We start from the raw sequence: 72,089 nt of genomic DNA on the forward strand, positions 1-72,089 counted from the left end.
TATAGATTCATGAAGCACTCCAGGACGTCAGACTTCATACCTGAGGCAGCAGAACGTCAGAGTACAGGACGTCCCGAAATATAAGAGACTCAAATTTTCTTTTGTGTTTTTCAACTGGGAAACTGCCAACATATATATATATATATATATAAATATATATATATATATATATATATATATATATATATATATATATATATATATATATATATACGGTAGTCACAGGTAAACGGAGTTCACGTGCCATCAAAAAATATGGCTAATTTCACTTGGCGGTCCTTCTGCCCTAAGGAAAAGAGAAAAAAAAACATAACAGGTGGCATTGCACTCTACATTACGATTGACTTGTCATGACAATCTGAGTGAGCGCTATGAACAGCAAGAACATAGGTATAGGCACCATACGGTCTACCTAATCCACAAAACACTGCTCCCTGCATTTAGACAGGACAGCAGTGAAGCTCACTGCAAACTCATTTAAACCTCACTTCCATCAGGATGTCCTATATTGAAACGCCACCCATAAGTTAGCGGTACCTCTTGCGCAGCTCTTTTGTGGCAATTACATTTCCTGTCACTCCTGGTCTTCCAAACTACAAGGCTCGAATACCGTGGTAGTGATTCACATCGGTTTTTCACGCACGCCAAATAAAAATCTCAAGCAATGATCAATTCCCCTTTACTCGATGGTTATTTCAAGTATGAGTTGTTAAGCGCCAGTCAATATCTATGACTCGACCAAGCACGTCAAAGGTATTGCAGTCACAACCATTCCAGGTCTTTTTTTGATGAAATGCGTGTCGTATTCAAAAATTTTCATTAATAAATTTTGTTATCTTCACATGGAATTCCGCTGAAGAGCATGTGGAAACAACAGAAATTAAGCGCAAGAAAATCGGAAACTTATATCTGTGTCTTCAGTTAGGCTTCTTAACAGTGTTCACAAACACGACTTAAGAATGAAAGGAAATGTTCTCATCAACACGTGCGTAGAATGAAGCAAAAGAGTAGACCGATAGAGCTTACTCATAAATAAAGCTTTCCTTGGTAGCGTCATTGTACATACGGGTTGATGGCAATTTTCGCTTCCTTAAACATTCATCCACCTTGCACATTTCCGCAGAAATGCTTTACCAGAGCCTAACAATATTTGTACTTTGGTTGTTTTTGGCACTTCTCATTTTCGGAGACCTAAACAGGCACTGACCGTGTGTTTAATGTCTTTTTACCTTTACAAGAGAACGTACACAGGGATTCCGATAAAGTAAAACTATGATAATCTGTCTTTATTCCAATATCCCGACGTCAAATTTACGTAACCACCGACGCTTGCATTGGGTGGCAACAGGCAGCGTTGTTTGAAAAGCCGAATCAAACGCGCTTCTCGTTTATAGGACATCACTTTATTTTGCTGTCAAAAAAGAATAGCATGCCTACATTGAGCACGTTTTCTTATCCAATTTGCTGAGAAGAGGAAAGAAGCACGTTCAAGTGGAGAGACTTTTGACGGCCGGAGGAAGCACAGTAGACAATCGGATCAGGAGCATATTGCCGGCGTCTGCGATTGGTCCGCATCCCCTTACTTCGCTTGCGGTAACAGGTCGAAAATCGAGACGGCGTGCAACTGAAGGATAAAAGTGCTGCTAAAATGGATCCTCAGCAAAGCAGATTTGGCAGAGCAATGTCGTATAGGTGTCAAAAGGTCTCGATAACGTTATACTGTCACACAGTATCTTTTATTATACGCAAATATATCCATGCTTCCTGCAGCTCTTAGTAGCCAGTGCCACAGCAATTTGCGTGTAGCCATCTCCTATTACTTACGTGACGGGGAAGTCCCTGGCTATTGACAAAAACCTTTCAATTTCATTCGGCATATTAATGCGCTTTTAGCGAACATTTCACTTTAATATGGTGAGTGTGCATGGTTTTCGGACATCACGTTTAACCAATAGGCATGGCGCCTTTTCCAAGCGCATGGCGCGCTAGGAATAGCGCCTTTTAACGCGACAGCGTTAAGGAGCTCGTGTCGCAGAAAAGCCGGTGTCGTCGGTGTCGGCGTCCGCGGCATTGGCCGTGAGCGAAAAATTACGGCAGGCAATTCATAAATAAAAACAACTTGCAACATCGAACCAGGGTCTCCGGAGTGTGAGGCGGAGACGCTACCACTCAGCCACGAGTTTTTTTTTTTTTTTTCTTTATTGCCTCGCTTTTCACAGAGTTTACGAGATCAGAAGAACAGATTAACAAGATAATAGTGCCGAGAACCGTCAGCTGTTTGCTGACTACAAGCCATCAGTATTTCGGCATCTGCAACAACATTTCTAATCTTGGAACCCACTCTGGTACATACGACTGCACCTTCTGCACTTCGACAAAATGGGACACCGATTCGCAAAAATATTCGCGAACCGGTCTAGCGTCAATATCCGCATTGTGTACAGCCGTCCGAGTTCGCCATATACTGTGCAGGCCCAGGAGCATAACCAGATCGAAAGGCACACCATCGTCGTTTTCGACCGTGAGATAACGGATTCCGTGCGGACTTAATGGCAATTCTTTTTTCAAGGTTCTCTGTAAGATGTCCCAGAAGAACACTCCACCCCAGCAATCTAAAAACACATGCTCAATTGTCTCTGGTTTTTTGCATAACAAACAATGAGTACCCCACGGAACAAATAAACCCTTTTCTTCTAACCATGTTTTAACAGGTAAGGTTCCTGTGTGCAGCTTAAAAAAAAAGGTTTTAACCCCTGACGCAACTAGCATTTTTTTAACGCGTTTCAAAACATCTTTTCCTTTGCCTGCACAGTATAATTCACGATACAATGGCACAGGAAATAACACATCCACAAGGTCCTTGTACAGTTTTTTGCGTGACACATCTGTCAAATATTGCAAAGAAAAACGCACCGATAAGAAGCGGAAAGACGACACCACTTCTTTTAGATATCCACGTACTGGTCCTTGCTGACAAACCGAAGACACAACAAACTCTGGTAGCACTTTACCCAGCCTCAGTTGAATCATAGTTCTGAGAAAGGTATGATCTACATCTCTGAGAAAAACAAATCGACTGACGAGTTGTCTAACATACAGATGCACTAGACCAAGCCCACCATCACTCCCTCTTTTAAACAGATTTGTTCGGCTCATTTTTTCCCATAGAGAGCTCCAGATAAAGACCGCGAACACTCTGTGCATTTTTTGTACATTTAACCTGCTGCAATGCAAAACTTGCATTACATACCATAGCTTGCTTACAAGAAATAGGTTGCACGTCGTGGCCCGTGCGAAAATCGACTTATCCCATCCTTTCCACTTTTGTGCATTTTCACGTAACACCTCTGTTTGTTTTTTCCAATAAGGCTCATTGTCAGAGTAGTACTGTAGGGGTACTCCTAGGTATTTTGTCGGTGTTTCTTGCCATTTAATGTTCAAAAACATCCTTGGTGCGACGTCCCATTCCCCATGCCAGAACCCAACGCACTTGTCCCAGTTTACTGCACTACCACTTGCTTGACAGAAACTTTTAACAGCATTGACGGTATGCATTATACTTTCATGATCAACACAGAAAACTGCAATGTCATCAGCGTAAGCAAGAAGGCTTACCTCGGCTTGATGTAACTGAAATCCACGTATCGCGTTGTTCCTAATTACGCTTATTCAAAAGGGCTCAATATATATGCAAAAAAGAAGCGGTGATAATGGGCACCCTTGTCTGACCGAGCGCTGTACTGGTATGTATTCACCTACTGATTTGTTTATTATCAATCTCGTCGTACATCTGGCGTAAGCCATCCGCACACCCTCGCTGATCACATTGCCTACATTCACATATTCAAGCATACATAGAAGCAGATCGTGCGGCACGCGGTCGAATGCCTTCTCAAGGTCAACTTGCAGCATAGCAACACTTAGTTGCATTGCGTCACAGCATTCAAGGATTGATCGTGCTATGTGTATATTTGTCATAATTGTCCTTCCTTTTATTCCGCACGTTTGATGTGGACCGACTAAATCTTTCATTACGGTCTGCAACCTGTTAGCCAATACTTTCATTAATATTTTATAGTCTATATTTGTCAGGCTAATCGGCCTATACGATGTGACGTTACGTAATTTGATTGGGTCTTCAGTTTTTGGTATTAGGACCGTGTGTGCTGACAAAAAGGACGGCGGTAGATGTTTGCTCGCGTAAGCCTCGTTGTATACTTCAGTCAAAACAGGCGCGATAACACCCTTAAACGCCTGGTACAATGCAGCGCTTAAGCCATCCGGTCCCGGTGATTTGCCATTATTTAAATGGTCAATCGCATTCTTAACTTCCTCTACTGTTATGGGCAATTCTAATACTTCCTTAGTTTCATCATCTAATGTTGGCATCAATGACATGAAGTCTTTTTTAAATCTATCAGTGTCAACTTAGCCACGAGAAAACAATACTTTGTAATATTCCAAAAAACAGCTTGCTATTGTTTCTTTGTTGGTAGACAGTACCCCATTATGTTCTATTTCTGTTATTGCATTTTGGGAAGCATATTTCTTTTCGACTCCCAAGGCACGTTTTGTCGGCATTTCTCCTGTGCACCATTTTTCAGCTCTGGCTCGAATCAATGCTCCATTGTATCGCTCTTGGTCTATCAGCTCAAGTTTTTGCTTTATGCTTTTTATGTCTTCTAAGAAATAACCGGGTTGTATACTTTCAGCTTCCAATAATTGCTTCAGATTCAATCTAAGACGGGACTCGAGTTCTTTTTTCGCGTGACTTAAAACACTGGCCCTTTCTAGTGCTTTCAATTTAATTGTTTGCTTACAAACTTCCCATTTATGTCCCCAACTATCTAAGTTTTGAGTTGTTGTTTTATCTATAGCCTTGCGAAACTGCTCACAAAACTCGTCGTCTTTCAGCAAGTTTGCATTAAATTTCCAAAGATCCCAGGAAAATTCTTTGCTATTTGTTTTTTCCTTTCCAACACGGAAAGAAACCAAACAATGATCACTAAATGCAACAGGTGTGACTCGATAATCTCGACACGACTGAATTAGTTCAGCCGACACGTACACTCTATCAAGTCTAGCATGGCTCGCACCCTGAAAGTGGGTAAAGAGGACCGCTTTTCCACCGCAAAGACATTCACCCACGTCTTCTAGATTAAATTCCGCAATCAAATCTTTCAATACAGCAGTACTTGCATCATTGTGTTTCCCACTGGTTTTGTCACGTTCCGTACAGACACAATTGAAATCTCCCGCCAGGATTAGTCTACGCTCGCATTTCAAGTACGTCTCCATTTCTTAAAAAAAAAGCTTTCGCTCTTGAGCCTGAGTTGGTGCATAAAGACAAATTACTCGCCAATTTTCTGTTGACAGGGAAAAGTCAGATATAATGAAACGGCCAGACTCACAGGTAGTCACTGACTGCACTACAGCACCAAGACTCTGCCGAATTAACAAAATGCACCCCGAAGACCTCCCCACCGCATGGGCAACACACACGTTATAGCGTCTCGTGAAAGGACGCACCATACGCTCTGTCTGATCCTCTCTCTCTACTTTGGTCTCCTGAATGGCTACAATATCAAAATCGTGCTCCGTTACGAGGCGGTAAAGTTGGTTTTGCCGCCTCTTGGCACTAAGCCCTCGGACGTTAAGTGTTGCAATATTTATCGACCTCTCTAAGGACTCCATATTGGCGAGTGACACCAGACCGAGCCTACGGCGCTCCCCTCACAGACCTTGCCTTGTAGCAACACACAGTCCAGTCGACGCTCAGGGCGTCGACTTGCCGCCGCCGCGTGTAAGCGACGCCGACCGCTGATGGCTGGTGGCCACCCGAGGCTTTTTGGTTCCAGGCTCGGTCCCCCGCCTCTCCGTTGCTCGTAGCCGGGTGTCTTGAGAAGCCGTGCTTGCTTTGCCGAGACGGCGTTTCGTAGGTGTTGCCTCGGCGTCCATCGCAGCCTCATCCGTCGAATCACTGTCTTCGAGCGTCGCAACGACCTCGCTTACTGCGGTCTTGAGTTCAGCTGTTTTCTCACCACTCCCAGACGCACTTAGTGGCAGCTGCTTTCCTAAAGAGTGGGTTTCAGAAGGGCGCTCTGCCGAACCTTCTTCGTACTTTCCTGTCGAAGCGTCTTCCAGAGTGGCGTCTGCTGCCCGAGCGTCTGCAGCCTTGTTCTCTTGCGAACCTGCTGAGCTGGTGGACGCCGCCACTGCGGCCGCGTCGCTGATAGACGCCACCATCCCAGCCACGCTCTCCGCTTCCTCTTCGTCCATGAGCATCTCGCTCCGGTCTGCTTCACCGCCTACGCTTGCAACTCTGGCGTACGAGCGAGTACAATTAGCCTGCTCATGCCCGAACGCTCGGCAGGCAGCGCACCTGGGCACTCGGCATTCACGTCGTATGTGTCCAGTGTTGTGACAACGAAGGCATAACGGGGCACGTCCAGGCACAACCACTAGCGCAGTGCCGCTACCAAGACGCATCTGATGTGGGATGCGGTCTGGTGTGACACCATCGCGCAGCAGAAGACGCACCAGACGAGTCGTTGACTCGGCGCCCTCAAAGTCCTCGGCCTTCCACCGATCACTGATGACTTCCTTTATCTCGCCATACTCTCGGAAGGCTCGTCGAATGATCTCAGAGGTGACGTCGAACGCGACCCAATGTAGCTTAATCCTGAGTTCTTGCCTCGCTGGATCAATGACGAGGCATGGCCGGTTCTTCACCAGTAGTGGTCCGGCGTCTAGCAGCGTCTGCTTTGCCTCATCTGTCTTCATGTTCAGCAGCCACACGTGCGACATTTGGTAGGCGCCAATTCCACCTACTTGCTGAATTACTCCAGCATCCTTCAAGGGCTTCCGGAAGTCGTCGATTCTATAAGGCCGTCCAGTGACGTCGCAGTGCAATACAACTGCGCGCCTTTGTCCTTCACCTGTTGGTAACGGAGGCAAGATGACACGGTAATCCTTGGGCAACGCAGAACACGGGGTACCACGGCCAACGTCGGCCGCTTTCGCAGCTCTCGAGGAGCCCTCCATTCTGCGTCCGTACTGCACGGCGTCCAGAAGCAGAATGACTCAGCCACGAGTTCGATGCTTGAAAGCGGTACAAAAGCGCCTCTAGTGAATGCGGTGTTGTCTTAGAAACGTGCCGTAGAAAGTTATACTGCGGTGTATATCGGTAATTATGAGCATGTAACTTAGAGAAGTTGCAGTTACACGAGTAGCGAAGTACGTTTCCGCTACATTTTTTCTGCGCTTTCCGCACACGCAGAGCCATCTTGCGGCAGACACAGAAGACCCCCTCCTCTCAATGTACGGTGCTGCCCCGACAGGTGGCGCGCCACGCGCGCCTTGGGGCTGTGCGGCGACCGGTGTGAGGCGCATCCCGGCCTCGACTCCCTCTCGCCTGACGACGCTTCGCCGTGCTCTCTCACGGGCTGCAGAATCAAGCGTCCTTCCTTTCTTTAGATAACTATCTATATATCTCTCTGCCCGTGCCGATCACGACGTTTGGCTGGCGTAGATCGTTTCCCCCTCGGAGACACCGAGTTCTTTGGTTCGTTCGTCCGCTTGCTCAGGTGCACGTTCTGTTGCCGCGCCGAACGCTGCGTTGCTCGACGCTCACCGCGTGATTGGTGGGTGCAAAGTCCGATGCGGGGCGCCTCGTAAGTGATCGCTGCGCCGTAGCGCATTGTCTTACACCCCTTGGTGGGTCGACGGGAACGCTGTCGCGTTTCACTCTTGAAGGCGAAGCTTAAGCGTCCTCCAATTTTTTTGCTCAAGGCGCAAACTGCGTCGCACGATAAAGTATTTCTTTTGTTCGGTCTAATAATGCATAACTAGTGCACATATATCCAAAGTGTACCTATATCAGTGCACATATATCTTTGGATATATCTAATCTGGATATATGCAGAGATATATCCAGATTGGGCGTTCTTACGGTTTTCGTGACTTTACTTGACAGACAGGCACAGTGGGTGGTGGCTCGAAAATTTTTTTACCAGTCGTGGAGGGTTGATAGCAGAATTGGAGTAAGAAAGTTTCGAATACCTTTACGTTATAGCACCAGTAGTTAGCCCTCGCCACGGTGGCATGGTGGCTTCGGCGTCGTGCTGCGAAACGCCAGGGCACCGAATCGAATCCCGGCTGCAGCGGTAGCATTTCGTTGGGGTCGGAATGGAACATCGCCCGCGTATCCCGTGTTGCGTGCGCCCTTTAAAAGAAGCCCCAGGTGGTCAAAACTAATCCGAAGCTACCGACTATGTCGTGCCCCTACTCATGTGCTGGTTTTAGAAGGTAAAATGGGCAAGACTTAACCCGTGGTCAAAAAGAAATTCGGCCAATTTCCGACAGCAGCTTTCGAGTGGCGAAAGTTACTCAGGAATGGAAACGTAACCCGTGGCACTACATTGACAAGGGTCTTTCTCCTTACTGTGCCACAGAACTGCCCACCCAGTAGATTGACACAACAAATCTGTCGCCGCTGCAAATTATGCATGGATGACGACGTAAATCTACAGCACGGAACCACGTCGTGGGGAAGTGTGATTCGGTGTCGGTGAAATAATTCATGTACATTCAGAGCATTGAATCAGTTATGCCGCCATTCCTTTGAGTTTCCCAATAAGGGCGTTGCCGCTCAACTGAAACATATGTGGAGGTTTTTCTTTTGTTTTGTTAATTCGCCAATGACCGTTAGGAAAGCGATGGGACAGAACTACTCAGACAGGGTCAGAGCACCCTGAAGCGACCAGTGGAATACTGGTCAACGCTTTGCACAACGTCCTGCTTTTTACTGAAACCAGAAGCTGAATGTAATAATAAAGTCCACAATATCAAAGAAAAAAGTATCAACAGTTTTAAATTTAAATCATAATGCTCCTTCATAGGTGTGCGTGGTCTACTGCAGTAGGTGACACACATTGCACCTAGTCTTCCAACAGTCAGGCGCGTCCTCATCGAGCTCAGAGATGTAGCCTTTATTTGCAGCATTATTGCTGTATTAGAGTACCACGGTTCAGGTGCAAATGGAGTGAAACCTGTATATTTCGCAATTTATTTATTTTATCTATTTATTGACATACTGCCAAGGCCCGAGGGCGTTACAGAGAGGAGTGGCGAGTACATACGTAGTATTTGGCAAGCTTCTTGAAATTAGTAGTGTCCGAGATGACAACGATGGAGGCGGGGACGTGGTTCAAGTCGGCAGTGTCTGGTATAAATGATTAAACGTAAGGGTTGGAGTTGCATTGTGGTACCCTACCTTCATTTGGGGATCAATGCCAGGTGAAATGTAACATGGGTGAAAAAACAACTCGTCTTTAAGAACTGGATTAGCGTAGTCAATTTTATGAAAGAGGGATAAGCGCATAAACTAACGACGTACTGCAAGGTCTGGCAAACCTAGCATCAGTTTCATTGATTATATGCTTGCTTGACGTGCATAATTTGATAAAATGAAACGAACGGCCCTGTTATGAAGTAATTCAACAAAGTTTCGCTAGATTAGCTTGACCAGGGCCCCAAATGGAGCAGGCATATTTGATCTTAGGACGTACCAATGTTTCATAAACTGCAGGTTCTACAGGTTCGTACATACGCGCCCTTGCGCGCTAGACGTTCTAGCATTTATTCTTCTCTGGCCTACTTCTTTTGTGTGACATTGCCAGCGAACGTGTATGTGTTCAAGGTACTTCTTTTTGGAGACGCAGAATTGAACCCCGGTCTTAAGGACGGCCAGCACAGCGACGTCCTCACCGCAATTACTGCCCTGTAAACCAAGTCGAATGCTTGTTATGCTGAGCTGATCGATATGCTTACATTCGTCAAAAATAACCAAGAGCAACTGGAGAAAAAGGTATCCGACTTGGCCGCCCGTCTCGCTTCTGTTGACTCCCTCGTTGAGTCCTTCGATGCATTGCACGGTATTACGAATCTGCCAGGCATTATCAACGAAACCATCAACGACCACGCTGCTGCTTTCAATTCACGTCTTATTGAGCTCGAGGACTAATCTCGTCGGGAAAACCTTAATTTGTGTAACCTTGCAGAAAACCCATCTGAAACATGGACATATTCCGAACATCATGTATGCGACGTCCTTTCTAGAAATCTGAATATTAGTTTCTCTGACGATGGTATCTCCCCTGCATATAGATTAGGCAAATACGACGCCAAACGACCACGACCCATTATTACTAAATTCGCTTCATCAAAACTTAGGTCCCAACAATGAAACGTTCCTTTCCTTCGAGCGCTTCCTAACCTTACGTCAGGCCACCTTACGTGAGGCCGCCTTACAGCGAGGGACCGATGGAGGAAGCAAGCGTACTCTCATAGCTCCCTTCGCCCGTCCTCACGTAAGGAGCGCTTTCCGTATGCCTGGGTTAGAGATGACCTCTTAAAAGCTTTACGCCAACACCATTATTCAATAAAGAAATGTTGTACGTCGCACAATTTTTGCATTCAAGACCTAATGTAGAGATGCGTGAACGCTTTCTTCTATTTTTCTTCACTAAACATAAAAGTACTACCACATTCCAGTGCAAAAGATGTGCTTCAGCAACGCTGGCAAGCTGGCGTCGTGCCACGCCTATCAACGCTTTCATGCCGTATGCGCGACAGAAACGAACATGCTTCGCAAGACGTACCGTGCTCACGCTTCTCCACAGGAAGGCGACAGTGCGCATGCGCAAGTAAGCGTCACGTCGCTAAGCAGTGAGGTGAAGCGCTCGTTCAGGGCCAGGAGTGGCGTAAGGATGCATGAAGGTCGCTTCGGAGCTACCTTAGCCTGAAGAAGCATCAAGGAAGCCTTCACCGAGGCCCCTCAGTAAGGAAGCTTTCAGAGTGACATAAGGTGGCCTCACCGCAATGAAGGCTTCCTTACTGAGGTAAGGAAGATTTCATTGTTCGGCCCTAAGGGAAAATATAATTTCTCAGCGCTCCCAATTTCGTGACTCGAGCTTTTGCGTTGGTAAATATTTTTGTGTGGCTACGCGTCAATCGCGTAAGAAACTAGTTGAATCCGGAAAGGCTATCAGAGATTAACTGGTTGATTGAAAACATCTTTATTTGCAGAATATTCGTAGAACTCGTGGGTAGGCCGCGTAGTCCGGTAGTCCACTGGTTATTGCTGCTGCGCTGGCCCTCCCCACCAGCCAGTGCTGACGGTCAGGATCATCGCTGAGCAGGATAGCCTCCCACTGCTCTTCTGAGGGATTGGGAACGGAGTCAACTATGAGATTAAATTGGAAAGCCCACACCATGTGGTAGAGGTTAGCTACCTCTCCACAGTGTGGGCATTGCGGGGAGTATAGTGTAGGGTACCACTGGTGTAACTTAGCTGGCGTTGGGTATGTATTAGTTTGCAGTCTCTTAAGCGTGTTCTCTTCTAACTTATTGAGGGATTTATGTGGTGTTGGGTACACCTTCCTGGCTGTTCTGTATGGTGGGAGATTGTCAGCATACACTGCTAAAGCAGTTAGGTCGCAGCACCCTTCAAGGTAATCAGGGGGCGACGCCCGGTATAGGAGAGATCGGGCATGCCTGTGAGCGGTTTCGTTTCCTCCTGGTAGTTCCAGGTGACCGGGAAACCATAGGACTGAGGCTTGGCTGAGTGGATGCTTAATCAGCAATGACAACCCTTACCTGTGAATTAATCTATTATTGATGTTGCGACAGGCGTTCTGGGAGTCAGTGAGCACATCGGAGTTGGGGTTAGATGCTATAGCTAATGCAATAGCTGCTGCTTCTGCGTGAGTGGGGTTGGATGTTTTCATCGAAGCGCAGTTCACCATCGATCCTGAAGGTGTTGAGACCACAATAGTCATCACTCCATTCTTTGGCCCTACGGCGTCCACGTAAAGGGTGTTGGGTTGCTCGTCCCCTTTCTTCTGCAGGGCTTCCCATCCTGCTTTTCTCCTTTCGATGTTATATGCGGGATGCCTGTTCCGCGGCATGGGGTACCCGTTGATGCGTCTCCTCACATCACGTGGTACCTCTTCCATTTGGCCTATCGCATAGGGCAGATTAATATGGATCTTTTCGAACAGATCTCTACCTGGTTTTGTAAGTGCGAGCCTATTGAGTTGTGAGAGGCATTGCGCTTCCCACATCTCTTTGACGGTATTATGTAACTAGTGCAGCGGTGTCGTAGAGGTAGAACACCCACCTCGCGTACAAGAGGTCCGTGGTTCGAATCCCGGTGCCGCGCAATTTTCCACCGGATTAAAAAAAAAATCCGCGTGCTGATAAAATTGCATAACCAGGCCTGGAGTGCGGCCTGATCCCGGTGACCAGAACCGGTAACGCACTCTCTCACCAGAGCAGGATTGGCCACCCTGGTGCAGTACTTGGCCACAACCTCCTATATGAACGCAACAATCAAACCCCGGCCCTCAGTCCCCAGCAGCTGCGAAGCAACTGACCACGGTGGCGGTCAGACCTGCGACGCTGCAGAGGGTGCTAAGAATCCCTGGCTCCGGACAGGCCGGCATTGGAATATGAACCTGGCAACGTTTAACGCTAGAACGTTATCTAGTGAGGCGAGTCTAGCAGTGCTATTGGAGGAATTAGAGGGCAGTAAATGGGATATAATAGGGCTCAGTGAAGTTAGGAGGCCAAAAGAAGCATATACAGTGCTAAAAAGCGGGCACGTCCTGTGCTACCGGGGCTTAGCGGAGAGACAAGAACTAGGAGTCGGATTCCTGATTAATAAGAACATAGCTGGTAACATACAGGAATTCTATAGCATTAACGAGAGGGTGGCAGGTCTTGTTGTGAAACTTAATACGAGGTACAAATGAAGGTTATACAGGTCTACGCCCCTACATCCAGTCATGATGACCAGGAAGTCGAAAGCTTCTATGAAGACGTGGAATCGGCGATGGGTAAAGTCAAAACAATATACAGTATACTGATGGGCGACTTCAATGCCAAGGTGGGCAAGAAGCAGGCTGGAGACAAGGCAGTGGGGGAATATGGCATAGGCACTAGGAATAGCAGGGGAGAGTTATTAGTAGAGTTTGCGGAACAGAATAATATGCGGATAATGAATACCTTCTTTCGCAAGCGAGATAGCCGAAAGTGGACGTGTAGGGGAGCGAACGGCGAGACTAGAAATGAAATAGACTTCATATTCTGCGCTAACCCTGGCATCATAAAAGATGTGGACGTGCTCAGCAAGGTGCGCTGCAGTGACCATAGGATGGTAAGAACTCGAATTAGCCTAGACCTGAGGAGGGAACTGAAGAAACTGGTGCATAAGAAGCCGATCAATGAGTTAGCGCTAAGAGGGAAAATAGAGGAATTCCAGATCAAGCTACAGAACAGGTATTCGGCTTTAACTCAGGAAGAGGACCTTAGTGTTGAACCAATGAACGACAATCTTGTGGGCATCATTAATGAGTGTGCAATAGAAGTCGGTGGTAACTCCGTTAGACAGGATACCAGTAAGCTATCGCAGGAGATGAAAGATCTGATCAAGAAACGCCAATGTATGAAAGCCTCTAACCCTACAGCTAGAATAGAACTGGCAGAACTTTCGAAGTTAATCAACAAGCGTAAGACAGCTGACATAAGGAAGTATAATATGGATAGAATTGAACATGCTCTCAGGAACGGAGGAAGCCTAAAAGCAGTGAGGAAGAAACTAGGAATTGATAAGAATCAGATGTATGCGTTAAGAGACAAAGCCTGCAATATCATTACTAATATGGATGAGATAGTTCAAGTGGCTGAGGAGTTCTATAGAGATTTATACAGTACCAGTGGCACCCACGACAATAATGGAAGAGAGAATAGTCTAGAGGAATTCGAAATCCCACAGGTAACACCGGAAGAAGTAAAGAAAGCCTTGGGAGCTATGCAAAGGGGGAAGGCAGCTAGGGAGGATCAGGTAACAGCAGATCTGTTGAAGGATGGTGGGCAGATTGTTCTAGAGAAACTGGCCACCCTGTATACGCAATGCCTGAGGACTTCGAGCGCACCGGAATCTTGGAAAAACGCTAACATAATCCTAATCCATAAGAAAGGGGACGCCAAAGACTTGAAAAATTATAGACCGATCAGTTTACTGTCCGTTGCCTACAAAGTATTTACAAAGGTAATTGCAAATAGAATCAGGAACACCTTAGACTTCCGTCAACCATAGGACCAAGCAGGATTCCGTAAAGGCTACTCAACAATAGACCATATTCACACTATCAATCAGGTGATAGAAAAATGTGCGGAATATAACCAACCTTTATATATAGCTTTCATTGATTACGAGAAAGCGTTTAATTCAGTCGAAACATCAGCAGTCATGGAGGCATTGCGGAATCAGAGTGTAGACGAGCAGTATGTAAAAATACTGAAAGATATCTATAGCGGCTCCACAGCCACCGTAGTCCTCCATAAAGAAAGCAGCAAAATCCCAATAAAGAAAGGCGTCAGGCAGCGAGATACGATCTCTCCGATGCTATTCACAGCGTGTTTACAGGAGGTATTCAGAGACCTGGATTGGGAAGAATTGGGGATAAGAGTTAATGGAGAATACCTTAGTAACTTGCCATTCGCTGATGATATTGCCTTGTTAGTAACTCAGGGGACCAACTGCAATGCATGCTCACTGACCTGGAGAGGCAAAGCCAAAGGGTGGGTCTAAAAATTAATCTGCAGAAAACTAAAGTAATGTTTAACAGCCTCGGAAGGGAACAGCAGTTTACAATAGGTAATGAGGCACTGGAAGTAGTAAGAGAATACATCTACTTAGGACAGGTAGTGACTGCGGATCCGGATCATGAGACTGAAATAATTAGAAGAATAAGAATGGGCTGGGGTGCATTTGGCAGGCATTCTCAGATCATGAACAGCAGATTGCCATTATCCCTCAAGAGAAAAGTTTATAACAGCTGTGTCTTACCAGTACTCACGTACGGAGCAGAAACCTGGAGGCTTACGAAAAGAGTTCTACTTAAATTGAGGACGACGCAACGAGCTATGGAAAGAAGAATGATAGGTGTAACGTTAAGGGATAAGAAAAGAGCAGATTGGGTGAGGGAACAAACGCGAGTTAATGATATCTTAGTTGAAATCAAGAAAAAGAAATTGGCATGGGCCGTACACGTAATGAGGAGGGAAGATAACCGATGGTCATTAAGAGTTACGGAATGGATTCCAAGGGAAGGAAAGCGTAGCAGAGGGCGGCAGAAAGTTAGGTGGGCGGATGAGATTAAGAAGTTTGCAGGGACAACATGGCCACAATTAGTACATGACCGGGGTTGTTGGAGAAGTATGGGAGAGGCCTTTGCCCTGCAGTGGGCGTAACCAGGCTGATGATGATGATCATGATGATGATGATGATGTACTCATGTAGAGCCATGAGCTTTGCCGTTGGCGTGAAGTTTGGTAGCCCCAGTGCCCTGGTTTGAGTGATCATTGCCTCATTTATGTTGAACTGCGCACGTCTTTTCCCGCTACTAAAACGCCAAAAGTTATACCAGACTGCAAAAACGCTGACTTTGGGTCTATAAACCGCGAACTAACGGATTTTGTCACTCACTTCATTCCAAGTGTCCACACGCGCAACATTTGTGAAAATTGAACCTTATTTCAAGCAAAAGTCAATTTTTAATTAATGAATTCATCCCTCAGGAACGCATTATATCCAACTCTCATGCTCCGTGGTTTAACGTGCGTCTTCGGCGCCTACTGAACAAGAAAAAAAGGCTATTCCGGTGGGCCAAGGCAACCCGAACGGCCGAACGCTCGCACGCTTACGCCACCGCTAAGGCGGATTATTAACAAATTTCGTCTGAAACAAAACAAATTTTCCACCAGCAAATGCTCCCGCTCCTTTTTAGAGACAATCCGAGGAAATTTTGGAATGTGGTCAGCGGGAATAAGCTGAATACAGTAGATCTTTGCGATGATCACAACACTCCAATACACCTGAGCGACTGCTGCCAAGTGTTAAATGATTCTTTTGCCTCGTGTTTTTCCTCTACCTTGCCGAATGTTCTCCTTCATCCTTGTACATCTGTTTTTTTTACCCATGGATCCAATACTCATTTATTCGGTTGGTTTGACATGTTTAATTGAAAGACAGAAGATTTCATCTCGTTCAGGTATCGACGGCATTACAACGAAGTTATTCAACAGTACATGTACCTCCTCATCATTGATTCTTCATGAAATATTTGAACACTCATTACAGAGTTGTTCCAACACTCCTGATTGGAAGGTGGTTCCATTGCATAAATGAGGTAGTAAAGCTTCAATACTTAACTATCGGCCCATTTCTTTAACCGGCGTTTCCTGTAAACTCCTTGAGCCCATTATTTATTCTCATCTCATTACATTCCTTGGATCTAACAACTTTTTGAATTCATGTCAACAAGGCGTCAGAAAATTTTTTTCGCGTGAGACACAGCTCCTATCTTTCACTAATGATCTCTATCGCGCTATGGATTGTGGATTGCGTTTTTTTAGACTTTGCTGAGGCGTTTGACACTGTTTCTCAAGATCTATCACTAATTAAACTCGGTGGTCTTAATATTATCGATCAGGTATTAGGCTGGAATAAATGTTTTCTTTCCAACCGTACTCAGTATGTCTCAGTTAATGATCATGACTCGCCTTTTGTTTCCGTAACTTCTGGAGTACCTCAAGGTTGTGTGTTAGGTCCTCTCCTGTTCTTAATTTACATTAATGATATTCCTGATAACGTTATCTCCCATATAGATCTTTTCGCAGCTGACTGCGTGCTTCATGCTTCAATTACTAATCCCTCTGATGAAGCATGTTTGCAATCAGACTTGTACGCAATTTCTTCATGCTGCAGCGAATGACTCATGACACTTAACACCACTAAGTCCAAACACCTGCGAGGCTCCAGCCGTCCTTCTGAATACACCCCTCACTATCTTCTTAATAACACTCCGTTGTCATCTGTCTCATCGTACAAATATCTGGGTATTCACTTAACACACAATCTGTCCTGGAAAATGCACGTGAACTACATATTTAACCAGGCTAACCGAACGCTCTTTTTCTTAGGGTGCCATTACATAGCTTCTAACAGCACCGTTAAGCTTCATCTATATAGGATGTTAATCAGACCTAAACCAGAATATGCTTGCTGCATTTGGGATCCTAGTCAGATAACCTCAATTAACGCTTTAGAGTCTGTTAAAAACCGCGCCGCCCATTTTATTGTTTCAAATTATTCCCGAACAGCAAGCGTATCTACAATGAAATCTGCACTTGGTCTTCCCGTTCTTTCTCTGCGCCATAAAGATTTTCGCTTGTGTCTTTTTCAGAGAATTTATTATACCAACCCAATTCTCAAAGATACGTTTCTCCTCTCTCCATCATATATCTTCACGCACTGACCACAACTTCAAGGTAGGAATACCGCAAATGCCGAACTAGTCTTTGTATAAATTCATTTATTCCTCGAACTGGAAATGACTGAAACCACCGCCCTGCCTTCATGGCTGCCATCACCGACGTCAACAAATTTAACTGCCGCCGATTTCGTATGCACCTCCTCTCTGTAATGCCTCTCGCCCTGAGGGTACTCAAATAAATAAATAAATAAATAAATAAATAAATTATTACAAGCCAATAATATCCTTAAAGTACCCGAGAGATTTAAATATAATTTAGGTATCTGTTTATATAAACATATCAACAATGGACACCCCCTTTTTTTTTAATTCCGTCTTCTTTCCTAGACAACACTAACAGCACCAGATTTTCTCTTAAGAAAAATCTAATCTTACCTAAAGTTCGAACCAACTACGGCAAGCAATCTGTTCATCTCAGCGCTTTTTGATTGTGGAACTCGCTACCATTTGTTTTAAGATTAATGACACTACATTCCTTTGTTACAGAACCCGAAACGTTCCTTTTGAGCCAACCAAGCCTTACATAACATTTTTTTGTATATGCCGCATAATGAATGCATTTGCATTTTCACTAGTTAATGCTGAAGTTTATATATGCTTACTGATCACGTATAAAACTGTTTAAACAAGCCCATTTTCTGTTCAATTTGTTCATGTTTCCATATGTTGCTAATTTGATTTAATTCGCGTTCTAATGTTCTTACAATTGCTTCCTTTATAATGTGTTTTTATACTTGTATTTATTACTGTCGCTGCGTTAAATAAGTTTACTTTTCCTTTCATACATATTATGTACAGGAGGTCGGAATTCAGTCTCTGACTCCGGGACCTCCTCCTGTATATTACAGGTTGTAATAAGTTCGTTTGTAGTAATAAAGTTTGATTCTGATTCTAAAGTATCATAGTGTTCAAATCATTAAAGTATGAGTACTATAACTAGAACAATAGTTAGCAATAATTTACGACACGTACCACTGCTGATGAACTGTGAAATAATTAAATATCAACAATAATAATTGTTTCACCTAATGACCTACTTCATTTGTGCAACAAAAATTTCTTTACCTTTTGCTTCACAGCAGTAACTATTCTGTCTCGTCAAATTCTTTTAAACTGCAGGAAGCAATTATCACTAAGACGTTCTGGCAGGCTTGCTTATTATTCTATTCCTGCTTTTTCGTGTTCTGCTTCTTTGTTTTACATATGAGTGAGCACATTAAAGAAAAGTAAAAGCTGCCAACTATCTTCAAACAATCCTTAAACTACTGTAAAAATGAAATAACCAACATTCTTTAAGCAAACTTTCTTCAAACGGAAGTAAGAACATAGCCTATATATATACCAACTTTCTTTAAACAAATTTTCTTCCCATAAAAGTAAGAATAGAGCCTACACTCTTTCTTTAAACTTTCTTTAAAAAACGTTCTTCAAACGAAAGTAAGAACAGAGTTTACCAACTTTATTTAAACATTCATTAAAGAAACTAGGATGTCTCTATAGAACCGGGATACACGTAGCACTTTTGGTTGCACAAAAAAAAAAAAAAGGATGAAGCCAGCCATCACGCCCCGTTTGACAAGTGCTGCTGCGAAGTCAGAGGAGCATTCTGGCTTCCACTGCTGACCTCAGTGTTGTGCTCATGAACGCAAGTATTCCAGCTGAACAGCTGTGCGCACACCCCACTGGGGTGCAAGCGTACGGTTAGCAACGCCTAAATTATTCCTACGGTCTCACTCTCAAGGACGATCCAGATGCGAACCGATATACCGCCGATGGCGGCGCTCCTTGCGACCCCAGCGTAGAAGTGCCGTGTATGTACACCAACTGGACGTCCGCGCAGCGAGGTGCCAGGTTTGTTTCTGCTGCGCAGCATTCTTTGGATCTCCCGTTACGTTGTAGCTACAATTATGTCGTCCCCCTCGTATTTTTGGACACTGGGCTAAAAGCTACAGCGCAACGTGAAAGGTTTCGATTGTTTTAAAAGATTAGTTTAAGGCTAAATGTTTCTGTTCCTTGAAGTGATTGACAAAATCCCAACAGCCGCAATGTTGAAAGAACAGAAAGCAAAGGTTCAGTTTAAAAAAGTAATACTTCCTTGAATCTAATGAGGAATCTCAATCTGCAACGTCTCCATTATGGATGGTTCAATTTTTGAATTTTCGTTAGCGATTGCGCAAGGTAGCAGCCCGCATTTGCGATCATGCCAAAAAATGAGAGAAGAGGGCAAGGTTGCTTGTCGTTAAAATGCGTAATAGATTTATACAAAAATGAGAAGCATTGCCTGCAAAGATTTTTCTAGCATTTTATTTTAGGCATACTATAGAAATACACAAGCACTAGGTACTATCGTAAGCCTGCTGTCATTTCTCCTGGTCCATCCCATTATACTTGACTGCAAGACTCCTTATCGTAGACCACAACTTCTACCTCGCAGTTCTTTTTGTATTGCTCGGTACATTGACTTGGAACATTGTCTTTGACTTCGTCCGTAGTCCATAGAGTGCACTCTGTGAAAAAATATGAAAAAGGAAGAAATTAAAGCTGCTGTATTATCCTAGCGGGTGAGTACACGTTACACTTGGCATCCATTCGTTTCCGGTCTTATCGTGCAGCTTACCTTATAGCAACACCAAAAAGACAACTAAAGAATATATACCATGATCATTTGTTTTAGATGGTTTAATGAAATAATTGATCTTCACGAGACCGCAAAAAGGACTTACTACTTCTTCTGACAACAATGTAGACGGTATGGCAGCATGCTTTAACGGCAAACGTTTCCCTAAAATGTGCTCGAAAACTCGAAACGTGATTGCCGACACTACTTGAAAAAGTAGTGTCGGCAATCACGAAGTGTTCTTCAAGTAAGCCGATGCCTGCCGCGAATAATAAAAATAAATTGGTTCTTATCTTCCTCTAGCGGTACGATGGAAAAAAAATTGTGAGGCTGCATCGGTATTACGCGTTTACATTGACACGTGGACTGGTTTATCTTTTTCGGGTGAACGCTTTTCTCTATGTAACAAACCTCATCGCTCCGCGCGGTACCCACCCGCATGTATCAAAAGATTCTCGAATGTTATCGATGGTTCTGTTGGCACCGAAGGTTCTGTAATCTGATTCTATGTGCGACGCGAACTGCGTATAATCTTCTGGGAGACACGTGGGCACCCGCGATATCTCTGGAACCTTTGATGAGTCGTGTATAAAAGCCGATGAGCTCGACTGGCTGATCATATTTTCGGCGATCGCCGACAGTGTTCACCGCTATCGTTGTTCTTTGAGTGTAGCTTGTTTTTGAGGGCACAGGTTGGTCCAATAAAATGCTAGTTTCGGCATTCGCAGTTTTGCTGCCTTCTTCACCATGACTACCACGTCACACCTGGTGGAGGTGCTAGCGCGCTTGCAAAGCCGCGAAGGAAGCCCGAACCCCGAAGACAACACCAACGTCGCCCAAGACCAGCGACCTAGCCGTAGCCTGCAAGGACTTCCCCCGGAGCACGGACTTCTGCCTGATACGACCAGGAAGACCGTGGCCAGCTCAACAACCACAATGGCAGCCCCAGCGTCACCCGAGTTCTTCAACAACCCAGAAAGCCCCCTGCCTTCCGTGGAACTTCGTAGGAGGATCCCGAAAGCTGGCTCGAAACTTGCGAAATAATCTCGACCTTCAACAACTGGACCTCTGAGGATAAGCTATGCCCTGTGTGTTTCTTCTTGGAAGATGCCACGAGGACTTGCTTCTACCAGCACTGACGAAAGCTCGCACTTTGCATAGCTGAACTTTGAACTTTCTTTTTTTTTTTTGGACCGTGTTACTCTGGGGACTTTGTTTTCGTTTTGCAGTTTTGTTTAGTAAGTTTCATTTGATGTTTTGCTCTCGTGTTTGTAGCATCGAGACAATGCTTTTTGAGATGGGGGCATTGGCACGTGGACTTCTTTATCGTTTTCGTATGAGCCCTTTTCACCTTCTAACGAATGTTATCGCTCAGCACGGTACGCGCCCGCATGTATCGGAAGTTTCCGAAAAGTTATCGGCGGTTCTGTTGTCTCTGAAGCTTATGTGCGACACTAATTGTGTCGAACTTTCTGGAAGATACGCGGGCACCCCCTATTACTCTGGAAGTTTCGATGTCTCGTGTATAAAAGCCGATGCGCCTGACCGGCCGAACTGAATTTCGACGATCACCGACTGTGTTCACCGCTATCGTTGCTCTTAGAATGTAGCCTGTTCTTGAGGGCACTGGTTCGCCCAATAAAAGGCTAGTTTCGTCAGTCACAGTTTTGCTGCCTTCTTCACCGTCACTACTACGTGACTATACATGCTTCGTATATATAAGGTGTTTGTTTTCTTTACCTACGCCAAAATTTTAAAAATGACCTGTCGAAGATAACACAATTCTAACGCTTCATCCAAATTTTTCGATGAGGCGGCCATTACTTCCACAAGACATTAAAATGCTTAGTTGAATAATTACCATAGTGGCGATAATTAACAAGGTAATATTGTGCAGCTGTATAGAAGGTACAATGAGCAACGACAACGACATTGCCTTTATTTGCGTAGTCCCCAAAAAAGAAATCGAAAAGGTGTATGTTTAATAGTGATAGCGAGAATAGAAGTGCACGACTGTAATGGTCTGAATATCGAGGTCCTTGTTCTAACGAACGACCTCCTACATTGGAGAAGTATTTAGATCAGAGAGCTACTTCGTATGTTTGCTAGCTCAGGTTCGAATCGGATTATAGTCACACTGGCTAATGCGCACATTTGTTGTGGTCCATATACCAAGCACCACATTGTATCTATTTACTATCCTATGTAGCGTGGTATGAACAGTTGTATCCAGGGTTCTTGAGGACGCATTAGTTCAGCTTTATGCAAATATAAGGAAGTAGAGTTATTAGCACGTTGGCTTAAAATATTAGATATGTCATACATAACTTCAAATAACAAAAGTTACGCAAGAAATTGCTAGGAATGGACCACGTAGTTGTATATCTCGGTTTTATTTATTTTTTACTTCAGCATAACTCATTCTTACCTGGCATGCCGACAGTAAGCTTTGTTTTTCATTTGCTGCTGTTTCCATAAGAAATAAGTGCAGGAAAAGGGTATTTAGGTATGTCAAATAAAGCAAGGAAGTATGGAAATTCCTTTAGCTGGTTTCACACGTGCAAATATTGCCGGGATACATTTCTTGCGGCATTATGTAGACCTAATTACACGTCTCCAATAGTGATGTAAAATAACTATCTATTAGGCCAAACATTTCGGTTTCCCTAGCAGACAGTGCATCGGACATATATTATAGCGTCTACTAACAATATTGGAAGTCCGTATGGATTAAGCTTTAGTCACCTTTCTGAATGTAAGTACACGGTAAGAACGGCATTCCTCAGTTTTGTGTATTACTTGGCAATGTGTAGCTGCCACGCGCACAAGAAAGTAAGTACACATTACGACAAAGTAGTTACCAGTGATAGCTCTTTAGGCTAATGATGTTCAGCTTCCTGCAGACGTCAGCGTATGCTAGCACTGCCCAGTCTAAGGCAATAGATCGCAACAGTTTTTGGGTACGTGTTCTAGACTCGGTGTCTTGATTTGAGTGAATACAGCCGTCGTATTAAGCGATGCAAGTTTTGGCGTACAACAAGTGACGATGAAGCTTTCTGTCTTGGTGAGTACCAGTAAGGCGAGGATAACATTTGCGATGTTGCTACGTGGCAGCAGTGAAGGCCGATTAAGTAGGGAAGGCGCAAGTAAGCAGAAACAACATCTGAGTAAAGAAATTGTGAAGTTTTCTAATACCATGGGGACATATATATGGTAGGCCTCGCGCAAATGCACTTGTGAAAGCATCGCTCCCGTGCTTAAAAGAAGTTTGCAGGGGCTGCGTTTATGATATTTAAATATATTAGTGTCGCAGCATTAAACAATTTGACTTTAAAAGATACGGTCCATGTGCCGGCAATACTTGTCCACTATGAAATACTAATTCCTTACCTGGCTTCCCATTATATGGAATGTCCAACACGGCGCACGTCTGGAAGTCGGCATAGAAGGCTCTTGCTTCCTGGTTTTGAGGGTCATCTGTAATATTGTGGAACGAATTTGGGCTTATGGTGCGTCTTGTCTTACTCGGCACAGGAGATAACACTGCGGCAAACATAGATTCAGAAAAACATTTAAGGCCAACGTTGTGAATCCATAGGTTAGCAAAAGAAAAAAAAAAAGACAGCCAGCTTTGAATATTATATTGCAATTCTTCGTGTGACCCTTCGTTCACTATGATTCGCAGTTCATTTACGGTACTGTTTCAGTTAGAATAAGTGCCGATATTCTCACAGTTTATTACTTATAGAAGACAAGTGAAATATTGTATGCGTGAAGAGCACATTGACGCCCATACAGCTTCCAAAATGAATGTGCAATTTATTGGCCTGAACACCACCTGCTTGCAGTACAAGGCCAGAACACGCCAAACTTCCAAAGTTCCTTGGCGTCATTCATAAGGACGTCGCTTCTTTTACGAGAACACTAATACAGGCATTTGATTTATTCTGGCATGAGCACTGTTACTTTTGCAAAAAGATTTCTGGTTTTTCTGCGAAGTAAAATACAATATGCCATTGCTGTTAATTTCTAGCTGCAAGCTATGCAATGTGTTTCCCTGACTCACTTAACATAATCTTTATTTAAGAGTTTCGTTTCCGTGAAAACTGTAGAAATTGTAATCACTTGGAATATTTGGCATGGTTAAAACTCGACAAACTAAAAAAAAAACATTATTGGAAGTGTTAGTGCCACAAATCTAACAACACTATCAGTCGACGACATCACGCCGATAAATACGATTCACCGATTCGATTCCCGAATGTGCAAGCGTCGTCTCAAGCTGCATGTTAGGCATAGCTGCGTTATATTTCATTGCAGGTATGCATGTTACGCATACCCGCAATTGACAGCACCGACATAATGCAGTGCGAAGTATTCTTAGGTGACCTTGTTTCGTTTACTAGTCTAAAATTTGGCAACGCCTTCTGCACCTAGGGTCGATTACAACGAGCTCGGTGGCCTTTGATTTTTGTTCTGGTGCAACATGTGCAGTTCTGCACCTGTTCTGCCCCATGTAACTAAGTTTCGATAGGGATGTCGCACAGCAATGGTACGTCTCCATCGGCGCTTCATACTGCTCCTGTTCTTTAGTGGAGTGAAAATTTAGTAATATAATAATACTCTGTGTTATACATGTGCCACAATATATCCGCAAGTGACTACGTTCCAACATGTGCTTGTCTCTTCATTCAAGCGGTTGATCTGATGCAATATGTTCAGAATTGGGGCAGTACCACTCGCTACACTAAAATAGTTTTACCGAAAAAGGGCACTTGAAACGAAATATATTTCAAAATAGATTATGCCGTCTCCCGTTTTATCCTTTGTTTTGATTTAGTATAGGACCGGATTTTTTTTTCATGTTGCAGCAAGCTGGAGATATCCAATGACCTAAACAAACGCAGTTGGTGGAAATTATATACCTGCATATTAACCCTTTTCTTTGGCTATCTATACGTTTTGTTAGGTGTGTGGTCTATGATCATGTGTGTTTCAAGGCTTAGATTTTTAAAGTTCACATGAACGCAAGCAACCGTGTAGCTTGCGCAATATGTTATGATAATTTCAAACTGAAGTTCGTGCTTTTTGTCCTCGGCATATTTTCCGGAATAATGTTTTTATTCTTTGATCCTGATGACAATAATTCAGGCCAATTATATTTCCTTTTCTCTCATTTACAAATGCGACGGTTCTATTTTCATGCATTCACCACCTAAATATGACTTCGTTTCTACAAGCACCACTAATTTTATGCACTTACTCACACCGAATGTGCCCCTGCTAAGGCGCTAACTTGTGCTTGTGCGCTGCCTCATAAACTGGTGTTAACCGCAAGTACATAATCACATTAATCCACAGAACAGAGCCGTTTCACTGCGCATACTGTTTCGCGTGCAATTCTAATACTTCCTCACGCATTCCAGAGAGGTATTTCATAGTTACCGTCGACAGTGACGAATGCCTTGTCCGGCGCGTCTCCTTTCTTGAAGTGGTATGTGATGTTCTTCCTGAAATGATCATCTGAAACTGTAACCACTTCAGCAATCAACTGTAGCAATACAAAAGATCAAGAACGATTACCTCTCGTGGCTTTCCCCATTTCAGTCCAATGAATGATATCTGTTGTTGATACATCTGATAATTTCAACCAATTCATCATATGTTTTATCAGCAATTTGTGGTTGGAAAAGCACGGTTAGGTCTGCCCATCTACTCCTTCTAGAATTCTTTTTGATAATTTGGAATTTCTGGTACATTTGTTCCAGGTGCGCGCATTCTCACAATGTATGCGGGAGTGTCCTCCGGTTGGAAGATATAGTTGATCGGCGCATTTGGCCATGTTGTGCTCTGCACACTAAATCATTGTAAGATTACCACAATAAGAAAGAAACATATTAGACAACAAAGTGAAAGAAGAAATTCTCGTTCACCCAGACTGTAGGAAGAGCCGACAAAGGAAACCCCCACGGGTTTCTGAAAGAAAGACCCGCATTTGAAGAAAAATTTGCCCCAGTGGTGGATTTGAACTGGAACCAAAGGCTTTACGGGTGTTTGCTCCAGCAACTTAGTTAACCGTAAGGTTATCGGATAGACGAGCAAGGGCGAATTCATCGAGAAATGAAAGCACATGTAGGGACGCTGAATATAGCAAATCAGTTTTGTCGAAGCCCGCAAGGTAAAGGAACGATCTTGCAACATTTTCGGTTTAACGGCTGTATGTGTAGGCTACTGCAAGCGATGATAATTTAATTTAAAATATTGTATTTTACAGTTCAGTAAAGTGCATCAATGTTTAATAAAAATGCTCATTTTGACTAGGGGTACCAAATATGGGCCTTTCAGAGGGCCCACGATGCGGCGGCCAGGCTCGGGCTGCCCGTCCCCACGTGGGTGCGGCCCGCTGCGCGATAATCGCGTATCTCAGGACTGTCAATAAAATTGTGCCACCAATCCATCCATCCCTCCATTCGAAACACAGTGCTCGGCGCACAATGAGTGTACGTGGACTCACTCACAATGGTGGCGGACATTACAACTGGTGTTATAAATGCCAATATTATAATAAAATAACTAATTTTTTCAAAATGATATTCACCAAATAAATTTTTTGATAGTAATATTAGTGAACGTCAGAACATTGCTAAATTGAAGGCACATTTATTCGCTGGAAATTTTGCTCAGCAATATTTAAAGAAAACGGTGACGAAATAGGCGAGCTGAAATTTATCATTTTTTAAACCACGGCGGTAAAACTAGACTAAATGTGCAATTTATTGCGAAATTAGATCGTTATTGAACATTACGCAACGCAGGATTGAAAATATTATGCCATGTGTGTTGGCTCATTTGGTGCTGTCTTTCCTAAATACCCCGATTTCTTTTTTTTTTAATATGATGGTTGTTAGTGAAAGCCAGCCGGTCAAACAGTGAATTGGTGATGGCAGCCACAACTTGGATACATGAAACTGCATGAATGTAGTTCGTGCAACTTATAATCTGATACACAGCCCGAATTATTGTCTGCGCAGGCAAGTGCGTGCGTGGGCGTGAGGTTACGATAGAGAGACGGGCCTACTTTTACAGTTTGGTGCAGTGCCATGATTGTCATAAACAGTGCCCGTGGGCGCGTGCCGGTGGCACAAACGCTGATATACAACATGATCTATCTCGCACGGCGCTCCGGCGTTCGCGTTGACGAGAGTGCTATCTCCGCGGCCACAACCAGTAAAACGAGCATTACCAGATGCGGCAACAATTGCACTGGCGCACACCCAGATTGTATCTAAAATACTATATACGGCTCGCTGTGCTCATGCACCCAATTCGGAGGAGTGCACATGCCGCATATCTGTCCATCCACCGCTGCGTTCCCGGCATTGGTCGAGCTGGTGCGCACGTTGGCTCCAAACGCGGTGCATTTTATAATAATATAATATTAATAATAATCTTTATTCAGTATAGTTAAAGCAGTATACAAAACGGAAGCGCCGAAGCCACAAGAGGGCTTGTACGGCGACAACCGGCAGCCGCGGCAATCTACGCGCCACACCAGAACTGTGTGATGGCACAACCATCACACATTATCAAAGATGCACTGGTAACATCAGTACATATTAAAGGTTCTCTAACGCTTGAACAGCAACTCTCAGTGTTTTGCGGGTGGACAAAGAAAGCAGCGCAGCACCCTGGACATGGCGGAATAATTTGCCGGTTCTCGCGTGCGTGCGGTCTCCGATGGTCTATCCACGAGCTTTATTAATCTGAGACAGCGGACTCTGAAAAGTCTGGCACTAATGCCCTAAAAAACACCGCATTAGTGTTTTCTTCATTTTCTGTTTAGCAGTAAGAAAGGTTCACCGTTCAAGAATTCCTTCTTTCCCGGTACTGAGGGCAAGGTATCTCCGCCGGTGTGGTTCAGTCAATCTGAGAGTGTGCTAACCAGTATCCGCAGAACCGGTATCCACAAAAAAATATATTACGCTGGAATTGCTCATGAAAGAAATTATCAGCCAATCCTCATGCTGTACACACCTTTAGTGAAGGCAGGGGTCAATGGCAAAGAGTCCTTATGAACGAAAAGCTTTCTCAATTACTTCTCAGAAGTTTAACACAGGGCAGCGTAAGTGCATCGGTAACAAAAGCTCGATCTGTTATAGAAATATTCCTGTGGAACTCGACAAGGTTGAAAAGTGCTCTGTATTTGTCACCTCAATTCAGCATAACGCCAGCTTTCCATTATTATATTCTTGACTTCTTAACTATCACGGCTAAAAACCTCAGCAATCTTATCCAGTTATTCCGATTATTTATCCTCTACGCATACACGACAGAGAGCTCCAATATACAGCAGGCCAAAGCTCACAACACTCCACGATCTTGTAGTTTCGTAACCTTTAGAATTCATTTTATTGTATTTCATTACTTAGGAAGTCATGTGACGAGCTAAATTACCATGGTGTTTGGTATATTTTTTTCCTAGGGAATTCTACGTACCTAGCGGTTGCAGCATTGTGGTCTGTAAGCCGATCAAGGTTTACAGACCACAATGGACCACATCTCTTTACCCATTCCTTGCCTCTACGGCGCCGGTTGCTCTACCGAAGGCTTACTGCCCTGCATCGACGAATTTCGTTTTGATTTGTGTCACGTTATAGCTGTAGAGTGCTTCGAAGATGTTTGTCATGAAATCATACTAGGATCCGCAGAGCACTCATGCTAAGGTATTGACAGGATCAGAATTCGCCCTTCTGTCAATTGTCTGCTTGAGCGATCATTCTGCCTTCTATGGCTAAGCGTTCATAACTCACTTCACGTGGCCCTTCAGGCCCTTGAGAAGCCAGACGTAATCAGCACTCGGTCCATCGTTATCATATTTTGTTCGGATGGCAGTCAGACAATCGAGATCTCCATCATTGTCAATGTCGAATATGGCGACGCCGTATGGGTGCGTCTCAAAAATCTGCAAAATTGTACAGTGGTATTGAAATGATGGCAAATAAATACATAAGGGTCAAAATAGCAATCACTAGACGATCATACCTTCAGAACAGTGTGCCGAATAGTTAAGGGCAAAAAGTACCCCGTAGGTTAGGATTAGCAAAACTTAGGGTCTCACTTCCGCCCCTAATTCTTTGTATTAGAAGCTCCGAGGCAACGATGTAAGATATCCAACCGTATATATCTTATTCACTTCAATATGGCAACAGAAACCTATTTCTGTATATTCAATGCGTATACTTGCGTAAAATAAGGCTTCATTTTGATCGAATAAAATAATAAGATGAACAACTATCATTTCTACACTTCACCTTCACACATTAGAATGAAGTAAATTGCGGCCAGTCAACTTAAGGACGGCCTGGCTACGGTCAACTAGGACACCAAAAGGATGTAGAAGTTCTAGGCAATAGCTTGTTTTCCAGTTTCACCGACTGTCTTGACCACTGGTCTGCATGCTTTAGCGTCGCAATGAGTAAAATGATGGTCAACCTGCAGCCGCTGCATGAAGACCAGCTTATGTGACGCGTGTCTTGTTAACAAACATAGGCATCTGTCTTCTGTAAAAAATTGTTTTTGGGATCGATGTACGGCTTCTTTGGTGCGTCGGGTCAGATGGCATAGTTTATTTATGCTGCAGGCAAATGTAAGGAAGTCCATACTAGTTCTATGCAAGAACCACTAAATGACAACCTAAAATAGACACATTTCATGTCGGCTTATGGCATCTGTTAGCCATACATAACTTATAATTAAATGGTGTGATTTGCAATGGATACCTTGTTATTTAAAAACTTTTGATATTCGTGTTACACTCTTTTTGTGTGTGAAGATTTCTAGTACCTTTCTATCGCATCAGTCCGAATGTGTGTTCATGTTATCAAATTACGTGACACGGTACCGCTGTTTCGCAATGCTATAAATCCCAATGCACCCGCAGTCAGTGGTTGTCCAGCAACACTTATTCAAACGCAATATTACCATTATGGCGTGTTGTATTATATAAGTGTTCCTCACGTCGTGGCATTGTTGAAATCAAATCGATAAATAACAGAATGTTTGAGAAAATTGCGCAATCCACCTGGCCTCGTGCATTTAGCTGCCGCTCCATGTGTTCTTGCACTTTGCTGACTACATTGCTATCTTCTTTGCCCATTCCTTGCCTCTACAGCGCCGGCTGCTCTACCGACGACTTACTGCCCTGCGTAGACGAATTTCGTCTTGATTTGTGTTACGTTATAGCTGTAGAGTGCTTCGAGGATGTTTGTCATGAAATCATACTAGGATCCGCAGATTTAGGCATTCGATTAGGTGGCCTTCAGAATCGGCTTCCTTTAAAAGCCACACAAAATATTTTGCGGAGACCCATATCGAGAAATGTGTCCATAAATATTGGGAAAGTCTCGGGATAATATTTGTCAAAGTGTCGAGCAAGATACACGCACGTTCAATTTAGTTTTTTTACTACAGTGCACCAAAAAGCATTTTGTTAAATAAGGAAGCGCAACAATACTGCATTTTTGCCGAAAGTTTGATGGCGCAAATCTCCTGATCTAAATTATTCTGGAAATTCCTTCCAAGTGTAAATGCTTTCCAAACTTGCATATATTGCGCTATTGCAATACAAACCATTGTAATCTTGCAATACGGGCACCGAAGTAAATATTTAAAAAGTTAATGATTGTTTCTTTTTTTGTTTGATGAATGTCTTTCTCCTTATCGGGCAAGTAATGTCCGCCTCTCTGAGCAATCCAACCCAAGGACTAGAATTATGTTATCTAAAACAGGCGATTTCTGACATTCCGCAAAATTTCAGATATGAGCAATCCATATTTAAATTTTGGCAGAAATTATAGGTAACACTTTTTTATGAAGATACGTAGGCAAACCTGGCTATCTTACAAATTTGTGCCTTAAAAGTGTCTAGCACGAGAGAACCAGAGCGCAGGATAATCGGGAAAGGGGAAAAGAACATTGGCACATTCCTTTTCGTGTTTAGCTGTTACGCACTGTGTGATTTAGGATTGAAAAAAATTTGCCTCAATTGCACCAATGATCCGATGACAACACCAAAATTTGAACACTTGGGTTTTACGTGTCAAACCACGATCACATTCTGAAGCATGCCACGGTAAACTCGACATCTTGTTTTTACAGCCTGCCGTTCTTTACAGTTCTTTCTTTTGCGAACCGGGATGTAGGCCTAGTCAGGAAACATGCTTTGTCTGCTTCCTTTTGCCTCATCTCGTTGGCATGATACATTGTTGTATATGTGCGAATGTCAGAATAAACTTCTAAATACGGCAGCAGTCACCTCGATATAAATCGCAACCTCGGGCGCAGCGTCTCACCTGCATAGGCACTAACCAACCGCGGCAGGTGATATAACCGCACGTACCAAACAAACGCGTTCATATAAGATTATTGTTTATATGTTATGCGTGTCCCACTATATTTTTCATAGGAGACCAGTAGAAAAGTACTCATCTAGTGCGGTAGATTTGCTTGCGTATGGAATGTATTTCATCAAATTATGCAAATCTCGGGAACTGTGGAAATGGGTGCACGCGAAGCTTTCGTCAGCCTCCGGGGCAATAATTACGACAAGGGACGCGCTATACTGCTCGTGACAAACTCACACGACCTCATTAGAGCTCCGGGCTCCCATGCTGTGGTAACCGAGTTCGATACCAACCTCCAGAATTGTAAGTTGTTTATGTATGCATAAAGGTACGTATTAAGGTCACCCTCGAGGGCACATAAGCGGGCGGACATAAACGTACATACAAACAAACCGCAAATTTGGAGGGAATAACCTATGAAAGCTATTGCTTTAAAAATGCACGCTTAGCAAAAGTTTACAGAGAAAAAGGTAAAACAGGGATAATACATGCCTTCATTATATCTGGGACATCCTGTGTCTCTGCATTGGATTCACCGAAAACTGGCAGTGATTTTAACCCAAAGGCGCAGATACACGCTACCACAAAGGTATTTACTTGCCGCATTTTGCTTCGACCTTGTGCCGTGTGTTTGTGACCCGAACGATACGCTACGCTCTTTTATACGAATACAGCACGGCCGTTTTTAGCGTGTGCTTCGAGAGAAGTTAATTGCGGCTTGTGCATACCAGCGTTTGAGCATATGACTGTGAGAGCAAATTGCAAACGTCAGCATTTTTCCCTTTTGCGTGCGATGATTTTGTTCTTGATGACCGGCCAGAAAGTTTGTGACGGCAATTTCAAGCTGTCCAATTATTTTTGCCGTCAGTCGCCCGGACAATAACTTTATAGAGACAGTTCAGTGAACCCTCTACTGTTTCCACGTGTCTTTTATCCGTAACACGATTGAGGGCGTTTTTTTTTTCTACGTAGGCAAATATTTGCTGTTTTTCCTCTTTTTTTGAGCTGCTTCCAATTTTCCAGTTAAGCACACTTCATTCCTGTTCTACCTTGTTCATTCACAAGAATAACCGACGTAGACAAGAAGTACCATGCCTGTAATTAACAAGATAAGGCGAGTTCACATATGTTTTTGCTCTCCGCAATAGTTGAGAGTTATGTATAAAATATGTTAAGAAGGTGCACATTTCACTAAGATAAACATAATATCTAATTTCAGTCCTACCGCTTACAAGCACACAGGTTGCGAATATATTTGCGATGACGCACATGAGCCACGAAATAATTATGTGAATTCCAAGTTCATCGGAACTCGATGGTATGAGAGGCCTTTTTCACGTATTAAGCTGGCTTGCGTTGCTTGTGTTTATGCACATTCTTACCAAACAGACCGGCATGTTTGTCTACGGCGATTAGTTCACTTGTCAGGCGAACGGACGTGTACACAACGTGCTACCGGACTCTTTAAAATGGGTCTGATCGAAATCATCACACCGGTGGGAACGGCTACGCATTCATTGCGTTTTATTTTGTAAGATGTTGAACACATGCCTGTGGACTTGCACGTATTGTTGAGCTGACACAGCAGTTAATTTCCCAGAAATATGGCATCGGCTTTTTTCAAGGTGAAAAGAAGTTTGGGGCTGTTCCACAAAGCTACGTGAAAATATGTCTCGATCGGGTGCAGGTATTCTGGCGTAGGTGCTACCGTGAGAAACTGGCACGCTGTCTGAATGAGCCCTTACCCATTAATGCTTATGTAGCTGTTTACACTCAAAAGTGTGAAGTGCCAGAGACAGCTGTCAAAGTTAGCAGTTGCAACACTAACAGCGTCCCTTGTGGCCGTTGTCTATTTCTGAATTTCTTAACATGTATATATCTTAAAGCAAAATCAACGTTTTCCACTTCACGCAGAACGTGTCGAGAGTAACAACACTATCGCTTTTTTAGACATGCCCAAGTTCGCGTTGAGAAGTGAAGGTTTGCCTTCATTGCCAACGTAAAATGTAAACAACTGCGCATACAGAGATTTTCACACTAAAGGGTTAAGGGACCTGTGTGTCGCGCATAAAATGTGCTGTCTCCGTCTTGCCTCGGACATCGTTAAGCGAAAAATTCCCTATCACAACCACACAGGTCCTTCGCGTGGCGCCGAGACATTATTGAAGTACTTGAATTCTTCAAAGTGAGATTGCGCCTAAATAATTGTGAAGTACAGCCTAAACGCAATTTACAGACATGATAGCCTCGGATTGAAATTGAAATATACCAGAAAACATAAATCCGTTACGCGGAAACTCAAACATAAATCACTTTTGCAGTGTTTCTAGCATTGACAGAGCGACGCGCTGCGTTCGGTTCCTTGGAACAAGACCATTGAGATGGCGCTCGCCTGCACGCATCCGCGCCCTACGCAAAAGGCTGCGTTTCTACCAGAAAGCTCGCCTGCTCGCCTTCGTGCATAGCGTTAGCCATCTGCGTGGTTCTATGCCACAGTGGTCGGGAAGCGTGAGAAGGAGTCTAAGTTTTTGAATGCTCTCGCGTTCCACCCTTAAAGGCGAAGTTAAAGCATCCTCCGAATTTTTAGGGTGGCTGTTAGAAGCTCGCTGGGTTTTTCTTCATGTGCGCAGCTTCGCCGAGCAGGGGGAGAGAGAGCTGAGAGAGAGTGAAAATAGAGTATAAAAATAGCATAACGACGCTGCGAGGATGGGTGGAGCCTAACAGGGGAGAAGGAGCGGGGAACGCGCTGGCTCGGGTGCCTCGATGTCCTCCTCGCCCGCTGCTCCGTATACGCGCAGTGCGCGCCACTGGTGGCGGCCTTGCGCAGAACACACGGGAGAGGAGCGAGCCGCGCGCCGTAGTTTGTTGTGTTGTTGACGGTGATTTTCTGTCTTATTCACGTTTTCAGGGCAAAATAGGCAACACCCTTCGCATGTCTGGGGTGGCCAAAGCTTCAAGAAATGTCCAAGAAGAATTGTTTGAGGGTGGGGGGATGAAATACTGGCGAAAACGTGCCAGCGATACGGTTCTAATCATTCCCCGCAAAGCCTCACAAGCGGGAGCAACGGTAGCAATGAATCGTCGCCGCGGCGGGAAATTTCTTGTTCTCATCATTTCCTTTGTCGCGTCGGTTCTTTTTTCCACTCGATCATAGACGCGTAAGAGACGAAGTTCGTCTGCAGTGCAGCATGCGGTTTAAAGGCATTTCGCTAAAGTTCGGAATGTTTGCCGCTTATATGGTATTCCGCTTCTTTACTGCGTTGCACTAGCTAGGCAGCACAACTGCACGAGCGCATTGTGTTGTATGTTAAAGCTGCTGAAGTTTGCAAGAACTGAAATTGTTGGTTTTACGGGGCCTGGTAAATCTTCGCAGCAGCGGTCACGCACTTCATGTTCTTGCATCTATTTTATGAGTGCCTTCGCACATCTTTAACTGTTGCTAGTTGCTTCATGTGTAACTCTTGTTGATTCTTTTGAGGTGCGAGGTTTTCACCCTGCCTCGTTTTTAAAGGGTCTAAATCACGCTGTGTTTTATCGGAATGATACTAAGCAAGTGCTTCTTTAACAGTTAGCTTTATTCTTTTCACCCGGGGGCATCTTAGATATTGTGTTCTTTAGGGAAATGTGTTTAAAAATAGGTAGTGCAGGGCGAGAATTGCTCATAGATACTGCATATGTTATTTTTGTTCCATTTTTCGCTGAAAAGTTCGCGTCACGTTTGGGAAGTCATCACACCTCGATGCTGTCTGAGCAGACTTAACGCCGAGTGATTTGTTTGTTTCACAACGTAGTCCCTTCTTCCCTGTGAATTTTGTACTCAACTGAATTCTTTCTTATTATGCTTACGCCGCAGAGGACTAAAAGCGGCCTTGCCGCCAGCGCTCATCTACTTTGACTAGCACTGCTCTGCCTTTAAATATATCGTGTGGCACCTAGCTCTCTCTAGTAACATTAAAAATAAAGTGCTGGAAAGTTAGTCAGACTTTAGCTTTGTAAGTTTCCAAGCAGCTCCCTTGGAGAATTTAAAATTGCAAAAACTGCAGCGGGAATGGCAGTTCATCGGCGTATGCAGCAGAATTGCATCGGCGGTACAGCGGTAACACGTACGTGCTTTTATTAACCCGTGCATTTGGTGACTTCGTTGGCTAGTGTACGCGTTTCCATCAATAAATTCGCAAATACTCTTCTTGAGCCGACTTTGACTACACTTATTCGGCGATGTCACATGTATTCATCGGCAGAAAAATCACAATGGCATATGCAGACATCGCACCGTGTGGATTTGTTTGATACTTTGATTTGTCTGAAATCTGCACTAACGACGGGTGCTTATTATTGAGGTACAGAAGCAGCATTACGGCAAAAGTAGAATTTAAAAAAAAAGCTATCGAGGCATCGCATCACTCAACAAAATTTAGCGGATAGTTAACATGAGCTCCACTTCATGTATATGGAGTTGTCTGTGGGACGCAACTGGCACGGATGTGCACCATGTTGTCCCAAACACCGGTAACATCGTGTTCATACCGCAGAGGTCACAGAAGTCAGCGTCTTCCCTACAGCTGTCACCGCAGAAGAAGCAGCCTGGCACCCGAACAAAAGAGAAATCGCAGCTGCGAACTTCAGCCATCCTTGCTGCAAAGGGTTGTCGTCTGCTACTGCTCCCGCGAGTACTGTTGGAAGCGCCCGCTAGGTGGCTATCAGTGGCGTCTCTATAGGCGGTGCACTAGGCGTATAGAGTGGAGACAACAGCGGTGTCTACTACGGCGTTGGCCGCGCGAATCACGGACGCGGAAGTAGACGCCTTTGGCGGACGTCCTCGGGGCGCGTTGCCGGCGCTCGTGTGTCTTGTGTGTGGTTCGGCACTACTTTACTGGCCTTCCCCAGCTCCTTCCGGGCCCATCCTCAACACCTCCCGTCCTTCCCGCCTCCGCTTCCGCTTTGTCTCCTGTGGTGCCCGTTAGCCAGCCATCACCCCTCCGTCTCCTTGCCGCCTCTTCCTAGGTCCGAGGCATCCACCGCCCCCGCCACCACCCTCACATCACCGGTAAGCTGTAAATCGCAGCCTCACACTTTGGAACCCCAAACCGCAGCATTCGAGGCTACTATCGATGCCCACCAGCTTCAAATTCAGGAGCTGTCGTGCCAGCTGTAGGCCGTCCTAGTGCGTCTATCCTCCACCGCTCCTCCTTCTAGTTCCCCAGCTCCCGCACCTTCACAGTCACCGTGTGCGCCGGCGACAGCTGTGGAGCCGATGAACACGGCATCCTCGGCTGCATCATTGCCTGCCTCCTCTCCCAACCGCAGCCCCTGCACAAACGCCGATCACCTTCCTCCGACCCCGTCACGCCCGAGCGTGAAGTCATTCGCCGAACAGCCTGCTTCTTGGAGGCGTTTGAGCAACGCTTCATGGCCCGCTTCGCGCGACTTGAGGAGCGGGTAGCCAGTATCGACACCCGCGCGACCGACATCGAATCCAACGAATCCAGAGTAGGTGCCCTAGAGGTCCGCCAGAGCGCGACTGAGGCCACCGTCGCGCCCCTCGCGGTCCCCGCCCAACACACTCCGGCACCTGCCCCAACTCGGCAGGTGACCCCACCATCCATCATGGCCAGAAGCCCCACGCCCCTAAATCTTTGGCAGTGGAACTGTCAGGGGTTCCGCAGCAAACAGAACGCCCTCCAGCTCCACCTCTATAACATCCCTATCGACACTCCCGCCTCCGTCCTAGCACTCCAGGAACCCCTAGCGTCCGTCAAACTGTGCGACTACACCTTCTTTCGTCCTCCTTCTTAGGCCCACCCAAACGTTGCCACGCTGGTGCAAGGCAACCTTGCTGCCGTACTGCATTAGTTGGACGTTTCGGACTGTGTTCATTTCCTCCTCAAGATTCTTCTTTACCGTCACCCTGAGACAAGTCCCTTCGTCCTCAATGTGTACAGCCCTCATTTTGGCAGCAGCGGCAACTGAAAACAGCGACGACGTGCTCACAATCGTGTGCTTCTTCCACGCAGGCCTGTTCTACATCAAGTTTCTTCGGCTTAACATAGCTGATCGCCTAGCTCGTCATATCAGCAAAGCTTCGTCACATGGCCGTATGACACGGGCTGCTGGAGGCCTGTGACGTAACCTGGACACTAATTTCCATTGGCTCTTCGAGGAGAAGACTACTACAAAAGCGGCGAGCGCTCCCGCACAAGGTTCATTTTGGCAGCAGCGGCAACGGAAAACAGCGACGACGTACTCACAATTGTGTGCTTCTTCCACACAGGTCTGTGCTGCTCTGTTTTACTGAATTTATTTTCTGGTTTGGTTTCCGGCTTTTGCTGCGGCTGCCACGATGTATGTTGCATTGCAATGTCTAAAGAAATCAGGGCTCTTTTCGAGGAACTGAAACATTAACTTGATGCAGAGTTTAAAGATTTTAGAGATACATTTGAGAGAGACTTTCGGAAAGAAATGAGGGAGGTGAAGAACAGCCTGACGTTCATTAGTAAAGAATGAATTATGGGGTTTTACGTGCCAAAACCCCTTTCTGATTATGAGGCATGCCGTAGTGGAGGACTCCGGAAATTTCGACTACCTGGGGTTCTTTAACGTGCGCCTAAATCTAAGTACACGGGTGTTTTCGCATTTCGCCCCCCATCGAAATGCGGCCGCCGTGGCCGGGATTCGATCCCGCGACCTCGTGCTCTGCAGCCCAACACCATAGCCACTGAGCAATCACGGCGGGTGATCATTAGTAAAGAGTATCATAAAATGAAAGTGGAGAACAAAGAACTGAAAGAGGCGAATGTTCAACTTGAAAGTCGGTGCAGTGACCTTGCACAGCAGTTGAAGGCTCATGAAAGTCGTCTCCTCCATGCCGAACAATACTCTCGAAACACAAATATTGAAATTAGAGGTGTTCCTTGCAACATGCCAGAGAACCTAACCGAGACAACAGGTAGAATTGCAGCAAAAGTGAATGCCTCTATTTTGCCAACTGACATTGACGTAATTCACCGCGTTCCGACAGCAAACTCGGCAGTAAAAAAATATACTTTTGCAGTTCAATCGGAGGCAGGTCGGTGACGCTTTTCTTCAGAAAGCGCGCGCAGCAAGATTGGTGTGCTCTCACATTGATTTTGATTCTGACATGCGAATTTTTGTTAATGAGCTCCTTTGCCCAGAACTCAAGCGCATTCTGGGCTAGGCAACTGCGCAGAAGCGCCAAGCCAAACGGAAGCATGTTTGGGTTCGCAATGGTAAAATCTTTCCTCGTCAAACCGACGATACGCCCACAATCAGAATTGCATGCAGAGAGGACATTGCGAGGCTCACTGCGTCATCAGATAGTGACTAAAGCAAAAGGTGTCACTGGCTCAGAAATGGTAACGTTTGAAAACATGTCGCATGCCTATGCTTCTGAAACCAAGCGCACTTGCAGTGCGACATGTTTATTCTGTAGAAGTTTTGTCATACCCTCGTACATCCCTTGTAAGTATATTATACCCAAAACGAACTGCGTCATATTACGTTGTTGTGTCCCTGTGCTTAAGGCTGTGGCACTAAACAGTTTCAGTCGGGATGAAGCATCCAGTTTGATTGCCGAAGTTTATATCGTACAAATTGAGTCCCACGTGGTTATTGTTACTGTACCAGAGATATCTGCATATGTCAGCAAGAACTCGGCCCCACAGTTACACATGTTGCGTTTGCCAACCATTTTGCGTATGGTCACGTACTTTATTCTTATCATTTCTTGATGACAGTCAATCGGTATTTTGAACCTGTTTGCCCCTGTGAACTGGGATCTAGTATGAAAAAGAAAGGCTTGTTCACAGCGTTGCATTTAAACATTCACTAAATGAGGCATAAACACGAACAACTAGATCAGCTGATACATAATCTTCCAGTATCTTTTGATTGTTTTATGTTTACTGAAACATGGTGCGCACAGGAAAATGATCTCATTTCGATGGAATCATTCTCGCGCTTTTTCTTGAGCAGAGAGACCCACGGGAGCGGCCTGGCAGTTTCTATTAAATCTTGTTACACATTCGAGCTTGTTGATGAATTTTCAATTATAACAAATGACTATGAAATTCTCACATTACGTCATAACGAAAAATATCTTATCGGCAGTCTATAGGCCGCCGAGCGGGAACAGTGACCAGTTTCTCAATTATGCAAACAAATTTCTAGAATTCTGTTCTATTAACCGTTATATAGTGGTCATGGGTGGCGATTTCAATATAAATATAGCTGAAGATAATTACACGTCACTTAGTCTTGCCAACATAATTGAATCCAATGGTTTTACAAACGTAATAGTGTCTCCCACAAGAATTACGGCATCTAGCCAGACAACTATAGATTTTCACGTCGTGAATGCAGACACTACTGACGAATGCGCTGGTACATTGTCGTCCGACCTTAGCGACCACTGTCGAATTTTTGCGTCGGTTGTACAAAAACTCAACTTTCACTAGAAAAGCCCTCACTACCTATCAGTCAATTAATAACACAAATCTTAATAAATTCAGAGAAATGATAAACAGTGCTGACTGGTCCGAAATTTATACTAATAGCAGTGCAGATAAAGCGTACAATATATTTATAAATAAATTTCGTGAAATATATGATGCATGTTTCCCGTGGTGCACAAAGCGTCAATCTAAAAAAATGAGAAAACCATGGATAACGCCGTCTCTTTATAAACACATAAAAAAGAAAGACAAGATGTTTCAAACATTTTTATCCAGCCGAGATATGGCCGACCTGACTGCCTTCAAACAGTTCAGAAATAAATTAAACAGCGAGTTGCGCAAGGCGCGTAAAAAATATTATACGAATATATCTTAGGAAGACGGCCACTGTGATGCAAATTTAGTTTGCAAAACAATAAGCGCAGTCCTTCACATGCCCAAGCCCTCCAATTCTATAGGAAGTCTTACGATGAACGGTGTAACCTTAATGGGCACTGAACTAGCGGATAGCTTTAACAAACACTTTATTGGTCTCCCCAAAACAGACTACAACAAAGATGTTACCTGCCTAATTTCTGTACAGACACCCGACTCATTTTTTCTCCACCCTACGCACCCATTCGAAGTTTTTGCTACACTAATGGCCTTGAAGAATAGCTCCAGCCTTGACACAGAGGGTCTGTCAGTAAAACCAATAAAATTTGTAGCTGACCTTCTTGCACCTCACTTATCGTATATATTTAACCTATCGATATCTTCCTCTGCCTTCCCAGACATACTAAAACTAGCCAAAGTGATTGTTATCCATAAATCTGGGACGACACAAGACATGAGGAACTGTCGACCAATATCGATTCTGCCAATTTTCTCGAAACCACTAGAAAAAATTTTGCTTAAGCGTTTGGAAATTTACTTTAATGGTAATCACCTTTTTAGATTCCCAATTTGGTTTAAGACAAGGCTTATGTACGGAATCTGCGCTACTTAACAAAAAGAACTAATTTTGCAATACATTGAAAATAAACTTCTAAGATTGGGCATTTTCGTCGACTTTAGCAGAGCATTTGACTGCATTAATCATAACATTCTTTTAGATAAATTTTATGCATACGGTATAAGAGGCAATCTGCTTATGTTGATAAGGTCATACCTTGAAAAACGGCAGCAATTCGTATGTGTTGATAGTTGTAGCTCCAGTTTTGAATATATAAGATGCGGAGTACCGCAGGGCAGTATCTTAGGTCCGTTCCTCTTTACCGTATATATAAACGATCTCGTCCATATCTCCAAGAAGGCTGAATTTATAATATATGCCGACCACAATAGTTTATTTTTATATGGAAACTCATCGAATGAACTCCTATCTGAAGCGAATGTCATATTGGAAAGCCTCAATAACTGGTCACATGTAAACAGTTTTAAGATTAATCATAATAAAACAAAGGCTGTTATTTTTCGTTCGATAAATCGGAAAGTAACCATATCAATCCCACTGCTTATTGGAAACTACGCTATCGAAATCGTAAGTAAATATAAATCTCTTGGCGTAATATTTGACGAACATCTTAAATGGACTGATCACTTCCGTCATCTTTCTTTAAGCTTGTCGAAATCTGTAGGAGCTTTTTCACAAGGTCGTGACTTGTTTCCCGTGAAAGGTAAAAAATTAATATATCATTCATTATTTCATTCTCAACTAAGCTACTGTCATCTTGTGATGGTAACTGCGGCTCGCGTGCATTTAAACCAACTACTACTTCTGCAAAAAAAAAAAAAAAAAAACGGCTATCCGCATAGATTCTGGCTCAGATTACCTAGCTCATACCAGACCACTGTCTATTAAACATGGAATATCTCCCATTCATCATCTAGCGTCATTTACCATTCTTCGCGCCTTGAATAGCTTGAGCTTACATAGGGCTAAGTTCATAATCCAACTCTCATCGGTGACACAAACGCACACTCATACAAGCACCAGATGCAAAGAGAAATGGCATCTACCCCGACTTCGCACAACGTATGGCTCGCAAATGTTCCATTTCCTGGTTCCGAACACCCTTCACAAAAACAAATGGTGCACAGAAAATATGAACCTAAACAGAAAAACAATTGTTCAGCAATTTTTTGAGCATGTGGTAGGGTCAAACCCAAATTAGGCCAATAGTTTTTTTTTTGCCATTGTATAAAAACAAATACTGCTATGTATTGTTTGAACTTCATATATTATATCGTAGTGTTAAAGGGAAGCTGAAGAGTCTGTCGAATTCAATAAGACGCTCATATACGGATGCGGGAACCTTATAAACCATGTAGGTAAAATTTGTTTTTTTTTTTTCAATTAGGAGCGACGTAATCGTCGGTTAAAATTGCGCTGTAGCTCCGCCCCCCTCCGAATGCCGCGCGCTGCTGCTGACGCTGACGATGCGAGCGGAGACCGGAAACCGCGGTGTTGTGACGTCAACACTAGTGTTTCGTTGCTTCGCAGCCTCCGCGACCGTGCCTGACCGTGCTTGTTTCTGCGTGCGTGCCATCGTAATCTGCTTCGATCGACCCTGCATTCCTTTGTTGGTGCGTCTGCGTGTATGCAGAGTGGTAGTCAAAGTGCGCAGCATCAACTGAAGTGGTGGGCCGATCATGCCGGCTTTCTGTGCAGCCTACGGTTGCACGAACACCAGCGGCCGCGACGATGTTGTCTTCCATTACTTCCCACAAGACAAGAAACTTTTAACGAAGTGGGAGGCTGCTTTGAAGCGAAAGAATTTCAAGCCCTCAAGAACAGTGCTGTGCTCTAACCACTTCTGTGACGACGATTATCACCAGAATTTATCACTAATGCGTGCGTTGGGTTTGCCAGTCAAGTCGGCTCGTCTAAGGCCCGGCGCAGTGCCGTCAGCTCTCCCATCATATCACATATCAAGACTGCGGCTACGCTATGCGAAATTCGCAACCGGAGACTGCGCGCCGCGCGTAATTCTACTCAGAAAGCTCAGAAACCGACCGTCTCACGTAGCCGACGGAATTCGCCACCTTTACGACTTCGGTTACGAGTAGTGTGCGGATAGCGCACAGATGAAGGTCAATACACGTACTGCATGAACCGGGAAGCTTTTCACGCGTTTAAACCGTCTTTGTAGATTGCCGACAGCTTTGGACAGCGCACAAATGCCGATGATCGCATCCCCGCTTACGTTCCACGAGGAGGCAAGCAGGAACACAACACTACAGTTGTTTGACCGGAAACGAGCTCACTAGATCGGCGAGATCACTAGATCGCTTTGCAAAAAACATACCAAAGAACATTTCCAACACGAGGAGATCCCAAGACTTTACTTTCGTTCGCGTCGAAAGCACTGCTCGCACCAGCATCGTTTGCTTCTTCGAGAGGCCGGCTCTTCGCAATCGGCTCGTACATGTAGGGAGTAACGCCGAACTCCTCAGAAAAACGCAGTCTCTCTAAATTTTCCATTACCGTCTCAGAAAAACAGCACCAAACTACCTGGCACCGCGCTTCATGTGTAGCGGCAGCGGTCGGTTACTAGTGTTGACGTCACGAGGCGCCCAACCAATCACAGGCGGAAACGAGACGCGCGAGCCGGGCGTGCCCGCTGCTGCACTTTTCGTCGAAATAAAATATATTTGCGCTTTCTTTCGCACAATTTCGATACGATATTCGAATTCGGAGGGTTGAAAACCATTATGTACAGATGTTCACTCATTTTTTCTGGAAAACCTTTCAGCTTCCCTTTAAAATGCAATTATGTTTTAATTCTTCTGTTTCTACTATAACACTGTATTATGCTTTTTTGTTACTTCTCAGTGCATTGTATATTTGAATTTTACTTTGTATTACATTTATTTAGTTTAAATAATTAATTAATTAATTTAGTTTAATTGTAATTCTGCATTGTGTATGGTTCCTTGATTCATGATGTATGTCAAATTGTACTTTTTTTCTCCTTCACTGCTGCCATATTGTAAATGGGCCCCGGACCCCGTCAAGCTGCTCTAATGCAGCTTTTTGTTCTCGGCCTTTTTCTCTTGGAGAAATTGGAGAAATAAAATTAATTGCAAAAAAAGCCCCTTCAGTCCCTCTCCTCCTCGTCCTCCGCAATGGGCTCTCCTGCGCTGGCCGCAACGTCCTGGTCGTTCTAGGCGACTTCAATGCCCAGCATATCAGGGGGGGGGGGGGGGGGGGGCAACACGCAGAACACCCGCAAGCGCCACTCATTCTGGACTTTCACCACAAGTGGCTTTCGGCCCTTAATAACTTCGCTTGCCCCAAGACAATCGGATCCAGTGGTTAACGAGACACCAATCCGGACCTTATCCTAGCCAAAAATGTCGCCAATCCTACCTGGTTAATCGGGGGTCTTCCTCGGTAGCGATCACTACGTCCTCTGCATCACTACCCACTCACCTCCCTTGCTCGCACCTCTACTCGTCTGACCCAAATAGTTGACTGGGACCGCTTGCGCTTCACTCATCTCTCAACTCCCACTTCTGCTCCTGTCACCGATCTCTGCCTGGACTGAGACCATTTTGGCGAACGTCCATATTGCCACATTCGCTGCAGCACCACACTTTACTACGGCAAACAGTAGTCAGCTGCGCCTTTGGGAGGCCTATCACGTTGTACACTGCCAATGGCAGGCTCAGAAATACAATCACCGCCTGAGCCTCTGTTTGGCCTGGCTGGCGTCGGACATGGAGGAGCACTGTTCCTCTCTTCTTAGACCACAGTGGGGCCGCACCTGCGACCACATGGCAGGCAACCTGGACCTCCGCGACGCGTGGTCGCTTCTCAGGGTGCTGCTAGACCCTGCACACACCAAAGCTTCCCAGCGCAAGGATATCGCCTATCTCTTTCACTCCTCCCCACTCACCGATACTGTCTTCCTGGTGGCACTCCGGGAGCGCTACCTCTGCACCGACCTGCCTACTCCTCTTCCCGCCAACTCCGGCTCCCGCAACACTGATATTGAAGCGGACGTGGGTGAGGTTCGTGCAGCGCTACTCACACTCCGCACCACCTCGGGCTCGGAGGTGGACCGCATCACTAACAAGGCACTCCACAACCTAGATACCCCCTCCCTCGAAGCCCTTACTGACCTTCTCAATACACATCTACAGATATACATATCCAATAGATATAGCTAGATGGCCCGCTGCGAATGTCAAGGAAAGGCAAATTTGCCTGCCGAAACATCAGAGCAAAGGCAGGTGAGGTAAGCACATACTAGAAAAGCTTACCAAGCGCGGATGTGTGCCAAGATTGAAGCAACTCCAACCACCGCCATCATTCAGCAACACCAACTTCAACTAGGAGAAGGGGATGAAGCCGTGGATTGAAGGAACGGCATCCACAACCAACGTTTGACGAACCACACCCTTCGGCTGGCAGCAAGCTCTACAGCGACGACCAGATTTTACCACGACTTCAGCACAAACCGTTCGGCAGCATAAAAGTGGGCAAGCGTAAAAGCGACAGTGTGAAGGACTGGGGCCTAACTTATGAAACACCTTGTGCATAGTCTTTGCAAAGCCAAGTCAAAGAGACCTTTCTCTCGTGATAGATAGGTTTACAAGAGTTAAACCGCAGCCAGCTTTTTAGGCCTTAACAGATGGATCGGTGCACCAATGCCAAGCCCTGTCAAGGGCTAGTTCTCACCGCCGCTCATCGACTGCTGCCAGTTCTCCGGGGGAACGCACAACGCGTGGCCGTCCCATCTGTTTTCCGAGAATTAACTCAACGGAAACGAGAAGGGTGCAGTGCGCGCAAAACCCTTTGCTGCCTTTTTCCCTCCCATACAGAAGTGAAACCGCTCTGATTGGTTGCACGTGTGGCGTGAGCGCACGTCTATGCAGCAGGAATCCTTGCTAATGACTCACGCTCTGGCACCGCCGCAGCTGTCAAGTCATCAAACCGCCTTTTCCCGCAGGTGCACTGCTCTGGGAGCTACTGCATTTTTGCATTAGCTGACTGCCACCGGAACTTTTTAGCCAATACAAGTTTCGCTTGAAAATGCACGTGGACAACCACGTTTGGCGTAGCGCAGTGGTTTCTACTTCTGGTCACCGCGCATGCTGACGCAAGATGGCTGGTTCACCGCGAGCTGCGACGACGGCCGACGCTCGCCGCGGATCTCTGTTCTACGACCTGTCCAAGGGCTACAGGATCATTCTGCCACCGATGCTTACTAAAGACGCACTGGAGACTATGTCCGCTCTACATTGTGACGCAGAGGACACCAGTACAAATTTGAGGACTTTAGTTAACCAATGAGGGACGCTGGCACTACTGAGCAGGTTCGCGGCATAAGAGCTCGCCAGATGCTGCACGTGTGGCTATGAATTTCCGCAGTGAAGAAGCGAAAAATAAGTTGCTAGAAATCAAGCCCTTGTTAAAGGTAGGACCTGTGTCGTCATTGACCCACAGAGGCAGGAAGTGTGGCTGAAAGTGCATTATCGCGCTTTCAACGGTAGTGACGACGCAGTGAGACGGGCTTTCACAGAGTACGGGGTCGTGAACGGGCTCTCTAGTGACAAGTGGAAAATGGGCGGTTTCGGCAACACTGACGCAACAACGCGTGTTCTGTGGCTCAATCTCCGTGACGGGGTAAACCTGGAACGCATCCCACATCAAATTCGCATAGGAAATGGTGCAGTACTCGTCGATGGGCCAGGCCGAGCACTGATTTGTTTGAACTGTTGTTATACAGAAGACGTCAGCCGTGACTGAAAAGCGCCCAGATGCAACGAGTGCCGTGCTTACGGGCATGAAGAGGCGGAATATACGAGGTGCTATGCTCGAGCCACTCTTCGAGGAAGGCCAGAAAACAGTTGAGTTGAGTTGAGTTGTTGTAGGCTACTGGTGGGATTAGCCTTGCAGTTGCTGCCGGCAATTGCTCCACCGTAGCGACACTTAAAATAAGTGAATCACATAATCAGACACAGACCTCACAAAATACAAATGGTCACTCCTCAGTTCACCATGTGGAGGCCAAATCTGTGTCCTGTAGCTAATTTAAAAGGCGAGAGACCTCCTTCCTACACAACCGGTTCCCGCGCGGGAAAACAATGTCTTGAAAAGAGCTGTGAGGAACTCCTGTCTTCTTGAGAGACCCGAATAACACCCTCCTTTCCGCGTTATACACAGTACAGCACATTAGGTAATGTTCTATGTCACCGCACGCACCACACGTTGAACATAATGGTGATAACGCCAGGCCAGTCTTATACATCCACGCAGTTGATGATGGACAAAGATGAAGCGGCGCAGGCTACCGCGAACGCGAACTCAGATGCCGAGACAGGAAGAAACACAGCAAATACAAGTGGCACTAAAGACGGTAGCCATCGACAAAAGCCAGCGTCTGCACATGATTCAAGTAAGGATTAGCAGTATCAGAGAGTATGGTATAAGAAACGCGGAGGACCGCGGCGTTGCGTGGAGCGAGTAACAGAGTGATCGCATGCAGACGCGAGCTAAGATTTTCGCTGTTTCAGCGGCAACATCGATGATAGAAGCTGAAGAGGCGGACGACGTGGTAATAAATGTGGAGGATGACGGTGCAGCGTCAATGGACCTGGGAAGCACTCCATAGAGAAGTATACTGACAGGTTTCTCCGTGAGCACGCCTTCTAAACACTACCATGGCGCATCCTGCGTCATTCAGAAGCAGTGACTCCGTCAACCGGAGCGGCAGTGGCACATCGCTGGGAACGATGCTGGGAAAAAGAAGCGTGTCTTCAGAACGCAACGCTCGTCGTCGCTTCGCCGCGACAACACGGTCAAGCCGTAGACTTTCCTCAAAGCGACTAGCGCTGTCAGTCGGCATCTCAAGGCAGACACCTTACTGTTTGTCTAAATGCAATAGCAAAACCAAAAAACTTGCTCCAGAAATCCAGAATAGATGTAATTGTGAAATGGCAAACAGCAAAACAAGTTGGTTGGAAGTGATACTAGCCGCAATCTGAAAATGGGTGCAGTGCATGTTCGCAACGGCGCCCCCTTCCTACCACACCGCACCATACCACATCACCCCATATTGTGCACTGGCCCATACAGATGCTGCCCAGCTTGAAGAAAAAAATTGGACACTCAAGTTTCGCCTTTAAGAGTAAAATGCGTTGGCGTTTAGAGATCCCATACTGCTTCTCACGCTTGCCAGCAACTGCAGCTCTGTAACTGTAAAGTTTGGCGGGAAACTCTGGCGGCGAACGCTATGCACGAAGACGAGCTTTCTGGTGGAGACGTCGGTTGAGGCGAGCACCATCTCAAGATGTTGAAAGAAACAGGGGATCGTCATCGACGTCGTCGACCCTGATTTCTCTTCGTTAGGCCACCAAGTCGTCCCTAGCTTTTCTATGGTCGTATGAAAAAAACAAAAAAAACTGTCCACAACCGTCACCACTGGGATTCGAGTCCATACCTTTTCAGCTATGTGTTCTAGGAGCTGGACCGAGTAATCTTTGTGCAGTGGAGTAACAGAGCGGGACAACTAATGCAAATTTTTTAAAGTCTGTATGTATTGTTGAGGCCAAGGCAAACAGTGCTGCAGAGGATCAGGACGAGTCACATGAAAATTCTTGACGAGCTAGCGATGGTATCGCGTGGGATTCTTCGTCGCGATGCTCGTTACAGCAGCGTCAACAGCTCAAACAGGAATTGACTATAGCGATGGAGCTCGTCACTATAGCCATAACACTGTATTAACTGGTAAGAGCAGTCGGTGGAGATGCTGTGTAGGAGCAAACTTTTCGGTGTGGATTTATGGCACCGCGAAAAAGCGTAAGGCTAGTGATTGTGGAGTGCTGGGTTCAAATCGTTATGGCATTTTTTTTACACTGTAGCGTAAACGCTCCCCGCCTCCTTTTGAAGATTGGCAGTGCGGATCTATGAAGCTAAGCAATAATACTTGAGGTCAGCTAATGAGCTCAGCGGTGCAGCTGTCACAGTGGATGATGCATGACTTAGATAAGAACAGGCAAGCGGTGCAGTGCGGATGGCATCAGCGCTCGACTTAAGCGCAGCTTTTCTGACTTGCATAAGAATAAGACGATAGATATTTCGACGAAGAATTCGATTAACAATAAAACAATAAACACATAAACAATGACGACAGAATTGAGAAAGTACTAGCACGGGAAATGTAGGTTCACTTCGTAGAACGAAGCCGTTTTCTTTTAGCTTGTCGCATTACTTCGTTAAAGCAGTTCTTTGTGGTCTGCTCCTGCCTAAAGCGTCGACGTAACTGAGCGAACGAGAAGAACGAGCGCGCTAAGCCACCACCGCTACCGCCTTATCCTTGTAATATAGTTGTTAGTAGTAACGCCGTACTTGCGTTCGACGTTGTTTGCTAACATAGTGATTTTAGGTGCATATTGCATAACGCGTATGCGCCATGCTAACCATCACCATTATCCCGTACGCCTTTCTTGTGCAGCACTCACTACGGTGAGGGGGACGTCACAACATTCTATACACTATTTTGACGGCTCCCGCCCAGCAAAATTTAGGGGGGTCCTCTTTATTCCATCGCAAGTTATGTGCACAGGGTTTTGTTAGTCAGTGGATGACAGGCTCCCATTTAACTGGAGCGTACAATAACAACGTAACAACGCCGATAAATGGTGGCGCGCTGCTAAGCAAGTCGCGGAAACGTATCCCGGCTGCGGCGGCCGCATTTTCATGGGGGCGAAATGCAAAAATGCCCGTGTCTCGCCCATTGGATGGATGCCATGAGAGTCTCATTTGGAATAGGGCGGTGGGATGCCCCACCTAGATATTGTTATTATATTCTCTAACGTTGAAACTATGCTAAAAAGGAAAGGAAAGAAAAAAACATGAAGAATCTCATCCCCAAATTTTCTTAACGCCTTTCGGGAACTTTGTTTTTGTATGCCTCTTTCGTTTGCCACTTCCAGCAATTAGGCAGTCGCCTCTTTCTTATCTCTGTTGCGGATACGCTTACTTTCTCCTTGCTCTCGCTGAACCCAACGGCTTAAGGAGGCCGGAGGTACCCAAATCAACCGCTAGGCCAAAATCTTCAGATTGTAATAAAACCAGCTTCATCGTTTTCCTAGCGTTCCTGCAGCGAGCACATGCTTCTTCCTTATGTCTCACTTTATAAGTGTGTGTTGTAAGGCATGCTGATCTCGCTTTAAAAAGTAATGAGGTTCCATTTGAGTTATCATCAATTGTTTCTTTCCTGATTTCGTTTTTTCCTCCTAAGCAGTTGCTCATAGGAGGTATATTTTCCATTGCCGCCACCCATTTGATTATGTCAGCCTCTGTAACTTTCCGCTTGACGTTCTTTGTTGCCATGGGCATCACCATAACGGTCGCATACTTGCTGGCAAGCTTCCTAGATCTTTTCATCCACTGTGAATCAATGTTTTTTTTCTGTACAGGTATCTCAACACTCTCCCAGTCTATTTAATTTCAGCCATATTGCTTAGTCGTTCCTCATAGCCAATTGTACAGTGAGCTTCCCTCTTAAACTTTCCCAACCCATATCACCCTGAACGCCTTCATTTGTAGTCTTCCCGTGAGCGCACACTGAGAGGTGTCCCATTGACGTTTGGTTGCCATCAAGTCCTGGTTGTACCCCTGACTTCAAGCAAACAACCGTGTTTTATAAATGTAAGGCCTGGGACCATTACAACTTTCCCTTGTACCTATTTATTCCCATAACACTCCGTCTTTCATTATGGCCGCACTTCTGTTCCCCTTTGCTGCTATACTTTTTTATGTCTATTGCCTTCCTTTATTCATACACGAAGGTACGGTAACGCCCAAATGTCGATCCTTCTATATTAAACATCCCCTGGTGGTGTAAATAATCCGGAGTTCACCACAACGTCGTGCTTCTTAATCAACTTCTGGTTTTTAGCACGTAAAACCCCCAAGTGCGTTCGTTTATTAATTCATTCATTCATTCATTGCACGTTAAAGAACCCAAGGTGGTCCAAATTTCCACTACGGCGTGCCTCAGAATCAGGTCCTAGTTTTGACACGCAAAACGATTAATTATTAATTAATTAATTAGCTAATCTAAATCAGTAATTAGTAAATCTATAATTTAACTATTATGCGGTGCAGTTGGCTACAGACGAATTTACGAGATAAACAGCTCTGAGGGGCCCGACATAAGACCGCTTAAAATGTGCAGAAAACAAAAGAATTTACATCAATTCTTGTAGTAATATTGTGTCAAAGTTCTCACAAAATCGGCTTAAAATAATGTTTTGGGCCCAGAGATAATCCGCAGCAAGTGCAATTTTAAATGTACACATCGAGCCCAAAAAGCAAGCAACCACTGACAAAGCAACTAACCATCACCAGATGCTTAGTCATTCATATCATGAAGGTTGAGATTTGAAAAAGGGCTAAGAAAATAAAAATAAAAAACGGCATGTCGGATATGCAAGTAATTCGACGTTGGTTTGATCACTTATCAAAAGAGAGTTAGGCTGATTCGCCCACTTTTTCGAAATTTTATTCATTGACCAGAGGCAACTTTGCCATGATGACGCACGAAAAAACAATGAGAATAGATATATAGTATTGCTAAAATTGTCGCAAAGAACTTTTTAAACTAATAAAAGTTGTGCCACCCCGAAAAATGGTTATCGAATGCCTTTCGTCAAGGAGCTGAGAACATATAGTCCAATGTGTAATGAAAACAAATCGCGCTATGGTCGTAATTTGCCAAAATAAAACATTCAGTCGCCCAAGGCTTAAACTGAAATAAAACATAAAGGATGCTTTCTGGTCGCTGCGGGTTCCTTATTTATAAATGAAGATGTGTGCCAGAGGGGGTGATTATTTAGGCGTTAGGTGCCGCACAATGTTCCAATGTATCGCGGGCATATTACGCCGCGTCTGCTTATCGGCGTGTTTAATCGACTGTATACGTAAGATCGTTAGAGCACCAGTGAAGATAGGCGCTTCACTGTCGCGATTACACTCGCTGCGTCCCGATAAATGGCTTGGTTAGTAGTCTTCTGACGATCCGCGATGGCATTCGAAGTTACATTGCAATCTTTGACATGCTTCTGCAGCTGCTGAATCCGTCTTTTCATGTATGTAGCACGCGCCACAACTCTTACGCTGTCTTTTATATTACTCCTGCACACCCTAACTTTACCAAAGGGGCTTGCACACGCATTAGCTTCTGTCTGTCTTTGCACGCGTGTGATATTGACGTCGTTTGAGCCAAAAACTTTTGCCACGACCTGACTGATTCACTGCTCGTAGGGGGCGGCCGGAAGTGTTTGTTTCGTTTCTCGTGGCACTGTTTCATGGTTAGCTCATAATTGCCGCCGTTCTCAAGTTTTTAGTAGCTGTGAAAGGTAGTAGTTGCTGAATAGTTGCCTGGCAGCTCTGTCCAGGTGGAATACGGAGGAGAAGATTGGAGCGGCAACGGAGCGTTTGTGTTGCATGAATGCGCAGAATCAAACCTCAGGTACCTCTACCCGCATGGGTCAGCGTACAATACACACTGATAATAATTCTCTCAGCCGAACATCTTATCAGGACATTAACGAAGACAATATTTCCATTATTTTCTTCTTCCATGGTGGACTGCGCACTTGGTATTAAAGAATGAAGATGAAGCGCCGGTATTGCACTACCTCCGGGATCGGCCCACGTATGGGGAGTTTTCTGCTTACGACACCAAAATTTCCTTGGGTGGTAGAGGTATACAGCTTCGCTTGTAAAACCGCCTTCGGTAGTCAGCGCCCAGTAAAATATTAGAAAACGCTAACTTGGCGTTCCCTGTGCGTCCTGCTCAGAGCAGGGTATACATATAGCAGCCCACCCCTAGCGAAAATTCCCAATAGAAAAACCAATAGCCTATCGGGTTATGTACACCTGTTAGTCTATTGGTTTTTTATTTGCCTGTTGGAACTATACTGACCTATTGGTTCTGTGTGTGCCCATTGCAACTATATTGGCCTATTGGTTCTGTATTTGCCTATTTGAAGTATATTAGCCTATTGGTAATGTATTCGCTTTGTACTTGCCTATTGGATAATTGTCTACTATTGGTCATGTATTTGCCTATTAGAATTAGTGTTGTATAAGCGTGTCGCGGGTGTCCGTCTTCATGCAGAGGGTCTGCAATGTGGCAGCACCCCTAGTATAGTAAGGAGAGCGCATGATTGAGGCATATATATGTACAAATATATTCTCGAAATCAAAACTGCATATGCTTCCTCTGTCGCTTCATGTTCTCTGCACTCGAGGTAGTGCCTGAAAATTGCTGAATATAAAATAAGGCCATGAAATGAGAAACTGAAGCACTTTCTTTTAATCCGTCAAAGATTATTTACATTGCAAAGTATTAGTATAGAAAAGAGCAAAGTGAGAAATTATCTAGACTTTAATTCCCCGCAAATGTGCACAATATTGCAACACTTGATCTAACGCAAAATATTTCATGTATGCACCAGTTATAGCATGTTGAGTGGGCTAAAGCATACCTTTCGGAACGTTATATTATGTTGCATCCAAGGGTGGCTTGGTCTTCATTTCCGTATTATTTGATGCAGCGCCAGTGACACTTCTGGTAATGAGGCCTGTAGTAGAAGGTATTTGCACGCTGGCCTCCCGAACAAAAATGACACCTTTTGGGCGCTGCATCAAATGCTCGTAGACTGACCTTTGCAGCCGCACGCCACTCCCCAGGAACACCTGAAACGATAAAACAATCACAGCAATAGTGTCACATACCAACTTTTACAACTGGAATAGAAAATTAAAACATGCAATACTATTTTAATTAATGGTTAATGTCATTGCAATCGCTAGGTTATGCTGCAATGCAATTACCAGTCAATATAAAATGCAGCTGCTTGTAGACATTTGTATGCAGCGTTTTACAGTTATCACAGGAAGGAACATTGGCCTTGGCTAGCATGTGCAGCCAAACAAACCACAAAGGAAAAACAGTAAAGCGAAAAAAAACAAGCATGAGATGAGTACACAGGTATAGCGCTCATTTATGAACAAACTTGTCCCAAAAATGTTTTGCTACGAAAAAACAGTTACATGCAGTTAAATATTAGGCACGAACTACTGGCCTTGCACAATAAGCACATTCCTTGAGCTCTGTTGATTTCTGTAATTAATATTTGATTCCAGCAAAACACTTCGCTACGCTAGTAATGCTTTATCCTTTCACCCTTAATTTCTTTTCTGCTTTTCATAATGTCCTTATTTCATTGTATCGAGCTGCACAGTACACAACACACAATACCCACCAAAACAAAGGCCAGCAGAATGATGTAGAAATGATATGGATGACAAAGAAGATCCAGCATGTTAGAGTAAGAAATTATTTGAGTACTAAACCACCAAAACAGAGCGAGAGTAGGCCTACTGGTCATTTATCGCTTGTGCTTTGAAACAAATGAAATGCCAGTGAAGTTTAACTAGAACAAATCGCGTTCCCAATCTGTGATCTCGTAGCTTGCACCGTCTCACTGTCAGCACCCTCCTAGCTTAGTTCAGCCTCTGCTGCGAACTGTGGCCTGGTGGGCGATGACGGTTCATTTGTGGGTGCAGCAGGTGACACATGCTCTGCTCCCTCAGGTGAAACCTGCACATGTTGTGGTTTCTTGTGTTCGGAACGTTTCTCGACCACTGTTGTGCAGGAGCCAGGTTGATGCTCCTGAGACAGCTTGTGGTTTTCTGCGCAAAGAAGCACCTGGTGGTACTTGTCATTGTTTTTGTTAAACAACTTTCGACATTCACATACGACATGTGTTCAGTATAACTGAAAGAGCTGACATACAACAACCAAATATGGGCATCTTAGTATCAAGCAATAAAAATTTACTGTTGCAAATGGAATAAAAACTGCTATAAAAGGCAAACCTGTCTTAAAGATCTTGCTGCACAGTGCTTTTTCAAGAATTTCTACTCTTTTGTTGAGCTTGTCATTTTCAGTTTTGAGTCGATCATTTGTAGCTTTCAGTAGGCTATTTTCTTGCTCCACCCGCTTGGCCTTGACTTCCCAGTCTGGTTGAATATGGCCATTTGTGGCAAGCAACGCCTCCATTTGTTCATGCTGAAATGCTGCCTCGGCTTCTTTCTTCTTTGACTTGACCCGCTTGGCATCCTTTTTCATTACCTACATTTATAACGGAGATAGAGAAATGTCACCAGGTAATATTTACTAATATTTACAGGGCAAAAACTTGAACAGAGAATTTGTGGAATAGAAAAATTGCAGCATGAGTATATGCATGGCAGGCTCTTATGAAAATGTAGTCATTTTCCCTGTAGAAGCAAATTATTTGATACGTCAAGATGTCCTAAAGCTGCTACACGGACAAAGAAACTGTATGGTTTCTTCCAGAAAACTTTCATCACTGAATTACAATCACTTATATGTTCTTTTCTGAGATTGTGGTGTGACTATCATACCCTTCGTACGCCACTAAATTTCAACCTAAAGATGGCCTAAAATAATTTAAGCTAGGGCAGTATGAGGCAATCAGATATACACTATGTACACCGTTGTAATTTTTTAACAATACCACGCGAGCGTCGACGGTACGGCGTGTCAGCGGCCTAGCAGGGGCGAGATAGGTGGTATTGCCAACTTTGTGTGCCGTCATGCAAGACTAATTGTTGTTGTTCAAATGTATTGTGATGTGTTCGCTTCAGGAGTGCCCCTCACCACTAGAAGGCCGCTGACACGCCGTGCGGTTGATGCTCGCACGATACTGTCAAAAATTAATGTAATGAATTAAACATATAGACATATTAGTAGACCATCATGTGGCTCTTGTAACGATACTTGTAACAATAAGATCGACAAACTGCTTGACACGCACTACAAAACAAATCGTATCGACTAGAGTGTTATTATAAGGCGATAAACGAGCTTTTGATACAGGAAAAGAAGGGGTTAGCGAGACCTGAAACAACGCTCACGTGCAAGGAGTATCCTTGAAAAGTCTATATTTCTGTTGTTTATGCATGCTGACAAGAACAAAAACAAACTTCAATATTATGTGGTCAAATTTCCAACCTCGGCTAAAGAATCTACGCTTGAAATCGAGGCGTCGCTGGCCTCGCTGTCGTCGGACGCCGAACGCGGAGGGCGGGGGACACGTTTTCCCCGCCTTTCGGCTTCCTCCCATGTTTCTAACGGGCAAAAAAGGGGAAATCACACAAACACGAAATATGAGCAAATCCCATGTACTTAACTCACCAAACTGTCGGAGCATTTAGGTCTTGATGTACCCTTCTTGTTGCTCGTCTTGCCAGTATACTTGGTGCCATTTTTTGTCAAAATCTAAGACGTTTTTCGCTGTGAAGTTCCCATTCCCGCTGACTTTGACCACAACCTTCATGTCATCGTATCTTCATATCAGCGCAAAAGGGCAAACATAACTGATGCTTACGTATCAAGGCACCAAGTACGTACAGTCAACGCGTTGGTACAGTACACAAAGCGACTGAACTGATTGAGCTACTCAGCTTAACAGGGCCGCAGGCTGGGATTGTCTTCGTTCGGCCGAGCGCGTATAGCGCGATAGCGGCCAACCGTGCGCCGTAGAGTGGTAGGCCGCGTTTGTAGATGCGCAATTTCTCTCATTGTATACTTATAGAACAATTTATATTGCTCAGCGTAAATATTTGTGAGGTGTTCAACATTATAGAAAAGCTTTTTTTAGCTTAGAACTTTGCTGAGCAAGTTTAACCAAATAACATGTTGGAAAAAAAGATTCAGACATGCGGCGTCCCCACACCGCACACCGTTGCACTTTTCGTGTCAACTGACTGGTTCTTGTAGGTTGTGGTCTGTGGCACATTGGTCTGGTGTTTCTTTCGCAAGTACCGTGCCTGACGTGTTTAAGCAAGTTTTCTCTGATACACCCCGTGCGATTCGCCACCCTCGCTGGATTATCTTCGTTTCAAAGCTATATATCGATGGCTGGCGGTGATCCGGAAGTTGAGTGTTCCGCTCACTCTCGCCTATAGAAGCGGAAGCGGTATTTGGAGCAGGGTGAAACTTTGGTCGTTCCACGAACAACTCTCCGGCTCCGGGCTAACGGCTCCAGCACAGTTTTAGCCTCTCAACAGACTCCAAACGCAGAGTCAGCAGATTGCTGCTCGGCAAAAGATGGTGCACTTATCTCAGAAGATAGTGATGATTGTCACCATCAGTCAACGCGTTGCGTCGACGATGCATGCACGGAGGAGCGAGCTAGCACGCACAGCACGAACTTTGAAGACTATGGAGTGGCTACGGAGGACGCTGCGTATACGGCACAAGCGATGAAGACACCCCAAGTGATGAAGACACCGCAATCAATGTGAAAGACGTCCTAAAGCTATTTTCTAATGAACGTTTCCCGAACTCCGAGTTAAGATGTAAGCTTCATGTTGATTGCATATTCGGCATCAGCTGGTTTGAATTGGAGTTATATGGAGAGGCTTGTTCACGTGATGAACCTTCTACTGGGAGCTGACGTGCTGCCATCATCGAAGTATTTGCTGCAAAGTGCCTGGAAGAACTGGCAAGGAGAGGTGGTTAGACGCCACTACTTCTGCACATCGTGCAGTACTCTTGATGCAAATCCGACTCGGCGAGACTTTGTTTGCATAAACTGTGACGCTCAGAATTCAGCGCACAATTTCTTTGCAGTATTGAACTTAAAAACAAATTGAAGTTTTGCGTTCAAAGAAGGAATTAGCCGTGACACTGCTAGGTACTCTTGGCAAGAGAACTCGAGGCGGGAGCTCATCACCGAGAAGTTCTGGCGATGCAACTGTATTGACGGACATCACGGATGGTGCCTTGTACCAGAAGCACATGGAAGGCTGCCAGTGGGGTGATATATCCCTCACTTTCAACAGTGATGGCGCCAAAGTATTCAACTGCAACAAGACAGCCTTGTGGCCCGTCTAGTGCGTTATCAATGAGCTACCTGTAGCATTACGTTGGAGAAATGTTTTACTTGGTGGTCTCTGGTTTGGAAAAAGGACACCCGGAGATGAGTAAATTTTAAAAATTTTTGAGAAGGAGGTGCTTGAGACAGGTTCCATAAAGTGGCAATGCAATGAACAAAAGCTGCAGTCAAGGATTGAAGTGATTTGCTGCTGTGTGGCTGCACCAGCACGTTCAGCAGTCCTGAACTCAAAGCAATTCAATGGCTACTTTGTATGCAGCTTTTGTCTACACAAACGTGGAAGACACAAAGGTGCGCCACTGTAACATTTTTCGTCTATATAAGCGTTGCTTACACTGTATGCCAGAGCAACTAGCAACATTCTTATTCTCTATAAATGCTGCTAACACTGTATGTCAGAGCAACTAGCAGTACTTCAGTTTCAGTATATTGGTCATTTAGTGCAAACTCAATTATGTGAATTACGCAGCTAACATCGATTCCCGTAGTATTTGTTGTTACTGAGTAGCCTGTTCTCCTTCGTGCGAATTTTATATCCAGAAAATAAGTATAAATTCTCTGCAGCCTTATATATAGCATAACAAAGGGGTGGACGGGCTTGGTTGTTTGGACCGTTTCCCCTGCCCGGGACATGCAAGCCCTGAGTAGCGAGTGTACAACAAGCCCCCATCTGCCTCTGAAGGCTATTCTGAATCCACCCCTGCCTTAGCTGTGTGCTGTAAATCGTATATACTTCAATGAAACTGATGTTAAGACTTCGTCATTTGGTGCTGTACTCTGATTAGTATGATTGCTTTAATATTTCAGAGTCCATGAAGTATCCAGTGCTGGGAAGTCAAGTGCCCGCTACAAGTCAGGTCAAGTCGGACATCCGAGTGGCCCTGTCAACTGGTGAACCTTCGCATGGTGTCAAAGGACCCACACCACTTGCACAGCTTCCAAAACTCGACTTAGTGTGGGAACTATGCTCTGATTATATGCATGCAGTCCTTGAAGGGGTTACCAAACAACTCATGGGAATTTGGTTAATTCATGTTCAGTCACCCGCATACATTTCGGAGCCGTCAAAGTGCCAAAGAGTGACTGCATGGCTGTTGCACCTAAGGTCACCTGAATTTTTTACACGACTGCCACGTACACTGGATGACCGCAGCATATGGAAGTGTAGTGAATGGAAGTGGTGACTTTTATTCTATTCCGTTTCAGGCCTTGACGGTATACTACAAAAACAGTACTATGAGGACATGTGCTTCCTCCTCAATGCCATTTTTTCTTTTGCTGAAGGACAACATTTCTAAAGATGACCTCAAAGGAGCAATGTATAACCTATCCAAATTCGTTTAGAAGGTGGAAAAGCTGTGTGGAATGTCAGCTATGACATTTAATGTCCATCAGCTGCTCCACCTTCAGCAGAGCGTACGGCAGCTCGGGCCTCTATGGTCTCATTCAACATTCGTGTTTGAATCTGGAAACGGCACACTGTTGAACTCGATTAGTGATGCGAACGGAGTGCCACTGCAGGTTCTCGAACGCTTCGCAATGCCCCTACAACTTTCGCAGAGCCTGCCATCGATGGCTTTTTCTGAGAAGGCATGGGCATAGTGCCACAAAATGACTGCTGCCTGTGCTTTAAGAAGCCCGCCGGACAAGCCACTAGGCAAGGGCTTGTTTTCAACAGAAATCTCAAGTGAAGAGACAGTTTTCATCGACAGATTGGGCTACTGTCCAAAGAACGTTGTGGAGCACAAAAGGGTATGCCTGAAAGGAGAAGTTTTTCATGTACATACCTACTGAAGGACAAAAGGAACATGCAACTGGTATTGGAAATCTAAAAATGGTGAACACCACATACTGGGCACTGTTTTACTACTGGAAGATATGGTACGTGTGTCCCCTGTATCGGAAGCTTATATGTCGGAAGCACAAGCTAGTGAACCACATGCACATCTGTACTGATTTTGGGGATGAAGTGATTTTTTATGGTGCCGAAGTGCACCGAGTTTGTGTCACGATGACAGTTAGAAAAACACTTTACATTGCTGACATTCCTAAACGCACGAACTGGATTAGGTGTAACAGTCTGATAAATTGCAGCATATCTGTTTTTACAGCAGTAATTTTTATAGGCTTACTCCCCTAGACATTTTCGCGTCTGCGAGCGTTCGCCGCTGGAATTCTAGAAGGCATTGCGAGAATTTTATAAAGATATTGTCACAGTCGGTAATGTGGAAAGAAGACGACGCTGATGGTGGTCTTGGAGACGACAAGGAAGTGTTTAGCAGTATCGATGCTCTACGCTTGTTGGCTCAGCCATTAAAAGCCACCTGTAAATAGACGAACGCTTCTTCCTTCCCGTAACATCATTGGTGGAGGTGCGGGGTAAGCAGCGTGATGAGCTGCGAGCAAGCAGACGCTTGTTCAGAGCTCCAACAGAAAGCAACGTCTTTCTTCAGGAGGTCAGTAAGGGGACGGGCAACGTGGGCGAAATTTTCCACAAACCTGCGGAAGTAAGAGCAAAGGCCCATAAAGCTGCGAACATCTTTGGCACAAGTTGGTACGGGGAAATTCTGCACAGCATGAACTTTAGCGGAGTCGGGGCGAATGCCTGACGAATCGACGAGGTGTCCGAGCATGGTTATTTGGCGGTGACCGAAGTGGCACTTGGATGAGTTGAGCTGTAAGGCAGCGGTGCGAAAAACAGAAAGAACAGATGAAAGTCTTTCAAGATGAGTCGCAAAAGTTGAAGAGAATACGATGATACGATACGAGAATACATAAATATGATACGAGAATACATACGAGAATATACGAGAATGATACGAGAAGACATAAAAAGATATGCAGATCCCACGCGTAGTACAATAATAAAGATGTTATAGCAACATTTTTCGTTCATTTTGAACACCTGATATTTTTGCGTGCGTACCATGATACAAGCTACGTGCTCCCTGCATGTTTAACATGCTTGTTGCTGAAATGTCTTATTTGAATATATGAAAGGAACTAAAAGTAACTTGTTCACGTTCAGTTATTCCTGTGTAAAAAAGCTGTTTTTCTCTGTTTGGTTCTCTTCTTGGTATCTGCAACACATATAACACCTTATGCAAGCACCACCTTGGTGGTCACTTTAATTGCAGGACGAGCGTGTCAGGGTGCGCGCGATGAGACGCCGTTTCCAGCGTACGCGTGATCCCGCCATGCGCGAGACCTTCCGGGTCCAGTATGCCGCCGCCTACACGATCTACAAGCGTCCCCGCAGGGGCGTCTGCGTCAGCAGGCGTTTGGTGTGTTGCGACACCACGGACCCGAGCACACGAGGGTTGGACCCTCCCGCGTGTAGCCGTGCGCGGCTTAGCCGTGTCCGGGGAAAGGGGGATCCTGGAGGTTGAGCCGATGCCGGGTGTTCGGACCTTTAAGGCCCCCCGGCGGAGGCAACACACCTCTTTGGCCTCTGCTTCACGTAGACGGCACCCCCGGACTGACCCACCCGGGGGAAATCGGCAGTCGCCTTTTCCTGTCTCTCTCTCCTGAAACCTTCGTCTTTCCCTTCCACTTTTAGTACTTTCCTGTCTCCTTCTCTCTTCTATTTACTTCCTTCTTCTTGGTGGCAAGGGTTAACCCTGTGTGGCTATCCAACCTTGGGTACACCATATTTGGTTATAGTGGCGGCGTACGACTGGCGTCGTGCAGACTTGCATGCAAGCTCTGCCGCATCCCCTCGTTGGGCTCCGTGGTGGGCGGTCGGCGCTGTTGCCGAATTTTTATATATTTCATGGAAACTTCTTTTCCCAAACTTCCTGATCGCCCTCAGAAACGAGGGCGCACCGAAGATGTCTTTAAGTTTTTTGGCAATCGTACACAGAACTTTCCCCGCTTTCATGTCATCCACTCCGATAAGCCTGAGAAGACTGTAAGAATGATCTCACCTTTCGTTGTCTCGAAATCTCTGACAGAAGTTTTTGGTCCCGGATACAAAGCATCGAAAATGGCTAGCGGTGATCTTCTCCTAGAGCTCCGCGATCAGAAACAATTTGAAAAACTGTCAAAACTTGTATCTTTTGGGGGTGTTCCAGTCACAGTGACCCCACACCGTACCATGAATACTACCCGTGGCGTTGTATCGGATGCTGATCTGCTTGAATTGTCTGAAGCTGAACTTCTAGAGGGTTGGAATGATCAGAACGTGATCAATGTTAAGAGAATTAAAATAAGACGTGACGGAAAAGAAATCAATACCATGCACCTAATACTTACATTTGGCTCAAGCAACCTACCAGACACTATCGAGACAGGCTATGTGAAAATCCGAGTGAGACCATACATTCAAAATCCCCTACGATGCTTTAAGTGCCAGCGATTCGGCCACAGCTCACAGAACTGCCGAGGCCGCCAGACATGTGCAAAATGTAGTTCCCGTGACCATGCCTCTGAAACGTGCGAAAACGCTCCACACTGCGTGAACTGTGATGGCGAGCATGCCGCATACTCGCGGTCATGCCCGTCTTGGAAAAAAGAAAAAGAAATAGTCACTGTCAAAGTAAAAGAAAACATATCATTCAAAGAGGCACGCAGGCGGGTTGCATACCTTCCTAAGGCCAGCTTTGCCGAAGTGGCGCGTCAGGGGGCAGCGTCACAACGGCCTCCGGCGGCTGTCCGACCCACAAGCAGTGAGTCGGCAGTCACGCCATCTGCCCCCGCGGCGGTTGCAGCTAGCGCTGCTCCGTCAACCGAGGAGAAGGGACCATCCACCCCGAAGGTGGGTGCAGCCGAGGCTGCCCCAACCTCCGAGGCCCCTTCCAGCGCTGGCAACGGCCAGCGCAGCCAAATCCCTCAGGGAGTCCCATCGACCTCCGGGCTGGTGGGCGCAGGGGTCTTGCCCTCCAAGGCGGGACTCCCTCTGAAAACCTCTCGCTCGCAAGAGCTCTTGTCCGGCGTCTCACACGAGGCAATGGACAGTACACCTATCCCCAAGGCGCACCAAGCGCCTGAGGAGCGTCGAGAATCGCTTGAACGCTTCAAAAAGAACAAAACACCTATTACAGGGCCTCGAAAGGGCTCTGTAATCTAAGGCATCTTTCCGTTTCCGTACACACAGCACTAATTTACATTAAATATGGATACACAAATCATACAATGGAACGTCAGAGGTCTCCTTAGAAACCTTGATGATTTGCAAGAACTCATCCACACACATAATCCAAAAGTGCTGTGTTTACAGGAAACACTTAAAATCAAAATACACAAACTTTCTTCGACAATATGTTACTTTTCGGAAAGATCGCGATGATGCTGTCGCATCATCGGGCGGTGTCGCAATTATAATTCAAAAAAGCGTAGCGTGCCAACGTTTACAGCTACGAACGGCCCTTGAGGCAGTGGCGGTTCGAGCTGTTCTTTCAAATAAACTCGTCACCATTTGCTCGCTTTATTTACCCCCCCACTTCAAATTAAACAAGCATGAATTTCAGTCATTTATAGACGAATTGCCAGAACCTTATGTTCTTCTTGGCGATTTCAATGCCCACAACTCCCTGTGGGGCGACTCTCGTACAGACGCGCGAGGTCGTCTTATTGAACAGTTCCTCTTTTCTTCCGGTGCGTGCTTGCTGAATAAAAAGGAACCCACATATTACTCTCTAGCAAACAGAACATTTTCTTCAATAGATCTTAGTATAGTCTCCCCGTCTATACTGCTCGAACTTGAATGGGAAGCTACGAAGGATCCTTACGGGAGCGACCACTTTCCCATACTGATAAGAACATCTAAAGAAAACGAATATCTTCCGCAAGCTCCTAGGTGGAAGATAGACACAGCCGACTGGGAGAAATTTCGAAGTCTCACTAACATCTCATGGGCCGACATGTCTTCTCTAGAAATTGATGCTGCTGTAGAGTATCTTACATCATTCATAATAGATGCCGCGTCAAAATGCATATCCGAAGTGAGTGGTCTGGCATGCAAACGACGTGTACCGTGGTGGAACAGCGAATGTAGGATCGCCCGTAAGAATCAGAACAAGGCGTGGGCGTTGCTACGCGCTTCTCCCACTGCAGAGAATCTTATAAACTTTAAGAAAATAAAGTCCCAAGGCAGGCGAACCCGCCGACAGGCCAGAAGAGAAAGCTGGCACAAGTTTTTATCGAGTATTAACTCGTTTAGGGATGAGGCCAAAGCCTGGAACAGAGTTAATAGGATTAGAGGGCGGCAAACACATTCACTCCCCCTGGTAAACACACAGGGCGATACACTACAAGACCAGGCAGACTCACTTGGGGAGTATTTTGATAACGTGTCAAGTTCATCAAATAATTCACAATCCTTCCTCAAATACAAACAAATAGAAGAACGTAAGCCTTTCAACAGAAAATGTCGTCAAAATCAACCATACAACCGTCCTTTTAGTATTGCAGAGTTGAGAGCTGCCTTGAGCGCATGCAAGAGCTCTGCACCGGGATCTGACAGAATAATGTATGAAATGCTGAAAAACTTACACAATGACACGCAAGTTACACTACTTACACTTTTCAACACTATCTGGGACGCAGGGTACCTTCCGACTGCATGGAAAGAAGCCATTGTGGTCCCTGTTTTAAAACAAGGCAAAGATCCTTCCTCAGTGGCATGCTACCGCCCGATAGCCCTCACAAGTTGCATGTGTAAGGTATTTGAAAAAATGATAAATCGGCGCCTCAATCATTTCCTTGAACAGAACAAAATACTTGATCCTTATCAGTGTGGCTTCAGGGAAGGGCGCTCCACAACTGATCACCTTGTACGTATAGAAGCAAACATCCGTGACGCATTTGTACACAAACAGTTTTTCCTATCCATATTCCTCGATATGGAGAAGGCATACGACACGACGTGGCGATACGGAATCTTAAGAGACCTGTCAGAAATGGGCATTTATGGTAATATGCTAAACCTCATAGAAAGCTATTTGTCCAATCGCACATTCCGTGTAAAAGTCGGCAATGTACTGTCACGTCCTTTCACACAAGAAATTGGTGTACCCCAAGGAGGCGTGCTTAGCTGCACGCTCTTTATAGTGAAGATGAACACGCTCCGTGCTTCATTACCTTCGGCCATTTTTTACTCTATCTATGTGGACGACATTCAAATAGCTTTTAAATCCTGTAACCTCGCAGTGTGCGAGAGACAGGTACAGCATGGTTTAAACAAAGTATCAAAATGGGCAGAGAAAAACGGATTTAAAATCAATCCTCACAAAAGTTCTTGTGTACTTTTTAAACGAAAGAGAGGCCTGGTCCCGGATCCTTGCTTAGAACTGTGTGGACAACAAATTCCTATCAGCAAAGAGCACAAATTCCTAGGTATTATACTTGACGATAGACTCACTTTCATTCCACACATCAAATATCTCAAAGAAAAATGTCTAAAAACAATGAACATAATAAAACTCCTATCCAAGACTACGTGGGGTAGTGACAGAAAGTGTCTAATGAATCTCTACAAGAGCCTAATACGGTCACGATTGGATTATGGGGCCGTAGTGTATAACTCTGCCGCCCCGAGCGCGCTAAGGATGCTGGATCCTGTCCATCATCTAGGTATCCGACTAGCCACTGGTGCTTTCAGAACAAGCCCGATCGAAAGCCTATATGCCGAATCGAATGAGTGGCCGCTCCACTTACAGAGATCATACGTCAGCTTTAGTTATTTCCTTAAAGTGCATTCCATTCCTGAACACCCATGTTTTAATATCATTACCGATATGACGTATGCTACACTTTTCCGCAACCGTCCGTCTATAAGACAGCCTTTCTCGCTGCGTGTGAAGGAGCTTAGCGATGAAATGCATGTCCCACTCCTGGAGCACCGCTTAATGCGCCCAACCAAGCTATTACCTCCTTGGGACTGGCAGGTCACAGAATGTGACGTATCCTTTCTAAAAGTTTCAAAGCATGCTCCAGAGGTAGAAATTCGAATGCATTTCCTAGAACTTCAGTACAAACACTCGTGCACAGAGTTCTACACAGACGCTTCCAAGTCGCATGCCGGAGTATCCTATGCAGCCGTCGGTCCTTCTTTTTCGGAATGCGATGTACTACATCCAGAAACAAGTATCTTTACGGCAGAGGCCTACGCTATATGGTCGGCTGTGAAGCATATAAAGAAAGCAAAACTCCAAAAGGCCGTAATATATACAGACTCCCTAAGTGTGGTGAAGGCCTTAATGTCACCCTACAAACATAAAAATCCTGTACTTACTGAGGTCTATTCCGACATGTGCAAAGCTTATCTGTCTAACCAGCAAATCATCATATGCTGGGTGCCCGGCCACAGGGGAATCGAGGGTAACGTCTTGGCAGACCAGATGGCTACGTCAATTGCACTCCCTGCTGTTAATAATACTGATTTGGTGCCTCTCACAGATCTGAAACCTTACACACGAAAGAAACTGCGAAACCACTGGCAACGCATGTGGGACGCAGAGATAAATAATAAACTGCACGTTATAAAGCCGCAGTTAGGTTTTTGGCCCTCCCCAACAAAATCTCTGCGAACAGATGTCCTATTCTGTCGCCTCAGAATAGGACACACATTTGGCACCCATAATTATCTGCTTACTGGAAGTGAACCTCCAATCTGTGGTAGATGCGGTGAGATGCTTACTGTCCTCCACGTGCTCCTGGAGTGTCGGGAAGCCGAAACGGAGAGAAAGAAACATTTTCCGCTTGCTTACAAACATCACATCCCTCTACACCCGGTTATGTTTCTTGGTAAGGAACCGCTTTTTGACACCAAGACAGTCCTGAGCTTCTTAAATAATGTCGTACTACACGCTATATGCCCAAGAAATTCGTAGAGCATCCTCGCTCCAGAGGATGCCGCTGCGATAAGAGTTTTGCCTAGCACATGCCTCCAGGCCCTTGTTTTTTCAAGGGCTCTAAGGAGGCAGTAGTGCTCGAACATATCTTATAACCTTATATATTTTTACGCATCGTATTATTCTATTTAAATGCATATTAATGTTCATAATACACGTCATAAGCCATCGCCATAATCTTATTATACAGATTTTGCGCACTTTAGCGCGACCGTTTTTAAGGCCCCTCTACAGCCACGTCACACCAACTTCATCGAACTCATGATTTCACTGCAAGCCCATTAACACGGACATGGCGCTCTTTGGCCATACTTGGCCCTTGCGCCACAAAACATCAAACATTCATTCATTCATTCATCTACAAGCGTAATATCCGGCAGGCGAAGGCTGCGGCCGATCAGGCGACGTTCCACGACATTACGGCACGGGCACTCTTTGGTGTGCCTTTCAGGATAGCCTTTGACAAATTACCACCCCTATTATCTCTTTCTCCGCTGGGTCCAGACGGCACACCCACCTCGTCCATCTTAGACTCGGCTGCCCTTTTATTACGAACACATGTCGCCTCGGACGACGCAACAGCTGACAGCGACTACCATCGTCGTATCCGGGCTGTTGTACGGAGTCCATATCCTGAGGTGTGGGATGACTAGCCATTTACAGAAACGGAGATCGAACGAGCGGTCTACCGGGGGAATCCGCAGTCGGTGCCGGGGTTCGACGGGCTCACCGCCATGTTCGCTCGAAATTTGTACCGTTTACACCCACGTTTCTTTTTCGACATTTTTAATGCCGCCCTCCGTTTGGGCCACTTCCCCTCAGTGTGCAAGGACGATCGAATTATCTTTATTCCCAAACCCGGTCGTCCCCCTTCTTTTCTTTCTGTCTATCGCCCCATAGTGATGAATTCTCTCTTCGGCAAGATAATAGAACGTCTCCTAAATTCACGACTATACTAATTTCTACACTTATATAGCATACTTCACGCTCATCAATTCGGTGTTACGCATGCGCGCAGCGCCCTCCTGGCCTTGTATGCATATAAAGGTCGGCTCTGTGCGCTGAAAGCAGATAAGATTGCGACGGTATTGATCTCTCTAGATTTCACCGGCGTATTTGACAGCGTGTGGCACGATTCCGTATTGCTTTTTCTGCGACAGCACAGTTGCCTCGAGAATATTTACCACCTCCTTAAATCCTTCCTGACGGACCGCCAAGTAGCGTTTCGTGCAAACGCGGGAGACGCATCGGCACGCCCGTCCACTAGAAGTCCTCAGGGCTTATCGATTAGGCCCTTGCTGTGCAATTTGGGGATTTATTCGTTACTAGACCTCCCACTTCCACAAGGGGTTCATATCCAGGTATATGCAGGCGACACCATCATACACATTTCCGGTCCGTCACGCTTGCAACTGCAGGCTCTCGCAGAATCTGTACTCACCTAGGTTTGAGATGGGCTCCGGCAAAACAAGGTCAAAAGTAGTCACCAAAAGTCTTATTTCGTGTTTTTCAGCAATGGGCACATTGGCAACTCTAAGCGGCGTCCGTCCCTTGGATCGGACGGCGCTTACCTAAAAACAACGACCATATAATTCTCGGCCTGGTCTTTGACGACAAACTCATTTTCCATGCCCATGTTGACTTCATTAAGACCAAAGCCGAGGTATTGGTTGCGAGATCTCTCAAATTTCTACGCATGCACTTCTCGCTGCGTCTCGTGCTCATACGGCGTTTGTATAGACAGGTTCTGCTTCCTGCGATTGCATACGAGTCTCCGTTGTGGTGGTCGGCTTTTCCATCGTCATACTTGACCACCCGAGTATTATCTGTACAGCGCTCCATTCTCGTGGCTCTGACCGGCGCGTATCGCACCGCGCGCACCACGGCACTACATGCCCTGGCCAACTGTCCACCTTTGAATGTCGAGTTGGATAGGTTGGGGGCGGAGTTCTCCATCCTAACGCTTCGACAAATCACTCATTATGGCCGGGACACCTTCCACCCGACCCCCATAGCTCGTCCATTCGACCAGTGGTCGCATCACCCGGGCGTGGTTGTCGTTTTTCGCTCACGCCCTTGACGCCCATCCAGGCAGCCATACTTTCCACCTTGCCGGCCTACCATGTGTGCACCGACGGCGCTTTCACGACAGTCGCGGCGGGTGCGGCGTGCGTGGCATTCGACCCGCGCGGCCGCCTTCTCGCAGTGCGCAAGTTTCGAATCGAGAACGCCACCAGCGCATACAGTGCCGAGTCCATTACTTTTGCGGAAGCTCTGGAATTCATTACGAACGTGCGCGGAGCTGCCATGATATACTTATATGCAGACTGCCTGTCACTTTTGACGGTGATTTCGAGCCTTCAGGTAAGGGATGAACGCACCTGGAAATTACAACAAGTACTGCGCCTGCTACAACTCGCGGATCGATGGATCAGTCTCTTCGACGTCCCTGGCCACCGGGGCGTTGTGGGCAATGAACTCGCCGACGCGGCCGCGTCGTCAGGGATGAACACCGTTCTCGTTCGTTCTTGTCTCGCCTTCATACGATCGGTCAGGAAGACATTATTTAACACCTCATTGCACTAATGATATTGAAACTGGCAGCGAGAGGGCAAAGACACAAGCCAGTAGTGTATATGGGTCAGTAGTGTATATGTTATCCCATCTTGGTTCCCACCGACTCGTCTGTTAACCCATTTTTTCACTGGACATCGCCACTTTCCTTATTACCTTCATTGTTTCCATCTGAGTACCTCCGATCGGTGCGCGCGTGGGGCTCCCAGTGTCGATGAGGCACACTACCAGACATCATGCACGCGTACCGCACACCTTGCGCCGCGGTTGCGAACGCTTTTGCACCTCGGTGCTCTTTCAGCGGACGTGTATCCCGCACCGATAAAAACAAAACGATCCCTCGCCCTGCTCCTGCAACTAATACACATCATAACCCTTTCCGTTTCTTCCCCTTCCGTTCATGTCTCTCCAGTGCTTCCCGATTCCCAATAGTGCCCTCCTTATCACTCTTGTTTCATCCCTTCATATTACTTTCGCATGACTGTTCTTTGACATCCGCACTGTATAATCCAACTATGGTGGGGCTTCCCTGTGCGGGATGACACCAACCGCATGATATATCCTCATTCTTCTCCACTTTCTCTTCCCCTTGTGTCACCTACCGTTGTGCAGACTTGTGCAGCACTATACCCTGACGAGCCTCAACGTCACCATCAAGAGGTACTCCACCCTGTATACCGGGCCACTCAAGCGGATTCGACGCGGCAAGAGTCCGGCCAAGAGGAAAGAACTGACGCCTTGGGATTTTTTTCTGCAATAAAACAGTTGCGGGTCCCGGCACGGGCGTCGGCTGGCTGGCCTTGGGGGCGGTGTGGGCTTGGGTGGGTGTGCTGTTTCCAGATTAATTTCTTCGGAGGCAGTTAACCCTCTACTGATCTCGTCCTCTTTAAAATTAACTTTGTTTTCCACTTCATCCTTTCACAATTACAAGCTTGCATCCGCCTAATTTTTTATCAATTGGTTTTTTCTCTAAGACCATATTGGGCTGCCTCGGCCGCCCTTTTTCATTTATTTTATATTAGACTTTATACCCGTTGCACCTTAAAGGTGGTGTGGGTTTCCCCCTACTTTATTTTTCTCTTCTTTTGGCGCTCGGGGGACACAAAAAGCAACATATATTGGAAATGGTGTGTGCTATCCATGCATAACCGTAACCCTTAACTGTGCAAGCGACATGAGCGTCTCTCTGAATGTGCATTTGTGCCCAATAAAGCTATTGTTTGTGAAGTTTCATTGTTGTACGTGTCATTACCAGCATTTCCTGGCAGTCTTCTGGTAGCATGTAACACTAGCTTGCCTGTGTCTGCATGATGCAGACACAGGCAAGTTGTCACGTTGTCACGGCAAGTGCACGTTGTCTATTTAGACAACGTGCACTTGTAGCTAGGAAGCAGCACGTAGTGATGAAGAAGAATTTATCCATTCCAGCCCATATTGTTGCGACAAGCAGCTGCCAACTGCTGGGCCATTTTGATTTTTTATTTGTCCCATAACAGCTACTATACCCATTACCTACAGAGCGCTTTTTCTAATAATTGTACAAGATCAGAATTATAGCTATCAGGTCTGTGTACCTGTTGCTCTCCAATTTGCCTTCAATAGACCAATAGGTGAGAATTTTATGATTACCTTTATTCTGCGAACAGGAAAGTAACTATTAGCCATCAGATGGTGCAGTCATATGAGAAATGATTATTGAACCAATCTCCTTCTTAGCCATCCATATAAACAAGGTGAATACAGCTGTCGGTTATCAGACTGATACCCACTTTGTTGATCTAATAGGGAACCAATAACTGTCTGCTATTGGACCGACACACCTTCTATCGGATCAACAAGACACAGATAGGTGGGAGTTACCGGACTGATACACTGTCTGTTAGTCAGATAAGAGACCAATAGGTGGCAGCTAGTAGACTAATACATTCGTTATTAGTCCAATAGGAGACCAATAGGGGGCACCTATTGTACCATACAACTTCTATTGGTCCAATAAAAGACTAATAGGCGGCACCTATTGGTCTAATATAACTTATATTGTTCCAGTAAAGGACTAATAGGTGGCAGCTATTGGTCACTATTGGTTCCAGTAGAATTCCGTTAAGCCTGTAGAGCTCGAATAGATTTCCCATAGAGCCTACAGAGATTTTCTATTAGACGAATAGAAAGTCCTATTGGTATTTCTGCTAGGGACGTGAAACACCGGTGCAGAGCCCACGTCACTCCTGCCCGCAGTGGAAGGGAGAATGCTGCCCTGACCCCGTCATCGAAGCGACTGAGCGGTGCGTGGACATTGCTTCGGCTTCGTCGTCGTCATGGCAGCCACACGCACTCCGCGTCTCTGCAAACACCCTAAGCCTGCGCGCTCCGGCCACGCATGAAACATAGAGTAGGGCAGGATGAGAACGCTGGCTGCGGCGGTGGTCTTGTGCAACTGGCACGCGTATATTTGCTATCGCAACAAGAGCATTTATCTGTTATACAACTACTTTAATTAGGAAATCGCCGTCGGCCCCGAGCTAAAGCTACCGCTTAAGAGTAATCTAGGTCGGCAGTTCCTATCTAAGCGCAAGGGAACAGACAAATGCTATTTATTGGCAACCATTGCATCGATCTACTTTAATGTTTGCGGCAGTTAAAAGCACAAAGGGAGCACCGAGTGACCGTAGAAAGTGAATCGCTATTTAAGCCGGTAATGCCCTTATAAAAGAATTAGAGATTTTCTGATATAAGAAAAGCGAAACTATAAAGCTTCCAGCTTTGTTGTTTAGCAACGAAAATTCATATCATAGTTTAGTAAACCGTTCCTTTAATACATATAAAGCGGAAGAAAT

The 72,089-nt window shown here is 45.3% G+C and overlaps 2 protein-coding genes across 2 annotated transcripts; both read right to left on the reverse strand.

Annotated features, from left to right (window-relative positions):
• Positions 1-5,775: 5,775 nt before the first annotated feature.
• On the reverse strand, positions 5,776-7,230 carry LOC126540430 (uncharacterized). The gene has a single exon (XM_050187247.3). It carries the CDS (start codon positions 7,042-7,044, stop codon positions 5,776-5,778), a length of 1,269 nt encoding a protein of 422 aa, XP_050043204.1. The 5' UTR covers positions 7,045-7,230.
• Positions 7,231-19,684: 12,454 nt separating this feature from the next.
• Positions 19,685-32,110, reverse strand: LOC129387232 (uncharacterized). Its single transcript, XM_055076024.2, has 5 exons — positions 31,914-32,110; positions 28,830-28,981; positions 25,465-25,529; positions 23,410-23,496; positions 19,685-19,909 (listed from the first exon to the last, which is right to left on the reverse strand). The coding sequence occupies exons 1-5, from the start codon at positions 32,025-32,027 to the stop codon at positions 19,785-19,787; spliced, it is 543 nt and encodes a 180-aa protein (XP_054931999.1). The 5' UTR covers positions 32,028-32,110; the 3' UTR covers positions 19,685-19,784.
• Between the last annotated feature and the right edge of the window lie 39,979 nt (positions 32,111-72,089).

The sequence above is a fragment of the Dermacentor andersoni genome, chromosome 2, assembly GCF_023375885.2.
Source record: "Dermacentor andersoni chromosome 2, qqDerAnde1_hic_scaffold, whole genome shotgun sequence".
NCBI classification, from domain to species: Eukaryota; Metazoa; Arthropoda; class Arachnida; order Ixodida; family Ixodidae; genus Dermacentor; species Dermacentor andersoni.

Coding starts and splice junctions, on each gene's coding strand:
- LOC126540430 (XM_050187247.3), bottom strand. CDS start 7,044: ATGGAGGGCTCCTCGAGAGCTGCGAAAGCGGCCGACGTTGGCCGTGGT.
- LOC129387232 (XM_055076024.2), bottom strand. CDS start 32,027: ATGCGGCAAGTAAATACCTTTGTGGTAGCGTGTATCTGCGCCTTTGGG. Junction 23,497..25,464: donor GGCATTCGTCACTGTCGACG/GTAACTATGAAA, acceptor ACAATATTACAG/ATGACCCTCAAAACCAGGAA. Junction 19,910..23,409: donor TCCATATAATGGGAAGCCAG/GTAAGGAATTAG, acceptor ATTTTTTCACAG/AGTGCACTCTATGGACTACG.